At 42.0% G+C, this 72,089-nt stretch overlaps 1 protein-coding gene across 1 annotated transcript; it reads right to left on the reverse strand.

Moving 5' to 3' along the window:
- Positions 1-7,251: 7,251 nt before the first annotated feature.
- On the reverse strand, positions 7,252-59,408 carry ICE1 (interactor of little elongation complex ELL subunit 1). The gene is given in 20 exon segments (XM_037154363.2): positions 7,252-9,587; positions 10,757-10,855; positions 13,855-13,961; positions 15,732-15,922; positions 18,875-19,035; positions 21,585-21,753; positions 22,946-27,184; positions 27,186-27,692; positions 28,869-29,263; positions 32,276-32,362; positions 39,448-39,504; positions 39,589-39,628; positions 39,843-39,925; positions 42,176-42,213; positions 43,161-43,237; positions 44,623-44,734; positions 45,732-45,750; positions 48,046-48,080; positions 48,626-48,684; positions 59,099-59,408. Coding segments are annotated over 20 exon segments (6,741 nt in total). The 5' UTR covers positions 59,183-59,408; the 3' UTR covers positions 7,252-9,405.
- Positions 59,409-72,089: the final 12,681 nt, after the last annotated feature.

Raw genomic sequence — 72,089 nt, forward strand, 5'->3', positions numbered from 1 at the left:
ATATCAAGGATAATCTCTTATTTAAAGATGTTAATCACATTTACAAAGTCCCTTTACAGCAACATGTCCCAGAATATTTGACCAAACAACTCTGCCCCACAGCCTAGCCACGCTGACACATCAAGTTAACAATCCCTGCTGGTTTAGAGTTCCTCTTTCTGGAACTCCACAGGGTGAGAACAGTTCTCCTTCCCCACAGGACAGCTGTGCAGCTGAGTTCATCAGCCTGCTATTCCTGAGCCAGAGGGGGCTGCATCGTAGGAAACTGCACAGGGCAGAGGGCCCAAGGGAAGAGCACACAGAGCTAGCTGTCCAGTGGTTCTCAAGATCAGCCTTTTACCCAAAGAAATTCCCTTGAAACAGCAACTTCAAGTTTCAGGTCTATTCTCTAAACCTAGAGCAGAGGGGATGGCCATGGCAAAATGATTCAAAGTCCCACTACAAAAAAGTTTAAATACAATTTATACACATTGAAATGCTCAGCTCTCAGACTCTTCCATAGGTTCTATGAATATCTATTAAGGCAGAGCATTTTCACGAGTAGAAAGATGCCTTTCACCTCCAGTCAATCCTCTTACTCATATTAAAACCTGATTTTTAAGGTCTAAACATAGAATGGAAATATTCTGCTGTTAACACAGGTTTTGACAACTGGCCCTAATGCAGCTGTAAGCATTACATGACATCACGAGATCCAGCTCCTTGCACTTCAAGCTCCTCTACATGGGAAACAAATTCCCTGGACACAGAATCGGCCTCTGGCCAAGATGGTGGACTATGGAAAATGCTGTGCGCACCTCCTTCCAGGACCACATTGAAACTGCAGCTAAATTACAGAACCACCACCCTTCAGAACCACCTGAACACTAGCTGAACAGAACTCTTGTAACTAAAGATATAAAGAAGCAACACAAGACTGACTTATGAGAGAAGCAAAAAATTGCCAACATCACTAGAAAGGAGATCTCTCTACACATTCTATATCATTAAAAGTATTATTCTAATACACTTGAAAATTTAAAAAATAAAGCAAATCCCATCCTACCCCCCAGAAGGAAGCCCATTAACAACAGGCGAATGAAAGCAATCAAAATAATTCCATTTCAGTGGTCAACTAACAAAGCACCAGAATTCTGCCAGAATAAGTCAATGTGCTGTGTGGTCTCTGCTAATGCAAAGAAACATGTCCTGGGCTAAAATGACTCTTGAGTTCTAAATCTCATGATCTGAATGAGCACGTTTCAGAGGTATTGTCTGTGTTCTCTATAGAGAAATGTTTTTGCCTTCATCAGAACTTCTTGGATGACTCAGGAAAATGGTACTTACAGTGTAAGTGTCCTGCTTCATTAAAGCTACATAAGACAAAAGCCAAGTCCCAGGATGCAAAGAGCTATGTGAAGTTACGGAAGAATACAGATGCTCCCCACTTGACCTGCATCTGAGAGATGTGCATAGTCTTGTTTTTGCCACAATAATCCCAAGTAAGCTGCAATGTCATTATGTTAGAAAGGAAGGAAAAAAATTTCAACTTCTCTGAAAAGTCTCTGCTGGAAGCCCTTTCCCACACTTTGGAAACTCACACCAGCTGACATAGCCTTTACTTCCATGAAAATTTCCTCCTTAAAACATACACCAGGAGCACATTTGGGAAAAAGTGGGCATTGGGTTAATCTGAAATACACCTTGATGTCCTTTGTTTTGTTTTTTAATTCCCAGTGTTTTCAGTGGGATATGCATCTGGAAACACTAGCAGTCCCCTAGCTCCTCCACTCTCCTGAGGCGGGCAGTCGCCCACTAGCCCTCCCAGTAGGAGGAGCCTACACCTTGGTCATGAGCCCCCAACCACCCACCCATCCTTCCATACCCAGGTGCGGAAACACCGTTTTAGGAAAGAAACCAATCAACAACGACACACTTGGAATCAGGCATGAGGGTTTTGTGGAATTTGAGAGAAAAGGATGCCAGGTAAAGGACAAATACAAAGCTCAATCTGTGAATAAAAACAAACCATTTGCAACATTTTTTGAGTCCATTATAACATGGGAATATACTACTAAGGAAAGCCAGAAAGAAAAAAAAAAAGCAAGATGAACTGACAGTTAATGGAGCTATATTTATCTTACTTTAATTTTTCTCATGCCCGTGTTTTAAGCATTTAAAAATTGCATCCAAATCCAGAAAACTTATTTCCTCATGCAAATAGGCTTTATAAACAAAAAGGTTTATTAAAAATATTATTCTGGGTGATGGCCAAGATGATTGGAGTTAAATTCCATTCTCTTAAAAAATACAAAGTGGGAAAGGTCAAGAGTGAGTGTCTTACCAATTCTATTTTCTGCTCCACTGCCAACTGAACAAACAGATTTTCTATATGCAGATAAAAGCTGGCCCTCCGTGGCAGGCATTCACAGTGGCAGAGCCAGAGTGGGGACGTGAGTACCCTGCACGGACTGTGCGTGTCACGCTTTCCTGTGTTCCGCGAACAAGGCTCCCCAGTACCCTTGCTTCTTGAATGTGTCACTGTGAAATTTGCATTCTGAAAGCTAACCTGCAAAAGATGCTCCTGACCTTTTATAATGCACTTCCTTCTGCATTTTAAGGTGGGGACCAGGATTGTGTTTTCTCCAGCAGCTGATCACACAGCTCCAGAATAGACCTTACCCTAGAGTCCTGCCACAAGGGATCCCAACTCTTGCTATTCTAGATATTTCCACATTAACAAGATTCTAGAGGAAGTTAACACCCTACAAATAGCAGGTTCTCCCCCACCTCGAAATCCCTTTCCTCATTTCCTCAATGTCCCCAGGGTGAGATCAAAGCAGAACCTGGAGACAAACAGTGCCAGCCTCTGAACTCTTGATTGGAGCTTCCTGAAATTGCAGTGTGGCTTACACCATGTGCTTGGTAGGCACATGGCCGTCCCAGCCTTCTTCCAACCTTCCCCCTGCCCAGGTCAGCTGTGGGGGCTGGCAGGGTGCTCCACTTAGCAGCATAAACCCTGGTAGGCCAGGTGCCTTTTCTGTGAAAACTTCTTCCTCTTTCTCCAGAAACATTGCCCCCCCCCCCCCACCAGCAAATGAAGCAGCAAAAACAATATCTAGGGAGGGATACAGGTCAGAAGGCCTATTGCCCCACAGAAACACTGAGAATTTATTTACCAACCATCTTTCTATGGGGAGTTTCTGGAGATCAGATTTGCTTTGTCCAAATATTTGTAAACATGACTGTCATTTTCTATTAATATGAAGTGAGATCTTGGTTATCTGCTAGTGGTTGAAGGGCAGGGCAAGGTGGGGCTTTCCCTACTGTACGTGAAAGGTGCCCTGGGAAAGAGAACTCTGGTTTTGGTCTCACCATTTGGCAAATGTTTTGCCAACTTCCACTACATTTAAGGCCACCTTGATTGTGCGGACCCCTGCACCAGTCTGCACAGTTGAGGTGACCTTAAATACAGTCTGGAACAAAAATAGTGATGCAGTTACCTGGTGTTCGCCAAGCGGCCCAGCACAAAATCATAAATTTACTTAAAACCTTTTTTTTTTTTTGCTCGTTTTTGTTTGTGTATTTGATGTGTGGCCCAAGACAACTCTTCTTCCAGGGTGACCCGGAGATGCCAAAAGGTTGGGCATCCCTTTGAGGTCGCCTCATCATAAATCACATATTCACTGCCTTTAAACTCCAACCCCTGAAACAGTACTAGATGCTTTTTTCTTACAGAACTGTTACAAAACTTTAAATGTGATTATTCTTCAAAAATTAGAATGGTTACTTCATTTGAGGTTTCGGTGTTCAGGGAATCATAAAACAGGCCTGGGTTAGGAGCTGAGGTACACAAGCCGCCATGGGGTGAAAGCTGTGTAGAGAAGTGGCCTCAGACCCCATGACACGCCACCTGCTGGCCAACCCTTCAGTCCAGAACTGTGAGCCCTGCCAGCAGGGGACAGACCCGTGCGGGGCATGCGCACAGCACCACTCTGGGTCAGGCATCCTTCTCCCTCCAGCATCTAGGACCCCAAGGCCACAGGGACAGCCTTCCACACTTGACTTCCTGGCACTTTCGGCTTCTGAGGGGAACTCACTTAACAGCTAAATATGATTCAGCTCCTCATATAACCTGAAGCCTTCCCTTCATCAGGGGACACCTCGTTTCCACCCTAGGGGACAACTTCCGATGGGAAACGTGGGCATGTAGGCCCCAAGTCCACACTGCAAGGTGAAGCAGAGAAGGGAGATGAGCACAAGCCACCTCATGTTTTGTTGACCTCAGGGATTAAAAGGGGTGGAGAAGAGTGGGTGTGGGCCTGCTGTCCCCGATACCTCAGGAGCTAGGAGCGAGCATCCCCATCCACCCAAGCTGCTCTGCACGGGGGAGGGGGTGGGGCAGACGGAAGCTGCTGCCAAGAGCCTGGACACAACTGGCCCCAGGGAGCAGGACCTGAGTGACAGGGATGGAGACTGACATTCCAGTGTGCGACCTGTTTTAATTTTTAATTTACTACTCGCATACAACACATGATTAACATGAAAAGATTAGGTAATAAAATACATTGGATTACAATTTAAACTATTAAAATGAATATGTAATAATACAAATTTACATATAAAATCATGACAATCAAGAGGGGCAGTTACTGAGTGCCAAAGGTGTGCTGGGTTCAGGGTGTGCAATTCGTCACCCTGTTCTCTCGAGTTTTGCCAGTTGTACACTCATGATTCAGGGTGATATTTCCTCAGAGCAGCAATTAATGACTATTTGTTAAGAAAAAAAATATTCTTAAAGACAACACACCAAAGAAGTAAAAACAGGGACTAGATTCAGTATGAGACGGTGGGAGGCAGTTACCAAGCCCTCCCTCACTTTCTCCCAAATTGCCACTGAAATTAACAGAGAAGGGGTGGGGAGGGCAATGGGAGACCCTTTGTGAGGAGTGGCTGGGGGGGCAGAGCCTGGAGCAGGGGGCAGGTGCCCAGGCAGAACAGGGTGGCAGCAGCTCTCAGGCTCCCCAACTGCTGGGGGCTCCCTACACGACACCAGACTTCCAGGTTGGAATTCGGTGGGTCTGCGGAGAGTGCACGTGCCCTTTGAGAAATGCTGGTCTGGGGACCACCCAGCCAGGCCTCCCTGCCCTCATCCCCTTGGGCACAGAGCCCCTTGCGGGGGGGTGCTGGGCAGCACCACCTTTCCCAGCAGGGAAATCAGAGGCTCACCTGGCCCCAAGTGTAAACCCTGGCTCAAAGGAGACTGGGAGGCAGGGGAAGCCCAAGCAGGGCCCCCCCAAGGTCCAAACATCGTTCACAAAAACCCAAAGTCCATAAAAGCAAGCAGACATTTTCATCTTCATAAAATTTAGTTGTAGCATCTCTCAATGACAACTTGCCCACAATTCTTTGTTTACATGGAACACTTTAACTGAGCTGCACACACACACACACACACACACACACACACACACACACACACACAGCTTATTAAGACAGTAATGACATGGTATAAAAGTATGTCTTCCTTAAAATGCTCCCCAGGGGCAGGAAACAGAACTTCCTGTTTGTTTCACAATGAAAACTGAGAACAATAAATTTTTCTAAGCAGATATCCAGCAAGCGGACAACTGTTTACGGCTGCCTTACCTTCAAAACGCCCAAACTCCCCTAAATTGCTCACACACTCCTCAGTGAACCCTTTCTTGCATCTGTAGTCTTAGGTTGATTGAACTCACATTTATAAGCTAGATTCACACTACAGATTCTTCATAATATGATTCTACAGGAGAATGTGCTGGAAATGGCACCTGTGAAGAACTGAGTGTGTTCAATGCAGGCAGGATGATTTCACTGCTCTAGCACATGCCAGTCACAGTGCTCACACGGGCTTCCCTCCCAGTATCACTTACCCACGTGCCACTGCTGGTTTTCTGGTGAAAGTATTTTGCTTTAGGTTCACTGAATATCCAGGAAAGAATCTGAACAAATAGGCAGAGTATTTCTTTTTTAGGGGGGTGTGGGGCATATTCTCTCAAACACTATTATTTGATATGCTATCCTTTAGCATTTACTTCTGGAGATACTGGGCCAAGATGGTGGCACTGACTTCACTAAATACCCAAAGTATAAATGGAAACGGCTCCCTGACAGCAAGGCTCTCAGGTTGTAAACTGTGCATCTAGGTGTGTGCACCCTTTTCTGGCCACTCTGGTTCACGGGTGAGTCTGCAGTGCCCTCTAATGGCAACGGAGAAGCTCTTCCCACCCCCAAAAGCAGATTCTGCTCCGTTACATCCTCTCTTAACAAAGTAAGAGATGTCACACAAGCTGCTTCAGGGTGGGAAATTACAGCATGAAGTACCTTCTACAGGCCAACTCTGCTCAGAAGAAAAGTCAGACACCCTGGGAACATGCATGGGGAAAGGGTTCAAATGTCTATGAAGATCACTGACCACATGTCCATTGTTCTCCCTCAGAGCCACTGCCTCACTCTGAACAGTTCTTCAGGCTCCTGGGCTGTTACCACCACGCGTGGTCAGACCACAGCTGGCCTGAGAACCCCCGTGCTTCCTGGTGCACAGACCTCTATGCTAGCCAAAGCAGCGCCCAACTCCAGGTCCGAATGCTTATCCACAATTTTTTTAAATGAGAAAACCCCATCATGTTCTGCTTGAATACTAAGAATTCAATTTATGAACAGCTTAAAACTGCTTCACCCTCTGAGAATGACAGTGCCAAAGGCGAGTTCAGGCCTATTTATCATCAGGTCACAAAACACAGCAGATGACAACAAATTCCACACACCAAAGGGTCCAAAGAACGGCAACCAATAGAAAATTTCAGGTGTTACCTATCTTCCACCAAAACCAAATAAAACTGCTGAGGCTAAAAAAATACTTTGAAGTTTTGACAAATCCATCCACTAGGCAAATTTTCTAAAACCTGTCTGCTGACCTGCTTTGCTCTTCCTGACTTCCCCTTCACTTTGCACCCCCTAGGCCAACTTATGGGAGATGCTCAGTGAGGTCACCACATCCACAGGATGCAAAACACAGCCATCACCTGGCAGGCTTACCTCACCTGACCTCGCAGCTTCAAGCATAACTAAGGCCTACTACCTTTTTGGCTCTGGCAAGGACACAGCCGCCAGGGTACTACCAGACCACTGCCTCCTGCCCTAACGCTGTTTCCTCCGCTGCCCTCTGGGAAGTTACTATACTTTTCTTCCTAGGCAAACACACTCACCCCCCCCTTGTGTGTGTGTGTGCGTGCACACACACACACACACACACACACGGCACTTTAAATAGCCTCCAAACATTATCGGCTTCCTAACTTCTGCCCCATCTTGTCTGTACTCCAAAGTGACCTGTAAAGGCTGCCTGTCACCTCCACCTGGATGTCTTACAATGTCCAAGTCCCAAACCAGCACCTAGCATTTTTGTTTCCTACCACCAACCTGTGCACCTGTACCTACCCCATGGAACCCAACTCAGCAACCTTGGCTCTTGATTCCTACCTGTCCCTCATCCAAGTTCAGGAACTTAGCATTGATCCTACCTCCAAGAGACACATGAAATTCATGTAACACCATTATCTCCCCCCACCTCCTGACAGGTCCCTCTGCTTCGCCCCTTGCCCTTCTCACACCCCTTTGCCACAGAGCAGCCCCAGTGAACTGTAATCTCATATGACATCTCTGCTCAATCTGTGAACAAGCCCACGGCTGCCTCAGTCCCAGGAACTGGCATAATCTGTACCATCAGACAAACGACACTTGAACGGTATGTTCTGGCTGTATCAGTCAGCCATGTTCTCGCACACGAAAGGCTCTTTCCTTCTAAAAGTCTCACTTACCTTTCCGGGAGGGACGCGTGTCCCCTACTCTCAAAGCTGGCTTCCTTTTCTCCGCTCCTGGCTCCGCTCCTGACCTCCTCAGAGGGCCCCTCCTCGATTAACACCTAGAAAGAGCAGCATCTACTACTCTATTGTTCTACTGCAAGTCTCCACATTTTCTCACTGAACTCACCAAAATTTTCAAGTGCTGATTTCCTGGGGTAATTGCTTACGGTTTTTCTCTACTAACAGACCAGAGGTCTTCAGAGCCCTGCTGCTGGTGGCCTGCTCACCAGCTCCTCTGCGTGAGGCACCAGTGCAGAGCACGTGCTCAGTGAACACTGGATGGACACACCAACCAAAAGCTTCCAAGGGGTTACACAGAGTTGTTCGTACATCTCAGCTTTTTGCTACAATTACTTTACAAACACAAAGGAGTAAAATACTTGTCAAATATAATTTGAAAAGGGCAGCAACTGTAACTCAACAAACATCCAATCATAAGAGCTGATCAACACTTAATTATCTGGCATCCGAGATCACCAAGAGCACCTCTGAGAAAACTCAGAAGGTGAAACGCCGGCAAAGCAGCGTGGGTCTACCCTGAGGTGGAGTCTCCTTTGGAATGGCTGCCTTCTCCCATCTGCAGTGAAAATGGAAGCGGCACCAAGCATCACCTTTACTGATCAGAACAATGTACATGGCTTCCTTTTATTTTTTATTATAAAAAAAAACACATACAAGAGATTTAGGAAATGATGAATATAAGACAAATCAGAACCACGGACAGCTGTTGAACCCCTTCCCTCTGTACAAATACTAAAATTCCGAAAGCGGAACATCATCAAATGTGACACACATCATCGCGCAGCGCTGTCCGCAGGCCGGCGGCGGGGGACTCTGAGCGCCCGCCTCCGAGTCCACAGCAGCCCACCCTGCTGTGGGGGCAGGGCCTGCAGAGCCTTTTGCTCCTCACTCTCCTTCCCCTGACAGAGAGTTAACCAGGTTCAAGAACTTCGTTAGGAAACTCCTGCAAAGAAAACGCATCACAGTGAGTTTCTAGAGGCTCCCCCGTGTTCACGTGGATCAGCTGCACACTGCACCTTGAGAAAAACTTCTGTAGCCCACTTCCAGCTGAGATCCTGGAAGAGTCTTCTAGTTCTTTTTCAGCCAGTACAGTTTTTCCTCGTCAGTCATTTGGGCACAAAGGCCAGAATTAACTCAGGAACCAAATCAATGCTTTCATATTAAATTCATTATAAAATGCCACTCAAAAAGCGACTGAAAGGACACTTTCTGCAGCAAAAAGGGCTAAATTCAAGTTTTTGTTGTTTGACCAGGACGCAACACAATCCACATGCCATGTACTCACAACAGCCTTACGTGACTTAAGCATGTGGTTTGGGAAACACGGCTGTGCGGCTGGGCATTTCTCCTGTCTCCTTGCCACACAGTGAGGAGAGCCTCTTGGCGTTTTCTCTTCTGCATCTTTCCTGTGAAACCTTCGTTTACATTCGGAAAGCTCATTAATCTGTTTATACTCAAGATACGTGAAGGCACTTCTCTAGGTGCAGTGGCGGGCGGCGGTTTAGCCGAGCTCCCCTGCACACAACGCACTGACTTCCTCCAGGGAGCTGACCACTGCAGAGGGCACGCTGTGCGAGGTGTCTTTGCGCCAAGCTTCCAGGATCTTGGATATCTCTGCTGGATTGCTGGGGCTCAAGTCACAAAGGGCATACACGGCTGCTAGTTGTATACCCCATGGTATATCTGAAAAGAATTTTCACATCCATCATCATATAAAAACACAGCTGTTATTCCAAAATTTAATGGTGTGCTCTACTGAATATTATTCAAAAACAGAATACTTTCTGCCAGCAATGAAAACTAAATATAAAAGACAAGACCCATAATGAAAAAATTAAGACCTGTCTACAAGCAGGGAAAAAAGAGAACAAAAGCAGCTCTGTGCAGGTTCCCAGGGCTGGCCAGGGTGCCGAGAACGGCCGGTGTGCTGCTGGGGGCCCAGCACTGGCCACACAGCGCCTGCCCTCGCACCACCAACACTGGCTGTGCTTTCCAAAGCAATTCTGGCAGCATGAGACTCCAATGTTTATCTTTTAAGCAAATGTGAATCCCAAAGCATTCATCAAATAAATGACTCCATTTAATATCCACTGGAAGTGTTTATGTAGGGACTTTGGAAATGAAAAACATAGTGAAATGAGAACAAATGAAAAACTACCTCATACCATGCTTTCCTATACCGGCTTATAGTATATGATTATAAATTATACCATATAATTACAAATTACAGCTAGGTTATAGGTTATGGTATATCAGAGTTCTCATTTAACGTAAGTTTATTTAGAAGTTATTTAATTGCAATTTAATTTATATAATTTTAGCTAAAGTCTATTTCACTGAAAGACTTTAGGTGAAAAATTCAGGAGTTACTTCATTAAAATTTATTATTAACTATATATTTCATATTTCTATCATGGATGGGACTGATGCCCAAAAGGGAAAACTGCTACTATCTAAAATACACAAAAAAATCACAAAACCCACACATTCACATGTTAATGCTGAAAATGTAGATAGTACTGCAGCTTTAAAATTACTTCCTAATCTACAAAGCAATTACAGAAATAGAGTGGGGATCATAGAAAGATATTTAAAAAAAAAGTCTAAAGACAGAAGAAACACAGTGATTAAAAAAAAACAATTTCAATAAGCAGGAAGGCGCGGCGCTATGTAAAGGGCTGGGACTCTGAATGAAATGCCAATGCCAAGTGCAGCTACACTGCAGCTGTGCAAACCGCCCTGACCTCCTCAGCTGCCCTGCAGTGAGAGGGGCGGGGCCGGCGCCCAGCCCCAGTGAGCACGCAGTCAGGTTCAGTGAGAGGCATGCAGTGGTTCGTGACCAGAAGTGTTACCTTCGTCCTGGGCATGCTGTATGAACATACCAATAACCGAACTAATATTTTTCACAGCAGATGGAAACCCTTCCTTCAAACCCAGCTGACCTAAACGACCTAGGAGAAAATAAAAATAAAACAAAATCTAAATAATCTTTGGTTAAATGTAGATTAAGCTTTCATAAGAATTTAAAAGTTGTTCTTTCTTAAAAGATTATGTACATTAGGTTTAATGACCTTGAACTGAAGTTTAAATGGGACCCTATTCTTAAGTGAAAACAGGTTAAATAGTAATGGATCAGAACTCGATAAAATGACATTTGTCTTACAGGAGTGATCAGAAGGAACAGTCATCTCTTTTACTCGCACATACAGGTGATAGGTGATACTTTAGTTTCTCAGTGACGTCACAATAAATAAAGGGAATTTAGGAGTGGTTTCAGCTAGAAAGAACTTAGATGGGAGGACGATACAATTTTTTTATTTTATGAATAATCAGTGTGACTTGTTGATATTATTAAATCATGGTCTACTAACTAAATTATTCACTAAATTCTTCTGTTAATGTTGGCTTCAGAAACTCCAAGACCAGAGGTTCTCTAGAACTTTCTCCTTAGAATCAGTTCAAATTCCAAGTTAATTAGGCACGTGCGGAAGGGTACACATACATCCGACCCTCACACCGCGTCTCAAGACTCCCTCCACCAGGTCTAAAGAGTTTGCCTCACCTGTGTTAGCCCTTCCCCTCAGCCGTTTGCCCAACACTATGCTCTCAGCACCTACCAACTGCTTTGTCTGGGGTCAGCCTTCAATGCCAACAGATAACCAGGGTAAGCAAAGCTTAGCCACAACTAGAACAACCCAGCTGTCCCTCTAGCCCTCTCCACACCCGTTTTTCTCAGTCACATTAAGTGTGCTCTGGTCCACCTGCAGGCCTAAGCAGGATTCACTAGTCCTGATTCTACTCTTATTTTATGCACTACACTTCCTTTCTATTTATCCATCCTTTGAACCACATGCTTATATTTATACACTACCAATAATTCTCATATATATGTGTATTAAATATATGCAACTCTTAATTATGTAATTATATATATTACTCTAAATAACACATATTACTAGATTTTACAAATTATTTTCTCAAAAGCCAGCATTTAGTGATTCAAAAGAATAAACTAGTCTGAGTTTGACTAAAACTACAAGTCAGGTTTTTCTCCCCACAATTATATACTCTAACTTTTTGATAAACTACCGACACAGTCTTCTTAATTCTCATGTAGGTTACCTTTTAAGATATATAATTGAAAATATTTACATAATCTTGTGCAGTTATGTGTGCAGCCAGAAAATCTGTATTCTAAAAAAGCTTCTCAGGCAATTTGGACAATCAGCCAAACCTGATAAGTACAGATTCACACAAGCCCCCTGAAGGAGAGAACCACATGTGGGGCTGACCCTCTGCCAGAGCGACCGGAGAGAAGCTGCTTCCATGCAGTAAAACGGCCGACCACCAGAAACACGGGCCTCCGCTCATGTCCTCTCGTTACAATCAACGAGTACACAAACACACAACCACCCCGAGAGTACTGGAAAACCCATGTCGTATTTTGTAAGTGGGACTTCAAGAAGCACCACGTTCCTTTGAAAGTTCTACAGATACTTCACCTTGGTCAACATATGTATTATAGACTTAACATCTCTCCTAATTTCTAAAATTCTCAGAAAGGTTTTGTAATTTAAGATGAATTAAATTAATGTTCTCAAAGTGAGAACATTCTTGAATCCACAAGAGAAGGTGCCGCTGCCACCAGAATTCCCCGACGCCCGGACTGCTGCCAACACCGCCAGGGGCTCCTCTGTGCCCCACGGCTGCCCACCTGGGACTGACACTGTCCTCCAGGGTCTCTCGAACTGAGGAGTCCAGCAAATGTGTTTTGAGACATTAATTCACTGAGCAGTTTATTCATTTCAACTTTTGTGCCTTCACCTTCTAATTCCAAAAAAGTCTTCAGCAAGCCTTTGATTCTCACACTGTCTTATTTAATAACTTACTTACAAGTGAAAACTGGATGTCTACCTTGTAACTAGGTTGTTGTTGTAAATCATTTTTTATTTATTTAGCACCATGTTCCTATGTCTCAATGTAAAATATACACAAAGTAGAAATGCATATTTGCTGAAACAGTAACAAAACCAGTCAGAGATAGTACATTTCCTACTGTGATCTATTTATAAGACTTACATAAATATTCTCGAACTTTACTTCAAATGGTATTATCTTGAAGCTTTAATTACATAAACTCCAAAGAAACCTAAAAATCATGGTAACTATCACCAAGTACCTAGGGGCCTTAAGGCAGAAGTCAGATGAACCCTGTGTTGTGTGCTCAGGAGGCATGAATGTAGGCTGCAGAGAGAAGTCAACTGAAGTACAGAACCTGCTAATAACGAACAGACCTCATCTCTAATGATTCTGCAGAGCCTAGAGAGCAGCTAGAGAAGCAAAAAAAAAAAAGGTAAAACTTTAAAATAAAGATGAGTTTTAGGGAGAAAAAGAACCAAATGCTCACTGAGGTTCCTCCTTATTAGATCTGAGATGAAAGAGTGTGTCCCATTTAAACGATGGCTTAATTTCTGTATATTCAGCCTAGAGAACAACAAAGCTAGTCCCCAGTTATGGAAGTACACAAAGAGATCCTTACCAGGCAAGTATGAAAAAAATACGGTGTGAAAACAATAGGAGAAATAGCCTTATTTTAGAAACCAAATGAATATACAGTACAATTTATAGCAATTTATTTATTCTGGTGTGTATATTCAAGTGTGTACATGTGTTTATATTAATATTAGTATTTTAGAAGCAACAGTTCAATTATAAATAAAATGTTCTAACATTAAAAACCTTTATCTCTGACAAAGATGGATAAAAACAATTGTTTACAATGAAAGACTATGAGTAAGGAGAATGTATTAAGTGCAAAAGTATCTACTCTAATGATTATAGAATCAATCATTATGGTGAAGTTTCAGTTAACATACATTATCATACACTCGTTCCCTCACCAAGAATATTATCAATGACAAGAAAAAAATCTAATCAGGGAGAAACTCACCGATCAGCCTCAGTATTGATGCTATGATAACATCAGGAATATACGCAATGTTCGCATGTCCTTTTCTGTGTTTTATCCACTTGTCCATTACAGGCCACAGCTCCTTACTGTAAAGTAACAACGATACCATTTGTATATGAAAGTATGCATGCTTCATCATCACCAAATATTAAGAACTTATCTAAAAAATGGTAAGAGATAGACAATTAGTGATCAAGAGAAATTTCTGAAGGTGTCACTTTTTAAATTAAAATGAGAACAGACACTGGAAGTTCACAAACTCTGCAACTATTCAGGACATTTGTGCCCACACTGACTTAAAAGAGGCTACAAACACCCATGTTTGCATCTTTGTTCTGTTTTAACCACCCTCCACTTTTTTTTTTTTTTTTTACAAGACTTTGCACATAGAGGCTGAACAATGTCCCCAAGTCACAGAACTGGAAGAGAGGAATCTTGATTTTCACTTTGGCCTTTCAGACATCAAAGCAACTCCTGTGTTCTAAGAGCCAACAGCTTCCATGGGAGGAGCAAGGTGAAACAGGCTGTTTTGTAAAAAGAACTAAACCATCAGAAATAATAATTATAAAAAGAAAACACTTTTGATGAATTAAAGAAACTTTCTAATCTCAAAAATTAGTGCCAATTCCTTTCTATGTTCTCTTTCAAAAATGTGTTTACTTCTTAGACAGTATTTATATTAGAAAAGTTAAATGAAGACAGACAAAAGAAAAATGTAAACCAAAAGCACCCCAACTAACACATCTCGGATAATCCTCACTCTTCTCATTTTGGACTTCGTTTCCATGCACTTGTACATGTGTGTATGCAAAAAACACGGTGGAAGTAACCAGTGTTCAGGAATCAGGGTCTGCAGTCACTCCCACAGATGTCCTGACATTCAACACTCTGTCCTCACCACCTGTGGCAGGACCTTCAACAAAACACCTGACTGGCAGCATCTCTGATGGTCTCCTCCATCCTGTTGGCGGAATAGAGAGGCCCAGGTAGGCACTCACACATCATTCCACAGAAGGAATGGATAGACTTCATTCAGTTTGTTTCTTAGCAACAGACTATGAAATACTTCCATGTCAATACCTAAAAATCCACTTATAGCTCTTTCGATATGGCTGTATTTCATTATATAATTCAACTCCCCATTGCTGACATTTAGACGTCTAATTATTCCCTACTGGTAAGGAGGGAAAAGAGGAACCAATTTCCATAGAATAAATTCCTCCAGTATCTCAAGGATACGAACAATCACTCCTTGGTGAATCCCCTACAATGTCATAATGGCCTTCCAACCAACTTTCCTCAGAGTTCCAAGAAAATTAAGAACTACAGAACAGAAATCTGACTATCTTCTTCATTTTCCTAAAGATGCTACATAGCCAGTGTCAGAATTCTAGACGTACAGGGAGAAGTTAATTCGTGAGAAGAGCTGTTAACCCGGAATTCTGAACACTCCTGTTCATGTGGGGTTTTCCAGAGTGTCTGTATGTTAACACAATGGTCATTATGTTCCATGCTACACATTTGCTGGTGCGGTCCCACACGCTGCGGTGTGCCAGTGAACCAATGGGCCTCCTTCAGGAGTCACTGCTCCTTCGGAGAGACAGGAGGAAGAGACTGTAACGAACAGTAGTAACAGGTACCACAGAAAAATACAGCGAAGAGATGTAATAGCCACACAAGTCCTTTAAGGGTGGTTTTATTATCTCTTATCCAGATCACAATGTCATTTGGAAATGTTTCAGCTGCCTTACACAGGACTTAAAAATTATTCAAACCACAAGTCAGCAACTATTCCATACACTGCCCTACAGTTCAAATAACCCAACTTCACTGGAAGTTAGAAAACAGCTCTGTACCTTATAATGTTATCATGTGTCCAAACCCATTTCTGGTGGCAGCAGAGCAGATCAATGGCAAATATGTACTCCCAAGTGTTGTCACTTAAGTCTTCACCAAATCTTTCACTGGACTGAAATTCTGTTTTTGGACATAACTGTATGGTCAAAAGCAACTTAGAAACCATGAAGCCAACATCTGCAGGAGAATTCTAGCAACAAAAAACAATTTAAAAATAAAATTTATTAAGAGTTTCATTCTAGTGTAACACATTTCATGCAACCTCAGAGCAAAACAGACCTCAGATAATCATTTCATTTTAAAGAATACATTCTGAAAGTTGTATTTTGAAGAAGGAAATGTTCATCTTAGTTATGGCGCGTGTCCTAAAAGAATGCTGGAATGGTGGCTGACAGACCAGACAGAAAGCTCCAAGCATGAGACAGAAACCAGTCATGTAGAAAAGAGACCAGGTGCAATCCAGACTGGAATGCAAAATTTCAGGAACTCTAATCAGAGATTTAAAGTTACAAAGTTATAATAAAATTTTTAAAACTTGAAAGAATACTATAGATTCTGTCATTTTATAGATTCTGTCATTTTGCTGACTCAATAGTCTCCTTTATCCAGAAAGTCATAAATCTGAATGATAGTACTAGACACTTGTTACCTGTATTCTTTCACACCTGTGCATGTTTTTAATATTTATTCAAGTTTTCCATGCACTGGTCTGAATGCTCCTTTTTAGTGCTGAGTAGTAATCCATCTATAGATACACCACAGCTGACTCATTCACCCACTGACAGACATCCAGGCTACATCCAGCATGTAGCCTATCTTTAGGCTACAGGTGATACTACTATGAGCATTCATGCACAAGTCTTTGTGTAAACATAAATTCGACTTCTCTTGGGTAAATACCAGCAATAAAATTATAATTGTTTTCTTGTGTTATTAGGTTTTTTATTTAAAATGAACAGGGACCTTTCAATCTTTTCTTATTCCTAAAGGAATGGGATTACCAGGTTCTTTAAAGATGAGCTAAAGCCCTGGCTGGTGTGGCTTTGTGGACTGATCACCAGCCTTCGAACTGAAGGGTTGCCGGGTCAGTTCCCTGACAGGGCACATGCCTGGATTGCTGGCCAGGCCCCCCTTAAGGACATGCAAGAGACAATAAACTGATGTTTCTTACCCTCTCACCCTCCCTTCCCCTCTCTCTGAAAATAAGTAAAATCTTTAAAAAATATATTAAAGATGAGATAAAATTCAGGTGGAACCTACACATGCTTTCTGTATAGTGCTTTATTCTTTTTTAAATCCTTACTAGAGGATTTATTTTTAATTGATTATACAGAGACAGGAAGGGGGAGAGAGAGAGAGTGGGAAGAAAAAGAAAGAGAGATAGACAGACGGACAGACAGATAGATACACACTGGTGTGGAAAATACCCACTGGCTGCCTACCACACATGCCCTGACCAGGGCGCCGACCCAACAACGTGTGGTGTCCAGGACCCTCCGACCAGCCGAGCCGCCCAGCCAGGACCGCGCAAGCACACTCTTCTTCATCTGTTCTACCTCCTCTATGGTCACCCAAAACAACGGGTTTATTTAAATGTCCTGCCCCTAAAGCCGTTTTGGTCAGTTTTATTTTGCTAAGAAATCATCCTAGGTTTCCGTATCTGTTGCTCTGGAGTTGCAGGTGGTGGTCCTCTCAGTCATTAGCCTTGAAATTTAAATTTCTTCTTCATCAAAAATCTTGAATATTTTTGCTTTTCTCTTTTTCCATTGATCTGAAGTCTGAGCTACCAGTTTTGTATTTTTAAAGGCAACATTTTTTCTTCTATGTGTTTTTTTGTTCTCTACTTAGTTACTTTTATTACCTCTTAAACTATATTCATTTTTTCTAGATTCTGTCTCAGCCTTTTAATTTTTAAGATGATTGCCAGCCAACTTTATTTGTTTAATAACACTAAGTTATTAACTATGTTAATGAATATAAGCTTTCCAAAAACCAAGCATCTTTGTTATTAAAGTTTTTCTTTTTGGTGACTTTAAAAAATTGTAATTTCACTTTTCGATTTTCCAGGACTACGTATTTAAAATTTCCAAGTCATTTTTATAAAATTTTTGAATTATTTTTGTTTAATTTTATTGATTAACAGAGAATTGTGTATATAATCTTTACTTTGTTAAAAATTAAGGTTTTCAGGTGAACAAACTCATGAATGGTTTTTGTAAATGTTTCACAGGCATATGAAAAAGTACATATAATTCATTTAAATTTACCTTTTATGCTATTGAATTCTACTATGTCTTTATTGATTTTTGTCTATTAGATATGTTGAATTCTTTAAGCGAATTTGGAAGTGTTGCACTATAATAGTATTTTCTCCCCAAGTATTCCTTTTTTCAGAGCTTTGACTTTATATTTTACTTAATCCAATACAGGGTAAATACATTTATTAAAATTCTACCTTATTCACAAATGTGTCTTATTATCAAATCATCACACCTGGCTTCATCCTGAACAGGCCAAAGGAGAAGGCTCCTTTGCACAAGTGGAGGACGACACAGGGGCCAAGTGGTCCTGCAGGCAGGCTGGGGAGAGTGGCCTTTTTCTGAATACACGTTAACATCAGAAATGACTGAAACAACAATCTAGATACCATATTAGAGCACATCAATTACTAAAGAAAATAAAGCAGTAAAAGTAAACATGGGAATAAAATACAACAATTACAAATTCTATCAACTACAAAGAAAAATAAAGAATATCAAATTCAGAATAATCTCAACAAAAAAAGTTGAGATACTAATTTTTTCACCTTTCTTAGTACCTACTGTAGAAGCAAATTATTTTCAGCTCTCTTAGGAGCTCTTACATACACATACATACCATCTCATCAGTCATATAAATTAGTGCACAAAATAAACTTAAATTCAAGTAAAACACAGGTCTACAATTCTTCCCAAAGGGTCTCATGCATACTTAATGAACAAAATGCAAAAGCTAAGGCTAAAATGATATTTTAAAAGATCTAATGCAAGGAATGCATTATTTCTAAAAGGCTCTATCAGCTAATACAAAACCGAATACAAAGCCAAGTAACATTTATGTGAGACCTACAAAGTATGGTATTACAAGTAAAAATAAATCTCACCTTTTCCCAATTGAGAAATGCTCTCAAACAATTCAGAACCTCTCCTTTAGCACGTTGCCTGGCAACTAACTGCATTGCCTTATTAATCACTGATTGAGAGATAAATATATCATGCCACATGTTTGCGATGAACAAAGTCAGTTTTTCTGACTCTGGGAAATCTGTAAGAAAGAAAATAAGATAGTACACCTTTATGTCTGATCAAATCAATAAACTAAGAATACATGTTAGTAATTTCACTTGTGCCTTGCAAGGCTTCCAACTGAATGAGGCCCAGTCTTAGTTTAAAATTCTGCTTCTCCTTTCCTTTCTTCCCTTTGGCAAACTTTCTTTAAATTTGAAACATAACACATGTGTGTATAAACCATTGTATGAAAAGAGTAATAAACTCTAAGACTTCCTGAAGACAGAGCAACTATCCTCTCTCCAGCCTGCCCAAATCCCAGAACCCTTCCACTTGGTTAGTATAATTTCGGGCCATATTTTTGTGCATTTATAAGAAAACTCTTTTGTAGAACATATAGAGCTTTTTATCTGAAGAGATATTTTAAATAAATTATGGATGATAATCCTTTCTTGTACATATCTCTCCCCACACTGTGGCTTGGCCTTTGTTCAATTAACTGAGGTATAACGTACATATAATAAAATATACTCTTTAAGTAGACAGATGGGTTCTGACAAATGAATACACCCATATAATCCCCACCATAATCAATACTGAAAACACTGACATCATGCCAAATTCCCAGGGACTGGCCTTTCCAGCGAATCACTTCATCCCAGATACAGATAACCCTGATCTGTTTGCTGTCATCTTAAATTCGTCTGCCTAACTTACATGGGGCACACGTTCCCCTTCCTGCCTGGCTCCTCCTCAGCGTAATGTTCCTGCGGTTCAGCCATGCTGTACGCATCCGCAGTCTGCTCCTTTGTTCAGGCGAGCAGTATTCCATTGCTTTCCGTTAACTGATGGATGGGCATCTGTTTCCGGTTATGGGAATGATGAAGATACTATAAATATCTGTGCACTAGTCCCTTTGAAGACATGTCTCTGCTTCTGTTAGTAAGTGCCTAAGAGTGAAATTTCTAGGTCATATGATGAATATTTTATAAGAAAGTCGACATGTTTTGAAACATGGCTATATCCAGATAACATGAAGATGTTTATCCTGTTTGGCCCGAAGCCACATCTTTTTCTCTGTTCTATTGTAGCTAACATTAAAATGTGTTTAAAGAGTGGGTAACTCAGGGCATAAAATACAATTTTTGATCTGTTAATTTTGAAATCTTGTGCTTGTCTGGTTATACTTCTTCTTGTCCCAGAACTTTTTCTGCATGTTGTTCCCTCTGCCTGGAATTCTCTCCCTCATTTTTCTCTTAGGTATTCTTTTGCATCTTCACATCTCAAGTTTAAAAGTCACTTTGACAAGGACAGCTTCCCTGAGCCCTCAGATGCTCTCAAATCAGTCTTCCACAGAACAACCCATTCACTCAACAGATAGTGATCACACACAATGCATTTTTCTGGCGTAGGAATATGGCAGAAACATGACAAACAAAATTCCTGTCTTACACAGTACTCACGCTAATGGAGGAGTGAGACAGCAAATAATGTAAGCTGGGTAAGTGCCCTGAAGGAAAAGGAGACTAAGGGCTAAGGAAAGACTGAGAACGTATGTGAAATCACACAGTAAGTCATAACAAAGTTGTACGGAAAGCTTCCCAAGAGAGAGAAACCTGTGACACAAGAACCTGAGGTGACAAGGAACTGGTTGTGTTTGAGGAAAAGTCAGAAATCCAGGTGGTGCTAAGCAGAGTCACACCCTCTCCATCCTGCCACCCACCACTGAGAAAACCCGGTGAGGGCTTGTGTACTGTTTCCATGTACTGGCCCCACTGAACGGTCACCTCTGGTTTGGGTTGCCACTGGAGCCCTGACCCACAGTATTTGTCAAATAAATCAGTGACTGAAAGACTAAACAAAGAAATGAAGTGGGCAATAAACACAGCAGCCTCGTTCATGACTCTAGAAGTGATGGCTATATTCAATTATCCTGATTTATATGCCCCGAAAACATTATGGTAATAAAAAATTTTAAATGTTTGCAATCTAAATAAGACTTTGATACAATATTAAATTGCATTTTTATATCATTTTACTATTTAAAAATGTCTCCACTGATGATCTGATATAATGAAGAATGACTCCTAATCTGATTATCAGTAGAGATTGAAGAAATAGCAGTAAAGGGAAAAGGAGAATCATAGGACAGCCCGCCTTCCCACTTCTAATAATCTTCTTTTCATGAGCTAATGAATCCATCTTGTATTTTCTGTCCTTTCCAGGTGATGACGCAGCACCATAGTTTGTCACTTACTTTAAATCTTTCCTTTATCTTGTGTCAGCTACATCTGATTCTAAAGTAACTCCACAAGGAATAGGACAAGTATACAGTAATGAGAAATCCCATATCTTACATAAGTGAAATGCTGACATAAGTTTAAGTCACAGACCTTCTTTCTCCTCCTGGAAATCAGGAATAGACAGGTATACCTACGGCTCTACATGCCCTCTGCTAAATGTACAAATAACTGCACAATTTAAAAAAATACACAGCAACTGCTTAGCTCAAAATACAGATCCAAGTATAATGAGGTGAAAAGGCAACAATGTTTTCAATACAAATAAGCCGCCATGTGAACATACCTTCCTTAAGTAGGCTGTAGCAGAACAAGCGAGCTCTTTCTACGTCTCCGAGTTGCCGGCAAATACCCACATACACTCTGCAGAGTGCATGAATGTAATTGTGCTCCAGAGATGTCTTCTGAAGTTTTAATTCGGAGAGAATAGAGTGAAGCAAGCACTCTGCTAAATGCTGGAGTGAGGGGGAAAAAAATGAAAAGGCAATGTAGCCTGATATTTATCCTTAGTCTACTAAAGAAAAGCCTAGAATTCCATTGTGTATATGTTCAAAGTCAAAGAAAAGCCTAAGTTACAAAATTTAGTATCTACTAGAAAAACACAACATGCACTCTACTGGAGAAGGTAGCAGAAGGCAGTAACTGGTAATGACTTGCTCAGCAGGTAAGCCAAGGGGCTCTGGGGAGTAAGTGCACATCTGTCGGCTGCGTGTGGTCAGTGGAGCTGCACGTGCTGGATGGCAGATCTGAGCGCACCTGGCTGTCTGTTGTCATCACCACCACTCTAGACAAGTACAGTGTACTGGTTTTTGCTGCAATCTGTGTGTGTGCAAGGGTATTAAACCCACTCTACCCTACCCCCTTCTTGTTTTCCCAACTCCAGTGCACTCTACACATTTATCCTGCTTAGATCGTCAAACATTAGGTAACATGTTCCTTGTTCAGGAAGAGAAGCATTAATTTGACATATGCATCTATTTGAAAATAAGTATCTTCAAACTTATACTGCTCTGTATGCTTTCCGAATGTAGGTGATCTAAAAAAAAGTATTTATACCACTTTGGGAAATTGTGCAGGTAAAGTCTTCCACACAAGGTGTCAACATAGTTACTTAGAAACTGTGAGCCTATAAACGTCCTACTAAACTGCAGCAGATAGCGTAACCCTCATCTTGAAACTGAACATGTGCTCCCATTTGATTCGCAACACACACTGAGGAGAAGGGGAAACCGAAAGACTTTGTCTTTCTGAAAGACTCTAGAACTTGCAAGTGTGCTTATAACACTATTTATTGGAATGAAATGCTGTTATGTGATAATCATTTGATACTTTCAAGTAAATAATTTCAAGCCTTTAAACATGTCAGAATAAATGAGAAATATGCTACTGCAATTCTGACAGATACTTTTTCTTTCTTTAAAATGTTATTTGATGAGCAAAAATATTCAAATCTCCAGTGTCAAATCACATCTCAAATGTATAAAATTCTGGCTGGAAATAAAAGTACTGGTCTCAATGTTTGTATGCATAACTGTCAACAGCTGAACTGAAACTTTTGTTGGCGTCCTCTGCCATCCTGCTGACAGCAGACAGCCTGCCCCTGAAGATGAGCAATCCCTAAGCTCCTGGAAATTGGCCACCACCTACCTTCTTTGTTGTGCTGAAGTCATAGACAACTTCTTTCTCTTGATCTCTCATTACAGGCTTTTTGGAGATATTTCCCACATACACATGACTGCGAATGACAGGCAACAAGTCAAAGGAGGACTCTGCAATCTTCTTCAGAGCATCAGCTATGGCTTTATCGTGAGACTCCACAGTTTCTTTGGGGTTCAGAGGCAACTGTGAACCTGAACTGGCAGCTGAAACAGAACTTGGTTCCTCATCTGTTGCTGCAACTTCAGCTTGAGGGAGGTTCCTGCAGGGGGGCTTGTTGACCCCTTCCGAGGTGGTGCTCCCACCTTCTGATTCCGAGGACCCACTGTCCAGGCGCAATCTTTTAGCACTCCTCAGTATACATGCTGACAGTGTTCTTTTTCCACTTGGATCCTGTTGAGTACCCAAATCTCTGGACTTATCCTGATTACAATCACCACCAGAGCTGCCCCCCGTTTTGACAAAGGCAGTTGACATGGAACTGATCGCTTTGAAACCTGTTATGGCGCTGACGGGCCCCGGTAAATTCTGCCGGTCAGCAGGTGGACCTCGCGTGAGCTGAATATTCCCTTTGAGGATGTTGAGAGTACGGGCCCTGGCAGATAACTCTGGGTACATGGTGTCGAGGATTTTAATGGAATTTTCCTGGGGCCCAGCCACAGTGGTGTGGGCAGATGCACAGGGAGGCAGTCTGCCAGGCACAGGAAGGGCATGCTTTGGGGTGGTGGCACAGAACTGCAGAGGAGATGACAGTATCCTCTCCCCAGTGGATACAGCGGATGGGGATGGAGATGTGCATGAAGGGGAGGCACGCCTTGCATCTTCCAGCAAAGGAGACATGATGGGTGGCACTGGAATCTCACATAATGGAGAAAGCTGGCCAACAGGGGAGGTGGGTGAGGAGGGACTGGAACTTGATATTAGAGGAGAAACTGGGTGTGAAGTCCGTGGAGGTGTGGCAATCAAAGGAGCAAGGAGGGGTGGCAAAGGGGGCCCCACCTCCTGCCGTATTTTACTCAGCGTGTCTGTGGAACAATCCATAGGGGTTGAGGTGTCAGCATTGGCCAGAATGGTCTGAGTTTGAGGTCTCTGGGCTTTTGTGTTAACACTGTCCGCTGAAGGTGACTGAGAAACTTCACTTGGGTTAGTTTCAACCCTGCCGGATGATGAAGTCTTTACCAGTTTGTTTGACTGATCTTTGTTTGAAATCTTTGATCGATTCTTGTTTTTGACAAATGGCTCCAGTTTTGAGTTATAATATGTGTGATCAGATGCAACAATCTGAGACTCAAAGATTTGATCATAAATTTCAGAACTAATCCTTACACTAGGTTTAACAGGTCTATTCCGCAAACGACTTTTATCGAAGTTGGAACTCTGGCCACTGTTGGAAATATCCTCTGGGGTACATGGAAGATTACTGCCACCTGGGGACTCCTGAAGTGGAGAGCCAGGGTGGCTGGTCTCTGGGGACTTGTCCACAGAAGTCGGGGAGATGAAACCAGCTCCCTCAGTCTCTCCTCCATCTGGGGAAGCAGGGTTGTCTCCAGGAGTGTCACACAGGATGACCTGGTCCACATTCGGCATGAGGGCTACCCCATTTATGATGGTCCAGTTGTCTCCCTTTTCAATAACTAGATTTTGGTCCTTATTTACCAGCACATTTATAACTTCAGAAGTCACAGTAGATATCTGACACTGAAATGACCCTTCTGACTCACAACCAGCACCGGGCTCGGCTGTCTGCCCAGCTCCCGAGTCAGAGCACTTGGCGGGGAGCTCCGCCAGTTCTGACAGGACCTCACCTCCACTGCCCATCAGCCCAGTCACATTTGAGTTACCCTCAAGCCGGTCCTGAGTGCTTTTAACAGTAGATACCCCACTAGTGGGAGAACTGCCCTTAGCACCCAAGCCAGCTGTTGCCGGGGGTGGATCTGAAGGGTGCAATGAGGAGCTGCTTATTTGCTGAGGTGAGACTCGTTCTTTTAAGTGCTCAGTTGTCAGGCTGTCGTGTATACTGAAGAGGAGTAAATTACCGGCATCTTTTCCATCAGAGTCCTCATAGTTGGACTGAAGTTCCTGTCCAATCTTGGTTAGCACCTCAGACAGTGTTTCCAGCGAACACTGGGTGAGGTGACTCGCATCCCTTAAAGCACAATCATCTTCCTCGGATTCAATCCACTCTTCACAGGTTTTGAGTGTTTCTTCATCATCACCGAGCTGCTTTCTAGACTTTTCTCCTGATGTTTCACTTTGCTTTGATTCTTTGTTCGTGTCTTTGTTTAGGCTTTCTTTGTTCGAATATTCTGAAACAGAGTCCCCTGAACTATAATCTCTTAACTGACAACTTTCAAGAAACATGACGACGTCTGATGTGGACAGTCTGTCTATCTCAGAGAGAGTGCCGATGTTGAAGTCCTGCAGAGCTGAGGTCAGACAGCCCAACTCAGTGGAAGGCCTGGTCTCAGCGGCAGCAGTGCGTGCAGCTCCCACATCTCCTCTGGAGGACTTGGCAGCATCCCACTGCTGGTTTCCTGGCGCGGCCTCGGGCTCATTCTCACCCTCACTGCAGCTCGGGGCCTCACTCTCTTCCACCTCAGTGTCAACACCCCCCACCTCCCGGATGCCTGTGTAACAATAAAGAGAACCTGGAAGGCTACTCTGTGGGAGGGCATGTGTCTCTTCATCCTTTCTGCCAATTTCTGGTGAAAAGGCAGTGCCTGTGGTGCCTGAACCTTCAGGAGAAGTACCACTAGGAGTCTGGGATGGCTGCTCCAGAGACCCCTCTGGGCTTTGCTCTCTACTAGGCGAGTCCTTTGAAATGGCCAGGGCTTTACCACCAGATCTAACTGTCTCCTCCCTGGGTTGTTTTTCAACAGAAAGACTTCTGGACACCGCCATTTCTGCAGCTGGAGGAAGTTTCCCTGCCCCCGTCCCAGATGAGTCCAGACCTGTGACATTCAGAGGCGGACACTGCTCCCGCAGCTCTGCCTGCACTGCAGGTTCTGTCACGTTTTGGTTTGGGACTGGGATATTTTCAGGGAAAAAAGATAATTTACTCTTTGTGGAACAATGAGAATTTTCTACTGGTAAAGAACCACCTGGAGAATCGGAATCTAATTTTCTCCAAGACTTGGAACTTTCTGGTGAAGTCCTTTTTGTAGCAGCCACCCCCTTGATGATCTGGGTCGGGTCCTCCCTTTCTCCACATCTTGCTATGGATGACACGTTATCCACTTTTTCTGTTGCTAAGGCAGGCTCACTCCTATGCAGTCTCAAAGGTTCCGATCTAGCACTCTGCGTTGCTTCAGGCCTGGCCTGCTTGGTGATAACTGACACTTGGTTAGATGAAAATGACGTTGACCCTCTTTTTTCTAAGGACAGCATTGCCTTTTGTAACTGATGGTTGGTTTCCTGTTCACGTTCATGTTCTGACTTAGCTCTCAGCCTTTCTTCACTACCTCTCCTTAACAGATCACTATGGTGCCAAGAAGTGCTTTTAACAAAACCAAAACCACTCTTAATCAAGCCAGACCGAGACTCTACTAAGGGTGCAAAATCTGACTGACTTGGCGTGAGCTCACCTCCTGGACCTTGACTTTCACACTGTCCACCTTTCATGGCTTTCATAAATACTGACTGAGGAAGGGAATATACTTTGGTCATGCCTTTTACAACTTTTGTACATTCTTTGCCACTGCTACTCTGATCATGAAAATCGGATGCTCCCAACTCAGGGTTCAGAGCATGGAAGCTATTCTCCAGGTTGTTTGCTACTGCACAACATTCTAGTGGCTCAGACTGCAGACCTGACAAGTTTGAAGTTGTAGCTTGTAACTTCTGTTCTGAATGACACAGTTCAGTAGGGATATGTTTATCATGACCACACTTCAACCCAGAGGAAGACTGGGGATTACTGTAGACAGACAATGCTCCTGAGGTAGAAGAGGAAGAAAATTTGGCTTCGACATCAAGCTCTGTTGCATCCATTACATCATCTGAATCTTCTTCAGGTTCGGGTGATTCTCCTAAAATAAAACCTTGCCCTTCTCTGTCCTTTTCCAGTTCTCTAGATATTCCCTGATGATGGTCAGAAACTGACATATGATCTGATTCACATGTGAGTTCATTAGTTGGCGTCCACTTAGTGAAGTCTGATTTGGATGATCCTATCATTCTGGAAAATGGAGTTTTTCCTTCAGATCCTGGAAGTTCATTCAATGGCCTCTTGGCCAAGGGGAGAGTAACACATGTCTGACGTCCCAAGGGCTGCTTCCTTCCCTTGTGTTAGGCTGCCAGACAACCTCTCAACACTCACACTTCTGGTGGGTTTACAAAGTGTTTCCTCAGTTTGCACTGATTTATCCATCTCCCTAACCTCTCTTTGTCCTTTTGCCTCACCTGAAATGCCTCTTTTTTTACCACTAATGAGCTGAGATGACAATGCCCAGTGTTCCTCATGAGCTAAGGTGAATGTGGCTGAAGGTTCTCTCAGCGTTGCTGTAAGTGCTCCAAACCCAACAGCTGTCACTTCATTTGCTTCCAATGTGTTCAGAGCTTCGGTGGCTCCCTGCAAATTGGGCTTTTCCTCCCATGTACCACTTCCTTTATTCTTTCTGGGTGAGCCAAAACAGTCCTGTGTGTCAGATGTATCATCTTCTGAATTAGACTCAGCAGAATTTCTGTGTTGGGCTGAGTCATTATCACTGGAATCTGTGTACTCTCCAAAGTAGGTTTCCTTAAAAATAAATGAGTTGTACTAGTTAATTAAATACTAATTCAACCAAGTAAAATATCAATTAAATGCATTTAAAAAAAAGTACATGCTTCCCAAAGACCTTTCAACATATGTGAAGACAGGCAGTTTACTCTCCAGAACCACTGTAACAGGTGGGAAAGTCTCAATCACAAGTGCGACACTCATCTGTCCTTTCCTAAGAGCCCATCTGTCCCTGAGAGTTATCCTCACTCACACCTCTTCTCCCATAAGAGGTTCTTCCAAGTTCTAGTCCACATGTGGCCTCCTGTGCAGTTTGTTCTCCTAACCTCTAAAAATTCTATTTCTCAACTACTTCTTCATCTTCTGGCCAAAAAAGACTTCTGATATTAGAGGGTACGACCCTCTCTTTACCCCCACCTCCTAGTCACTCCTCCACGGTGTCTGACTCGCATCTGACTCGAGTCCAGAGCGCTGCCCTCTATGCACCAACGGGGCCATCACTCTGGGTGTCTACCCACGGACAACTCTCGCCACACATTTCCGCACACGGTCTTGTACGGTCTGACCACCATACAAGATCCAACTAAGTAGCAACCAATTCCTGCATCACCTCTGCATTCCTGGAGCCTAGCACAATGTCTGAAACACAACAGAATTGCGTTATGTTTCCTGAATGAAGGAACTAATTTAAAGCTATTTACTTGCTCCTTAAGTCAAAAAGTATATAAATCCATTTTATTAAAACTTCCTAATAAATTATGATAAACCATTCTGTAAACACACAAAGAGGATGAGTTCATGAAGTCAAAGTGGGGAATTCAGTAACCTACATTAATGTATGCTATACACATGGATTTACCTATCTCTGAAAAAAATCTATGGCTACAGACATGTATTTAATTCATTCACCCCATATTGGCTAAAAGCCCATCATGAGACATAAGAAGAAACAATTAAGACTCAGTCCTTCTACAGGAGACATAATTTGGTTGTGGATAGACAAAATATGCAACCATAACAGAAAGAACTAAAAATACATGTTGATTCTAAGGGCACTGGCAGGCCTTTTTATATTTTCTTAATACTCCCTAATAAAATCTACTCTGAGTATCACAAATGTTCTTTGAATATGGCCAACATAACAGGATGAACACTATGCCCATTTGGTAAGTCAAACTCAAAATGCAAACTCACAGGTGCAAGAGAAGAAGGTAAGGTGCCCAGGTGCGGTAAGGACCCCAGAGGGGGTGATGGCACTGGAGACAAAAGAGGAGGGGGAAGCTTGAAGAAGTCAACTGCAGCTTGAAGATCTTCATCAAAAAAGCGACTGCCATGCAAAAACTCAGTACTGTCCTCGTCATTCCTCGGCATTACAACTTCAGGAGGCTGGTCCTCATTAGGATGAGCTGCTCCACTGGGCCTCTCTTGTCTCACATTTTTACATGGGGAGAAGTCACCCTCTATCTCCATGGACAGCTCCGCCAGACACGTCTGCACTGCAGAGGCTCTGGGAGGGCTGCCCTCAACCCGAGTGGGCACACCATCTTCCCCGGACTCTCTGGATCTAGGTTTTTCTTCAGCAGGTTTTGCTGTGGGGGGAAAAAATAAACAAAGTAAATATCCAACATTTACGATATTGAGAAGACTTTAAAAAAATCCCAACTTACTCTAACAGTTTAAAATGCTTGCAATATTAAGTCCAAGTAAAAACATATTTTAAAAAAGCCCTTCCTGAAGACTGTCCTATAAAACCTGAGCATACCCCACGTAAGTTTGCTTTGCTCACAACCCATACGATAAGGCAGGTACACGTGTAGGTGGTATGCCCACGACCCCTCGACAGCAGAGTGCAGGGTGGAAAAGCACCCTCAGCCATCTAAGGGCCCTGGACCTTGATGACCTACCTGCTCACCCTTCTTGATGACCCTAACAAACAGTGGTTGGGGGGGGGGGAACAGCTTTGTGCATGCAGGCTGACAGGGAACACGATATTCTCTGTCAGACAAGCAAGCTAAAATCCACTGATATCAAACCTACCCCATGACCACAGTTGTACAACGCTCTAATTAAGAAACTGGAGCTTTTTATTATAAGCAATGGAAAAATCACTGTAAGAAGCCTATGCCTTTGAGTCTTGATTTTGGTGAACCTCAGAGGCGCTAATTAGTGTCCTAGGAAATAATTAGAAGCATCTATTTGTCATATTTGAAAGCCATAAAAATATGTTTTACAGAAGGGCTCTGGGGTCCTGGGAGAAGTGGCTGATCACAAGGCTAGGGAAGGGAAATACAAGCTGAGCCTGAAACATCTTGCAGTGCCAGAAAGTAAAGAGGTTCCCAGAACGGGGTGGGGTACACGAAAGGGGCCCAGCCAAGGGGAAGATGATCCCAATAACCATACCCAGGGTAATCTGAACAATACATAATGACAGAACTGAATTATAATGCATAAAATAAATACCCAAAAATTATACTGGTGAGAAGAACAGCTCTTTCTTACAGAAGAATCCCAATAAATGCAAAAGAAATGAAGGAAATACAATAAAACTTATTGGACAAATAGTCAATATGGCAAATAGCATCATGGATGGCTAATAAAATCAGTACACTACAGTTGGAGAGAAAGAGAGTATTTGCAGTGTCAAAGTATCTCTCTAAAGATAACTAATAGTAACTTGACAATGGAGAAACCTGACAGACGCCACTTTAAGTAAGTGATCAAGGTTAATATACCCAGTGACAATGCAACTCTACATCCCTCTCTCTGGGCACAGCACCCAAGGCAGAGGACAGTATGACCACTGTGGGGGTTCTTCCCACAAGTACAAGTCTTAATCTAATGTGAGAAGACATCAGATTTGCCCAAACTGATAGGCTTTCCACAAAATCATCTGTATTCTCGCCCTAGCTGGTATAGCTTAGTGGATTGAGCACGGGCCTGAGAACCACACAATTGCAGTTCGATTCCGAGTCAGGGCACATGCCTGAGTTGCAGGCCAGTTCCCAGCAGGGGACCCATGAGAGGCAACCATACATTGATATTTCTCTCCCTCTCTCCTTCCCTTCCCCTCTAAAGATAAAAAAATCATCTGTATTCTCCAAAAGTAAAAAGACAGGAGACACAAGGTAAAATAGATGCGTTGTCCTTCTGGGGGAGATGGAAGAAAGAATGACGGCTAAATGCAATGCGGTATCTTGGAAAGGAAAAATGACCCCGATGAAAAAACAGATGAAAGTCACATATGGTTTATTTTTGTTAACAGTATTGTCCTAAGTGTTCTGGTTTTGATTATTGGTGATGGAAAATGTTAAACTCTGGAGTAACAAGTGAAATTTTCTGCACTATTTTTACAACCTTTCTCATATGAAAAGAAAAGTTTACATATATATATAATGGTATAAAATTCCAAAGATACCATGTTTTTCCCTTCTATTTGAGAAAGCTAACATTAAGGAACAGACTTACCCCTCTAACTAATGTTTTTAAATAAACATAAAATTATTAAATAAAAGATGTCCCTTTTAACGACGTTTTAAAGAAAACATCTTTAACAAACAACATAAAATCCCGTGTTTATAATAAAGTAGGACTACTGACTAATACAGAAGACTAAAATGAATCTCAGGCTGCTTTTGTCTGAACAGATGAATACATTCTAAACTGGAGAGACTAATTTAGCAGCTGCAGGCTCTACACGGTCATATTATCAGTTTTATCCAGGAGGTGATCCCAACAAATATGCATCTATAGGCCTCACAAGTTATGAACCCACACGTAAATAAAAATCAGGAACTTGCCTATGCACGTTTTTCTTAGGGAACATCACCTTGAGAGCCTGGGAAGAAAAACTAGGTGCTTGTTTCTACAGACTTTAGATCTTGAATATGTATAAATTCAAGCTAGTTGAAAAAACTAGTACAACAAAACAGTTAAAAAACATTTTAATCTTATGTAAGACAGCAATCTTCTCCCCATCCACTCCAGGTGACTAATATCTATTTCTAAATCTTTGAATACAGTGTAACAGAATGTGGTAGAAAGCCTCCACGGCTTTTTACTGCAAATCAAGATACACCACAGATTAAGTCAAATCTCTGAAAATGCATTAGCTGCTTGCGCTGTACAGTAACAATCGGATGTGACAGTTTTTATCCATCCCTTTTTGTATATCTGTACCCTAAAAGAGAATACAAATGCAGAATAGATTATCACTAAAATTTCAACCAAAGTAATTGGTAAATTACACGAAAAACAAATTAAGTTAAATTGCTGGTAGATAAATGGAACCCATATGATTGGAAAAGCTGTTTGTCCTGAGTTTTTGCATACACCTGTTAAATATGCCTCCACTATGGGTCCTGCCAATTTCTTTGTATGTTCTCTAATGAAAGCTGCTATTAAAAATTAAAACCCAAATGCATTTACTGAGATTGGCAGAAATAACACTGCAAGGAAAGAAGTTTTATATAAGAGTACCCGTTCTAGCTTAGTTCATTCTTTAATGGAATTTAAGACATTAAACACCAAAGGCACATAATACCCAAGGTAAACATTTCTACTTTCATGTACAATACATACTTCTGGAAGCTTCTATATCTCACCTGGGAGACATCTGCTGCTTTCACCAGGTACTCTGTGTGTTGTGTTTATACAGAGCCAGAGTTCTTTCAGAAGTAGTTTTATTTTTCCTAGGAAAGAGAATAAAGTATTAAAGATACATTATTTGGCTCAATCTATGCAAGGCCAAAAGATAGTCTTGTGAAATCAGGACTCATTAGAAATTTTGAAAACTAAGTAACTTAAACATCTTCCCCAAATTCAACTATTGTGCATAACTGAGTCAGCCGCCGATGGAAAGGTCTGCAATGCTCTAGCCCAATACCGATGACTGAATACAGACTTCGATTTCATTTGCTTTCGTTTGCAAGAGGAGGGAGAATGGGAGTCAAAAGACCAAATATACCTGTTGTTAATGGCTTCTATCACCTTTATGTTGGTGTGACACAAATAAATCTTTGGCCTGTAAGTTTTCAAGAGAGAGTGATACATGATTGGGAAAGGAAGCAGGTATAATGACTGATATATGAGGTTTGGACTCTACATATTCTGCAAAGAACAGGGGAGCCATATCTCCTCAGTTACATGAAGTTATTAACAGAAATGCCTCAAAGCTGACCATGCTGTAATTAACCTGGGGGCCTCAGGGATCACGGGAAAGCCATCAGCGGTCTTACAGAAGTGTGAGGTGAGAGACAAGAACGTGTGCATGTAAGCACATGGGCAGGACAAGATAATCACACAGAGAAGCATATGCTCTCATGAGCAAAGTAAAAGCTTTGGAATTTTTATAAATTTTCAAAGGGGTTTGTCTGATCTCTAAAATGGTTAAGAACCACTGGTTCAAGTTGAAAGGCCAACAGTAGTTGTAACTAATACATGGCCAATAAAATTCATATAAACCAGGAATATCAACTATGGTTTTAAAGTGAGTTTAACATTAATAAATATACAAATTTAAAAAAACTTCCAAAGCAAAAAGTATTCATAAAACTATCAATAGTTTGTGGTCAAATCTGCATAAAATGACATCCCACACAAATTAAAACTCACCTAAAAAATAAGCTATAAACATTAGGCAATTTCAGGTCACTTCCAAGTTCTGTTATTGTTTCCTTGAACATGTTTTTAAATTAACCTGAAGCACTTATTAAAAATACCGAAATCTTTAACCCAGTCTCAAGAGGCTAAAAGACCAACTTTTTAAACCAAAATGTCTCCAAGGAATCACAAATTCTGAATAGGTCAGATCTATGGAAGCTGGCAAACCGCATCACACCAAATAATGAGGTTCAGACAGAGGGACCAGGACAGGAGAGGAGGACAGAGGCGCAGGGTGGGTTTGAAAAGCTGGACACTTCCAACTTCCCCTGAGCCAATCAACCTCTGATGGTCACCCTGTGTGAGACACATCCATTTTTGAGTTCCAAATTCTGTGATCAAGCAGCTTATCTACATTGTGATTTAACCTACCCCAAAGCCTGCTTCCAAACACTGTACTCCCCTTTGCTTAAATGACCTGACCAGGATCCCTGCTTATTACGTATACCCAAAGCAGCAAACAGGGAACCTTAAAAAAAAAGAAAAAAAGTTACTTCTCTATTCTTATGGAGGCTATTAATCAGAGCTATGCCTATTCTAATTGAGCACTCTTTCATTACGTCTATCCACAAATAAAAGAGCTATCCATTCCCACCAAAGCAAAAAAAAAAAAAAAAAAAAAAAAAAAAAAAAGGCCTTATTGTGGCTTCATTACTTAGGTGGGGAGAGAAAACTTCATTAAATTGAACTGCACGCCTTAACCCAGTATTTTAAAGCACTTCCTTCATCAAAATATAAAGCATCTGTCAGTATTTCTGGACTTTTCTATTTCACTGGACTTGTCAGTTTCCACATGAATACCACACTTCTTTAATCACAAGTTTTATTATTGTTGTAATATCTGCTCAGAATTTTTTCTCAAAAACATTATTCTAAACATCTACTGATTCCAGATAAAACTTCAGCACCTGCCTGTCCTTCCGCATATAAAACCTCAATGATTTTTTGAGTGAGGCTGTATATTTACAAATACATTTTGGGAAAACTCACATCCTTATTCTTCCTTGAGATGGAAGCTTTCAATCTCAAACATGATGTTTATACACTTTAACAGAATTCAGCAGTGTCTTATAATTTTTTTCTTGGAGGCATGGCACGCTGCTTTTAGGTCTTTTCCTAGACCTCTGACGGTTCCACTGCCATTTGAGATTGGGTTGTTCCTATTCCATCCCTGTTCTAAAGGATTCATTAATGACACGTTATGTATCACCACTGTGTATCACCACTTTCCCAAGCTCCTACACTTGTATTTTCCAGCTGAGACTTTTCAATTGTCTAGTCATAGCTTTTGAAATTATGACAATGTTGACTCTTCTTTATTAGTATTCACAGCTCTTAGAGGCCTCCCATAAAGAATGGAGGTAACAGGAAGCATGTTTGCCTTGACCTTGCTCTGTACATGTCACCTTTCTCAAGTGCAAATGTTTTTATTCTATTGTTACCTCACCATTATTTTTTACGAAGAATGTGTGCTTGAGATATCATTTTTCTCTTACCCAGTTGTCACAATATTCCTCAGAGAAATCCTTAAGTCATAATTTATCTATATTCGCAATTATTAGATTTGAGTCCTTAAAATGTGACTTATATTCCTAAGTGGCAAAGCTCTGAGTCTTTAGGATGTGTGTGCATGTTATTCTTAACTGACTTTGGTATACAGGGTTATGCTAGTCTAAGAGAATGAGACAGAAAGCACTGAATATTTTTCTAAGTTTTAAAATAAATAATAAAGACTTTAGTTTTCACTGAAGGCTTTACAGAGCTCAATGGTAAGCTACCTGGATCTTCTATGGCATTACAGCTTTAACTAATTTTTAAATTTCTTTTGGGTTTCTTTTTCTGATCAGGTTTGCAATAACTACTCTGAGTCAACTATTTGGTATGTTTTCCTAGAAAACAGTCCTATCATCAACATGATCAAAGATGAATACAAATTTGTGAATTAAGATTCTCCAGCTACAGTTTTATAGGTTTCTCAGTCCTAGTACTATCAGATTTTTGTTCCTTCCTATCTTAATCACACTTGCAAAGACCTGTCAATTTCACCAGCACTACACAGATCCAGCAACTGGTTTTTAATGGTCTCAAAGCAACTGTTTGTTTCCTATTTCATTAACTTGTTTTCAATTTCATCAACTGCTTTCTTGTATCTTCCTGCCTTCTTAGCCATTTATTTTCTGTAATTCTTGCTTTCTAAAATAATCACTGAAGGCCACAAATCATTCCTTTGAATACCATACTGGCAATATCTCAAAAATTTAATAAAGGCTGCCCTACTGTTGTTTATTTCCAAAACAGTTTTGTATTTCCAGTTTTATCTTCTGTTATCCAAGAAGGATTTGTTCATGTTTATGTGTTTGCAGTTACCAGGTAGGTTTTGAAAGACTTTTGGGGGGCATGGGAGAGCATTTTAGTAGTTATCTTATTAAACCTCAATATCTTAATACACCAGATTAGATATGAGTTATTAGTAAACAGCCTTTACATGTTTTAAAAGTATTTTAAATTCTAAACCTGTGGTTTGAAAAAATCATATGTAAATCAGCCATTTTGCAATTATGATTCTAATTCTACCTCCTACTTTTTATGATTTTCTATTTCTGAGAAACAGATAAAGGTCTCCCATGGAAACAGACCTGGCTATTGCCCCTAGAATTTCCAAGCATTTAACTCGACCGTTTCATGTTTTTTTATCCACGACAGTAGTCTCTTCTTGGTGAACTGTACATTTCATCAATCTAGATACTCCCTTTAACCCATGTGAAGTCATTTCTAGGATTGAATTATTTTGTCTTAGAGTACAGCTTACAAGTTAGGACTTGTTTGGAATTTCTTTATCCATCCCTGTATATTATTTTTTCTGTTATTTCATTCGATATTAAATATACTCCCTATAAATACATCGGAGATAAAGATCATTCACAAAGGTCATGCTCAACACTTGGTATGCCTTTCCAATATAAATATCGCATCTGTGCTAAGCTCTAGGAAGTTTCCTTCTGTTATTTCTTGACCACCTTTTGTCCTTAGGCTGTTCTCCCGAGAAGTTCTAACAAATGGCTATTACAATATTCAGCGCTATCGTTCAAATTCTTACATTTCCCCTAATACCTTTTATTCCTTTGTTCTTTTGTACCATGTTCTCAGAGACACCTATATTTGCGTATTTAACAATTCAGCTTTTCTAGTGAATATATTTATACAATCGTATTTTTAGTTTTCCAGAACCCCAATTCTAATTTCATAGCAGCAGCCTTTTCTCTAAGGATACAACTCAGTTTTTAACATTTAACACGGTTCATGGTTTCATACTGTCTCCTCAGGTACGAGGTCTTCTTGAGCTTCGGTGCCTTTCTTTTTTTGCCACTGCCTTTTCTCTGTTTTGGATGGAAGTTTAGGCAGGACATCTTTGATAGCCAGAGTATGTTTCTTCAGCCTACAGTATTTAGTCCTATGCTCACCATAAATATAGGTTCTTATTTCATAAGCCCATAGCAACAGTCCCCAACCTTTTTGGCACCAGGGACCAGTTTCATGGAAGACAATTTTTCCATGGACTGGTGGTTGGGGCAGGGGACGGTGGTGGAAGAGGATGGGTTTCTAATCTGCCACCAGATGCAACTTAATTGTCACTTGCCACTCACTGAGAGGGTTTTTTTTTTGGGGGGGGGGGGTTGTTTTGTTTGGACCTATAACACTGATAGGGTTTGGATATGTATCTGCAAGCAATTGATTTATTATGGTCTCTGTGCAGGATAGGGTTTGGATATGTATCTGCAAGCAATTGATTTATTATGGTCTCTGTGCAGGCAAACCTCTCTGCTAATGATAATCGGTATTTGCAGCAGCATCCCAGCACTAGCATCACCATCTCAGCTCCGCCTGAGATCACCAGGCATTAGATTCTCCTAAGGAGCACACAACTAGATCCCTCACAGGCGCAGTTCACAGCAGGGGCTGCACTGCTATAAGAATCTAATGCTGCCACTGATCCTGACAAGAGACGGAGCTCAGGCGGTGATGCGAGTGGTGGGGACTGGCTGTAAATACCGATGAAGCTCTTGCTCTCTCACCAGCTGCCCACCTCCTGCTGTGCAACCTGTTCCTAATGGGGCCACAGACAGTACCAGTCCATTCACTGCCCGGGTGTTGGGGACCCTGGCATACAGGACCCTGCCTTTAAAGGGAGGGAAGACAGATGAATGCAGTTGTTGAGGACTTACATGGAATATGTAAACATCTCATTTTCTGGGACCAGAAGCAGCTATCCTTCAAAGCAGCCACAATTCCCAATTTTTGCACACACCCTGGGTGCCTCCCATGGCATAACTAACACTTTAGATAGCTGAACTTCGTGCCACAGCCTGTGGACAAATGTCAGAAACTGTTTCCGAACCCAGAAGTTCGCACACTCTTCACACATTAGTCAATGGCCTGGCAAAATGCCGCTGTCTTGCTCCTTCTTCCTCTCCCTGCCAGCTCTGCTTCCAGGAAGCACAGGGCTTCTGCCACAGAAACCTGCTTTCTGAGGGCTGCTATTTTCTCTGTACTTTGGGGCTTCATCACCAACTGATACCAACTACTTTACATAAAGAGCTATATTTTATTTTCTGCCACTTTTACTGGAATTCGAAAGGAAGAAAAGGCAAATGTAGCACTCAAGCAGCCTTTTTAAAAATGAAATCAACACTCTTTCTGCCTAACTTGTAAATCTCTGTCAGAAGTATTAAAGTATTAAATTTACGTTTGAGTATTAGGAATTAAACCCATCCAAGTCTACAACTTAATAATCAGCAGACTCCTAAAGACTTCATTTATTAGTAAAATGTACAACCAACACCCCAGCCCCCACAGGAAGGGAAGATCAAAACAAACCAAAATTTTACTTGGAGACAGTATCAAGTTCTTTGAGGAAAGTGAAACAGTGTACGGACACAGGTCAACTATAGTTAGGGGGTATGAGGGTTCGGTTTGAAACAGTAAGGCCTGAGAATAGCCGGATCCTAGAGCAAATCTGTCAGTCCGCAAGAGAACATTTCATTCCACATCTGACTGTTACTTGGGAAAGCCAAGTGTTGTCCAGATTTCTACTTCTCTCAGCAACATCTATCACTAAGACTTTCACTTTCCACACATAAGAGCAGGAAGAGTCAAAAGCACATGAATTACGCATCACTGACAGTGATAAATCAGTGCCCAGATAAATGAAATGTGTTAACTGTTAAGCCTTAAACCACACAGAAAAAACGATCTTGTGCTCTAAATTGAAAAAAAAAATAAAGGAAGAAAAAAGATGAAGACTTCTAAAGAGACACTCTTTATTGTACACAAAACAATGTAAGTGGTTTAAATAATATCCATCTTGGAAAAAAAAGCAGAACAGTGACATGAAAACACCAATATGTACATTTTCAATGTATCCCTACAAAAAAAGTGAGAGACAGCAGAGCGGCAATTCATAATCTCCCTTAAAAAAGAAAAACAACGACACGAAGGAAGGTAGGTTAATGGTCACCCAGTGAATGAAGAGAAATATTAAAGGGAAGCCCCTAGTTTCTAACTTCAGGGCCACGCCTCCTCACCTACAAGACCACCCCGGGGTAAAGGCACGCCTGTACACCTGTCACTTCCCTTGCGCATTGTTTGAAGACCACTTCCCTTGTCCTTGTAACTTGTGTACTTCCTTAAGGTTTTGTCTTCCAAAAATACACTTATATGGCTTTCACTCCAGTTTTCCTGCCTGACAGTAAAAATTTTTTATGTATTTGGCACCTAAGAAATTAACTTGTTAAACTGTAATGAATTCCAGGACAAGCCAACCCAAACCCTTTAGTTTTTATTTTCTAGAAAGTGTGGAAATTGTATCTCTAACTACTTTTCATTTCCCAAACAATACTGCTTCTTCATGTTTACTTTCACTGTGTTATTTTATCAAACAGCAGGGTGATAATATACAGGGATCCAATGGAGACATGAGATAGGATATGACTTCTTCTTCCACAAAACATCTACGAAGCCCTGGAACTTTCACAGTCACAGGTAACAGCAACAAAGAAGCTCCCAAACCACTAAAAGTAGTAAACAGAAATAAAAACAGAACTTGGAATATACTCACTTTTATCTATGCTTCCATAACAATCACTTGAAATTTGTGTTCCAATGTGTTTCAACTCTAAAAACGTGGGGGAACAATGGTTAAAAAGGATACTGGATATCAAAGCAGAATTTTTATGTAGGCCATTAACTGAACACTCACCTTTTTCATTTTTCTGCTTAGAAAACTCATCCAGCCTTTCCTGTGAAAACAAAACACCGAGAGAGCTGGCACTGTACAGTGTGCAGCCACTCTGGCCCTAATGCAGGGGAGGCAACTTGACCAGCACAGCCAGCTACCTTCCTCAGGGGCCTCATTCCTGACTCCTGCGTGATTGGGATACTGCATTTTTACAAAGGATGCTAAGGAGCCAAGAGGCCAGAAATTTAACATGTGTGTGCACTGTTATCTCTTACCTGTGTCTTCTTAAATTCCTTTTCAAGTATTTTCTTTTCATTCCTTAGTTGCTTGAAGTCCTGAGTTTGCTTGAGAGCAGCCTCTTTATTTAAAGAATGCATGGAAGTAAGAAAGAAACAGAATTTATGAACTTTACAACTACCATTAATAAAACATTCAAAATCTTAAATATGGAGTTTTTCTCATTTCTTAAAACTTTGAAAAAATTCTTGTAAAAGATCACTTTCTTCAGTATTTTATCAATCAGGGATAAATGCAGAAATACTTTAAGCTTTAAATATTATCTTTATTAGCTATAAAACCGTAACAGGCCCTAAAAATCCTTTGCAATTCCAGCACAACCCAACCCAAACCCTTTTAGCCAGGCAAGAACCCAATGGGCATGACCTTTACAGAGGGAGATGCCACGCCCCCCCCACTCCTTATTCTTCAACAATCAGTGATATTCAAGGTTTACAGATTTTAAAATACTGTTAATACAATTCTCTTTATTTGGGGGAATGGACAAACTTCTCTATGCTTACTATATTGTTATTCCTTTCTGGGCTAACAGTTGTGACTGCTAATACCTTTATTAGAGATCTATAGTTGACCTTTGAACAACACTGGGGTCAGAGGCACCGATCACCTAGTAGGGGAAATTCTTGTAAAACTTCTGAATACCCCAAAACGTAACTACTAATAGCCTACTACTGATTAGAGGGCTTACCAACAATATACATTGTCATTTAACACATACTTTATATGTTATATATGTATATTACAGGAAAATGTTATTAAAAATCATAAAAAAGAGAAAATATTTTTAGAGTATATAATAAAAAAAAATCTGAGTGCAAGTGGCCCCACTCAGTTAAAACTTGAGCTGTCCAAGGTTCAACTGTACTTTTAAGGCATTTTGGTAGCAGTCCTCTGAATCTTAAGCCCATCATTCATTCCTATTTCAGGTTCCAAGGTGCTGCAAAGTCCAAGAACACTGCAAGGGTCTGAGCAGTGCTGGCTTTACCTGAGATTGTTCATACACAATCATTATGAAAAGTAATATCCCATAAAACACCCGACTAACAAACCTTACCTGATTCATTTCGATAAGGCTGAGTATCAGTTTACCCAAGCATTATGCCCTGTCATTTACTAGAAAAAACTTTTTGTCACATAGAAAAGGTTACACTTCTGCCTCAAAGGAATTTCTGTTCTAAAAGCTGTAAGTAGTCTCACAGGCATTTCAGACCTCTTTAAAAGTATCTCCTTGAATAGACACTTATCTCCACATACTAGGAAGAGAAGGCAACATTTAGAAAGAAGACAGTGCTGTTGTATTTGCTGCCACACTACTGTTTGTGCAACAAGCAAATCAAAGAAAAAAATTGTTACCAAAATATTTATAGAGTTATGGCCTAAAAAAAATCAGGTTCAATCCAGGTAAACTGATGACTATTTTCTTTATCTTCATGCCAAGATCCAACTACACTTAAACCCTCACTTCATACTCTAAATGAGAACCCCTCCATTCTCTGAGGCAGAGCCCTGTTAAGCATGAGGAAAGAGCAAACAGGGGGACAGTAAGCCACAGAAGGTTAAGAGGACTGCTAGCGCCCATGTGGGGATGAAAGACATGCGCACCGGGGATGGGCCTGACCGAGCGCTCCTCGTCTCTCCTGGATGAGACTTTATTTCCAGTCCCAACCACCCCAGTGAGAAAAGAAAACAGAAGAAAAGATTCCGCGTTCAATTCCTTTCAGGAATTATTAGCTACCCCAGGAGAACTGACCAGATCCTCACATGGCGCCTCTGCACTCTGCCTGCCAAGGACAAAGTGACAATCATCAAAGCAGGGAACTTCATGGACATCTCTCCATGGATGTTGCCATAACTACCTACATACCTCAAGTTTCTTGGGACTAAAAGTAGTGACCTTCTCTATTAACCACTGATTTCATTAGGAAAAAATGAGAAAGCCCCATGAGACTCAAATTTCAAAATTAAAATTCTTGTATTAATCACTGCCCTTTACAGTAAAAGTAAACCAGCACAAGCCAACCCAAACCCTCTAGTCAGGCGAGAACCCAACATGCATGACCTAATAGCAACCCAATAGGCTGCTATTATATTGAGTACAACAACATGTCAAGGACTTGCCACATTCCACATTCATGCTACTATCCAGTAACTGAAAGGAATATGGTATTCAAACTTCTTCCCTGAGGGTGCCCTTAATGATGTCACCCGGGGGATGCACCATCGGAGAAACCATGACGACTCAACTGCTTAACCAAGTACTACAACCTCTTCTAGTTACTGTGAGCAGCTAGACAACAAGAGTGCCAATTACCTTCCAGCTTTTTCACCTTGGCTTCTAGTTTCTTCTTCCTGAAATAAAATTTTGTATTTTAAAATGGTAAAAAAAAAATATGTAGCAGAAAAAGATATATACACTACAATTTGTGCTACATTTAATTTTTAATCACTGAGATTTATATAACAAATTAAATGTCAGTCACAAAATGTATCACCCATCAATCACCAAAATTACCAATGACTGTTCTGAAGGCAGATCAAACCGAAGAAAAACCAGTACGCCGTTCAGTGTGTAACAGTTCCAAAGTGGATTAAAGAAATCTGTATTCTTCTCTCTGAACCACAGTGGTCTCATCTATCCACTGAACTGACGTGTCGGACAGTCCCTAGAATTGGTGCAGCCTCTAACCAAGGACATGACTTCTGGGCACGGACAGCAGGAGTGCTCACTGTGGGAGAGGCGTGGCTGGGGACATGGGCTCATTTTAGGATGAATTTGAATCGGAGAAGGGAGGTAAGTCTCTGAGAAAGAATCTCTGAGTTACTGCTACGTCAACATTAAACTACTTTACGTTTAGCTCACAAGTTTGTTGGATAATTTGAATACGGTATTAAACTTAAAATCATCAAATGGATGCTTCTGAACAGCCATTTCTATGAATGGTAACAAAGACGCCCATTCCACGTGACACCTATTCAAGTGCTAGCACGAGGAAAGGAGTGGATAATGTTTATACTCACGGACACAGAAGCAAACATACCACACGCAGACATAAACACGTTTCCAGAGTTCTTTCTCTGTGTAGCCCTTTGCCATGGGATGGCTTATTTAACCCTCCTTATAACCCTTTACAATAATTATAATGTCCATTTGGCAGATGTGGACACAGATGCTGAGACCACGCTTAAGGTAACACAAAGTTAATGACAGCCAACAAACCCAAAGGCAGAAGAGAAACACTCATTTAAAAATTTCCAAAGATCAAATCCCGATTTCCAGTCATTTGTAAACTACTTACTGAGCATCAGTTTTCAAGCATTCTTCTTTCACACGAGCATATTCCTGATGAGTATCCTGATACAACTTTAGGGAACTCTAAAAAAAAGAAATCGATATACACTGTCAATTTGAAAGTCATGACCACCAAAATAACTTACTTTGAGCTTGAAAAGCTAAATTATCATTTCAAGGTATGAAATTAACCAAATGAATATGTTAGGAAACCAAAGTACAATTCATTGGACATTTTAAAGGATAGAAGCAGATCCTTATTAGTGTACTTAATAATCTAATCAAAACTATAAAACTGAAAATATATTAATCTTAAGGCAATCCGAAATCTTCATAATATTGAATAGCTAATGTTTACCTCAACCAAAATGCAACAAAACCTAAAGAAGTTTTAGAGCTTAATATAAACAACTGTTTACTACTATAAAAAACTGTTACTACTATACAAAACTATAAAATATGTTGTTATACTCAACAGTAACTGGGAAAAATGTGTTAACATCAGTCAATATATACACCCTGATGGCTACACTGTAAGGAGAAAGAAATGGTTATTGACTAGCTTTATATCATAATATAATGTATATATGATACTCATTTCTTTCATCACCATAGCTGAGACGGGCTCTATGACCTCTTTCACAGATGAGAATTCTGAGGGTGCATAAGATGACTGACTTCCAAAGTCACAGTGAGTGAGTGGGTGAGTGGGTGAGGAGGGCTTATCATATCATTCAGTTCTGACTCCAGTTCCTGCTTCCTCTCAGACAGGGCTGATGAGAGTGTTATATAAGAGGAGGGAGACAAACTTCAACATCGCAGTTGTCTTTTTTTAAAAACTTTCACTGCATAATCAAATATATAATAAAGAAGAAAATCAATCACTGTTAAAGTACGTAAGACCTCAGATGGGTATGTGGCATTGCTAAAATGCCACAATTTGAAGGCTCAGAGGCACAATACTACCTGTGACGAGCTGAGAAAACAGGTAGAGAAGCCCAGACTCATCCCAGCTTGGCTATAGCTCGTCTCAGGCAAACCCCCTCACTTTATTGCTTTCTATTTTTCTTAAATGTAAGAGCCATGAATTCTCCTATAAGACTCCTATAAAGAGGAAACTACAATGTATGGAGAAAAACAAGCTTATACCATTTTAAATAAACTTAGTGCAATCTATTTCTTGAAATGGAAAACATGATTTTGCTATCTTCAATTTTTTGCATGTTATTTTACATAAAGAAAAAAATGAAAAGGCAATGCAAGACACATGGAGCCACAAGTTCACAGCTAGAACCCCTTTCAAAAACATAACAATAAACACAGAATTACACATTTAATGATGACTACGAGGACCAAGCCATAAATCAGCTAGTTCAATGTTTACTAAGTACAATAACAAACTTAAAGAATGAATTAGAAGCTCTTAATTAATTGAAGACAAAGCTTTGGAGAAAAATTACTTCAGGTACCTTTTTCTCTTCTAGTTCAGCTTTTAAAGACCCCAATTCTTCCTGACATTTCTGCAGAGGAGAAATTTTCTGAAGCATTTGTTCCACCTGGTGATGCAGAGTACTGTTCTCTCTAAAAACGGACAATGCATGGATTATTAAATATATCCATTGGTGATTTTTAATTATTTTCTAAATTGAAACAAAAAAAGAATAAAAGACTCTCTCTTTTTAAATGTACTCTTTCTATTAATATCAAAATGACCCTCATGTTGCTTTTTATTTCTCTGGCACTGTAGTCTAGTTCTAATAAAAGTACATCAAAAAGCCACTTGAGAAGCAGAAAACAGTGGATTCTCAACCTGCTGGAGAATGTATTAAAGGGCAATCCGCCAAGCAAGTTGGCTGTTCCAATACTGAACTCATCCCCATTTATTCAAGTTAAATGACAGGCGATTTTGTGGTTCAGTTGATAGCCATGGTTTTTTGTCTTCTAAGTGATCAAATCAACAGAGTATGAAATACTGCTAAATTTTTACAACATTCTATTTTAAATTGTTTCAAATACACAAGATAACCCCATTAAACAGTCCAATTCATGTAGATGACAATAATTATATAGTAATAAGCTTCATCTCAATGGCAACTCAATCAGTAAGAGTTACTGAAAGGTCAAACCAGGCGATAATTTAAGACCTTCATCTGGACAATAGTGAAGAAAACATGAATCTTCTTTTATCATAATCATCAAAGCAACATTTCAAATAACGCATCAATCATATAGCACTTTGTTCGAATCTGCTTAAAAATCTAGGCTGATGAATGTCTCGCCCAAATCAACAATGAAAATAGCCTGGCTGGTGTAGCTCAGTGGATTGAGCGTGGGCTGAGAACCAAAGGGTCACCAGTTCTATTCCTAGTCAGGGCACATGCCTGGGTTGCGGGCCAGGTCCCCAGTGGGAGCCACGTGAGAGGCAACCACACATTGATGTTTCTCTCTATCTTTCTCCTTCCCTCCCCCCTCTCTAAAAATAAATAAGTAAAATCTTAAAAAAAAAAAAAAAAAAAGAAGGCTGGGGAGCCTTTCCTTCTTTTAAAAAAAACCCCAAAAAACAATGAAAACAGCTTACCTTCTGGCAAACTGCAGCTGTAAAACTTGTTAAAGAAAACTCTGATAATTTTATCTAGTGATACTTGGCTGATGACAAAACTCACTTAAAAATAATGAGTATTTGATGTACATATAGGCAAATCATAATTCCTAAAATACAATATTCAAAGTTTCATCTACAACATACATGTAACTGTGATAAAGAGTTTTACTGTTACTCCTATTCATAACATGTACCAAGAGTCAAAATATTTTCTTTAAATTAAAAAGGTATCTGATTAAATATATGGTTAATATTAAATTCAAAGCCCTGACCGGTGTGGCTCAGTTGGTTGGGTGTCACCCTGCAAAGCCAAAGGTCACCCTGGTTCGGTTCCTGGTCAGGGCCCACAGCTAGGGTTCAGGTTTGGTCCCTGGTCAGGGGACCTAAGGGAAGCAACCGACTAATGTTTCTTTTTCACATCAGTATTTCCCTCCCTCTTTCTTCCTCCCTCCCCCTCCCTCTACAAATAAATTGATTATTTTTAAAAATTATACAAAAATTAAATTGTAAGAATAAAGACAGTATGAAACTAATAAAAAATACCTCGAACCCCAAACAACCTGTCCTCACTTCCCAAAGAGTCCAGACCTTAATTCCATCAAAGAGTTAAGTTCTTACTAAAATGCTATGAAACTACATTCAATGAGTAATAAAGAGAGGGAGGACAGCAAAATCTACAAAACCCCTCACTTTTACAATTTACACAACGTGAAAACTTCATTTCCCACCTCGAGCTGCCAGTATTTCTTGCTCATAGAAAAAAATAATTCCTTCAAGTTTTCATCTCCTATAAACTCCTGCTCGTATTCCAATATAGCAAATATGTGTTTGTAATAAGTCTGCATCCTCTTCTCCAGTAGAATGCAAGCTTCTCAAGATTAAGGAGTATATTGTATTCATCCTAAACTACTGCAGCCTTTGCAAGAAAGAAAAGCTCAAAAAACATCTTATGATATGAAATATACTCTGCCCTCTAGAAAGAGGAATAAACAAAGAAATGGTCAGAATTATACAAAAGAGTAAGAAATCAAGGTAGAAAGCTAAACTAACTCTGCAACACTAGTATTTCAAGGTGTGCAACAAATTACTACATACTTGAGGTTCAACAAATACATATTTTGGGTGAATGCCAAATATATATATATTTTTAAATCCATACCTTCCCACAGTTGAGACAGAAGCAGAGTACCACATCACAGAAAGGAAATTCAAGAATTTAGAGTTTTACCAAATTTAATAACTTATTCTAACAATTCTGATTTTAAAATTCTGCAAATTTTAGAAAAGTGATTTTTCTGCTTACTTGTGTAATTTACCTCAAAAAGATTATGCCACTTCTTCCAAAAATGACATAATAAACACATACAGCAATGAGCATCTCAGTGGCAATGTGGTCAGTACACAGAAGTAATTGCCTGTTTTCCTATGTAGCTAATTAGAAGTATTTTTAATAACTTTCTGTGCAGTTTTTATAAGCAAAGATATTACTCTTGCAGTAATACACATTTGTAGGTAAACACGTTGAGAGTTTCAACAAATAAGGCACAAGAAATTTCAATGACATATTTCTTAATGTAAAAAAAAATTCAAACATGAAAAGCAGATCTCAATATCATGCCTTGATTTTACTCCCTCATCACATAAAGCAGGATGACGGCAACAACACAGACACATGCTTTCAGGGTACCAGAAGCAATACTGAAACTGGCCTCGAGGGACTGTCAAAGGTGAACAGCAGAACCTGCCCAACACTGGAGCTGAAGCTATACTTCAGTGACCTTCTGACAATACGTGTGTGTTTTTATGAAAGAAATTTTATTTTTATGGGAGAGAAATAATTCAGGGTAAGTGTCCTCACGCAAGATGAGGAAGGATCGATTCTACACACTATTTTCACACTGCCAAGGAATTATTTAACCAGAGGCCAACTACGCCACAGGTGCTCTACAGGTGCCCGAGCAGAGGGTGACTGTGAGCCTAAGAGCACTTGGCATGCACTTGGTACAAGTGGTAAAGACCTACTCAGTAAAAAGCTTATGACACCGTAAGAAAACCGAAATCAGTAACAAAAATAAAATAAATGCTAAAATAAGGAGACCAGCAGTCTTTATCAAAAAACATGTAATAACAGTAAAACACCAGCTGTTTACTATGCTTGTTAGAAATACTTCCTACTTTAAGCCTGTAAACAGTGCCCTCCAAAAGACAGTATCTATACCTCACATTTCTTTAAAAAAATCATAAATTAAGTAAATTTAAAAATTCAAAGAAAAAAACAATAAAAGGATATCATCACATTTCTTCTGATATTCTGTTAACAAATTACTGCAACAACAAAAGAAAGAATTGTTATATTATGTTAAAACTGTTTTAAAATATGCATGGTACCTTTCTTCCTATGTAATGAATTTATGTTTAATTATATATACACGCATTACCCTAAATTCCTTAAGAACAGTGCACTGATATATGAGCTTTTCACTTAAAATCCCTCTGATCTAACATCTGAGCCTATAAATTATGTGACTTTTACAGAATTAAAATAAAATTAAACCTCACACTACAGCTGTGAAATACTAGGAGGAAATCTGAGGCCCTGTCCTAAAGCTAAGAAGGCTTTGAAAGACAGAAAACAGCTTTTATAAAATGTCCAGTTTAGCAAAAAATCATTTCCTAAGCCATGAGTCTTGTAGAAGCCACTAACAGAAGGTCAACAACGAGGAAAGCAGTGGCATTACAATCCCACCACCACCACGCAGGCTGGGAAGAGAAAGCCCAGCTCGCCGTCCAGACCCAGAGTCTGACAGTGCCTCCACTCAGCCTGTCTGCCAGGCCCACACAGCTCAGCCAAACACATGAAACATACTCACTCTGTGTTAATAATTTTTTGCTTCAAGGTAATTAATGCTTCAACATATTCATTTAAATTCTGAAAGAAAAAAAAACACAACAGTCAGGTACTTGTTTTCATGCAAATTACTTTATGATTTTACTGTAACATGTCATTTATTATAAACATTTGCTTACTGTACTTAAACACAGAAATCTGTCAATATTACTGCCATTGTGTGTAACACAGAGCCATATGCTGAGCCCACATTGTCTCTATGAATCTCTATGAATCTCTTTTGTCTGAATGATGAACTCAACAGCAGAGCAGCTGTACAGATGTGCAGTATGCACCCGATTTCAGTGCAGCGCACCCAGTTTACACTGCATAACATCAGCAAACTTGGAAATCAGGGACACCGGGTCCCTCCCAGCCACGCCTCACAGACACTGGCCCTCCCCCATCTAGCAGGAGCTTTGCTTTTTGAAGAATTCTCTTCCTGGAACACCGTGAACACCTGGAGCAGGTGGACCTGAGCAGTAACAGAGGCACTGGGAACACCTATGCACACTGGCTGCCGGCTTCTTCTCCCCATTAAGAACCCAGACGGTGGCACCCAATCTTTACGTCCTCCAGGCAGAGACTAGAAACACTTTCTCTGAGGATCTGAGGAACTCTAACCAGTCTGAAGATAGGATCTAATGGTACTGACGTCAGATATTACTTAATCCATAAATGGCCCACCCCGGCCTATGCAATAAAGCTCAGAGAAAAATTTATAACACGAGAGGCCAAAAAAACTTGGAGTAAGCAAAAGCTAAGAAGAAAGCTTTGAAAAAATTAATACGATTTGAGATAAATTAAATTTGTGAAACAAGAAGCTGTTTTTAAAAGAAATAATCAGAGCTCTTAGAAATTGAAAGAGAAAGCTCTTTAAATTAAGACTGTAAACATCCACTAGCATGGCTAAAATCAAAATGACAGGCAATAACAAGTGCTGGAGAGGATGCAGAGAAATTGGAACCCTCATACATTACTGGGGGAGTATAAAATGGTGCAGCTGCTATGGAAAATAGTTTGGCAGTTCCTCAAAATGTTAAACAGAGTTAACCATATGATCTAGCAATTTCACTCCTAGGTATATACCCAAGAGAATTGAAAACACATGTCCAGGCCAAACTCGTACACTCTTATTTATAGCAGTATTATTCACACTAGCCAGAAAGTAAAAATAAACCCAACGTCCGTCAACTGAAGAATGAATAAACAAGATGGCATACAGACATACAGTGTGATTACTGGGCAATGAAAAAGAATGAATGACACCTGCTACCACACGGATGAACCTTGAAAACATTATGCTAAGTGAAAGAAACCAGACACAAAAGGTTATACACTGTATGATTCCATTCACATAAATTGTTGGTAACAGGCAAATCCAAAGACAGATTAGTGGTCGTGGGGGGATGTGGGGGTGGCGGGTAATGGAGGACAGAGAATGACTGCTAACGCAGGGTGGGGCAGAAGTAGGTTTAGTTGTTTGTGTGAAAAATACAATGATTAATAAATAATAATACAAGAATAAACTTTGTGTTCACGTACCCACGACTGTAAACCTACTTTTGCACCACCCAACATTTAAGAAGTTTCTCGGCAAGGACATAGGGGTGTGTTGATGCACCTATTTCACAATTACATAGTGGTGACAAGATAACTGTGAACATGCTAAAACCACCGAATTATACACATTAAAAGGATGGCTGTTATGGTATATAAATTACATCTATGTAAAATTATTATCATTAATTAAAAACAGGAAACAAAAGATCTGATGATAAAGTTGAAAAAAACTGTCCCCCAAAAGAAAACATATCACACACCTGGCTGGTGCAGCTCAGTGGATTGAGCATGGGCTTGGGTTGCTCGCTGGTTTAATTCCCAGTCAGAGCACATGCCTGGGTTGCCAGCCAAGTCCTCAACAGGGGATGCATGAGAGGCAACCACACATCGATATTTCTCTCCCCCTCTTTCTCCTTCCCTTCCCCTCGCTCTAAAAATAAATATATAAAAATCTTTAAAAAAATAAAACAAACCACAGACATGGAAAAGGATAAAGAAAAATAAAAACAAAGTGCTAGGGTAAGAGGTCCCACATGCCCAATGATAAGAATTCCAAAGAGAGAGAATAATAGAAAAGATGTAGAGATAATCAAAATACTGACATTCAAGAAAAAAAAAATCCCAGAAACGAAGCCAGAAGTTTCCAAATTAAAGGGCCTGACACTCAGATACAAATAGGATCCAAACCATGACACATTATTGTAAAAATTTCAGAATATCAGAGACAAAGTAAAGAGCCTCTAAGTATCCTGAAAGAAATAGACAAGGATACAAGTCATATACAAAGAATGTGGAATCAGAATTGCTTTGGACTTAAACAGCAATTTAGAAAACGAGAAATGTAGAGACTGAAAGCACGCATTCAAAATTCTGAAGACAAATGAATTCCAAGTAAAACTCTACACAACCTGGCTGGTGTAGCTCTGTGGATTGAGCGCAGGCCGGTGAACCAGACAATCGAGGTTCGATTCCCAGTCAGGGCACATGCCTGGGTTGCAGGCCGATTCCCTGCAGGCCAGTCAGTTCCCAGCAGGGGATGCACAAAAGGCAACCATCCATTGATGTTTCTCTCCCTCTCTCCTTCCCTTCCCCTCTAAAGATAAATAAATAAAATCTTAAAAAAAAAAAACAAACCTCTACACGAACTATCAGCCAATAGTGATAGTAAAATACGTATTTCCAAATCTGCAAAATCTCTATAAACTTACTTCCCAGACATCCTTGCTCCGGGGGTGGGGTAGGGTGGGTGGGTATTGGAGGATATGAACATGTTCCACCGAAATCATGGATAAATCAGCAGAGGACAATGTGGGGCGAAGAGCAAAGGTAAAGAGAATCTAAGAAGGCAGGTGAGTGCCAGATTAGAGTAGAGCTGAAGACTCAGGAGGGAATTTTTCCCCTAAGAAGAAAACATCAGAATTATCTGCTAAGCATTAAAAGTATATTTATACTTAACCCTCACAGAAGTGCAAGCAAGTATATGTAGCTGCTTTCTATCATGCATTTAAATCATGATTTTTTTGTAAAAGTGATTCTTCCTTTTTCCATTCTGTTTCAAGTTCTAGTGGATCTCATCTTTCCCACCTTGCTTCCAGATGCCATCTGTAACTTAAAGTCCTATGCCGGAAACATTTCAGGGACCTCAGACTGCAGAGTCACACACAGCTGGATTCAAATTCCTGTTCCTCCACTTTTTGGCAGAGTGACCTCAGGCAAATTTACTTGCTTCAGAGCTATTTCTAACTGCACAGATAAGGAAACAAACACTGGGAGGACACAAAACTGGTTTGCTGTCAGGATTAAATAGGAAGAGACACAATGTTTAATCCAGCCCTCAGCATAGAGTAAGCAGTTCTTAACATTTTTAAGATGAGTAATCTGGATTAAGGATATAATCAATACCAGGGGAAACAAAAAAACAAAGGAAAGGAAAAGTGATCATAATTTACTTGAGAGCTTAGCTGTGAATCACAGATAGTTAGGTCAGCTGCCTTAGTGCCCTACCTGAAATCTTAACCACACCGAACACCCGGGGGGCAGAGAAAAGCTGCCTGCCAGATGGAGTGGGACAAAGGGCAGAAAGGGAGCTCGATTCTCACCTTCCTAAGTCAGAAATCAAATGACAAGCCCAAAAATGAAAATCAAAAGTAGCCACACGAGTCTATTCTTTAACAACATGTAAGTTCATTATGAAACACACACTGGGCAAACAATTAAAAGCACTGTCTGTTGGGAAGGGGGAATGAGTGGGGCTGGGTCTATCGTAACAAATCTTGTATATCGAGCTATCTCTCTAAACTACATTCATGTATAACTAATAAAATTAAAAACCTACCCTGGCTGCTGTAGCTCAGTAGATTGAGCATGGGCCTACAAACCGAAGGGTCACTGGTTCCACTCCCAGTCTGGGCACATGCCTGGGTTGCGACCCAGGTCCCCAGGAGGGGGCATGTGAAAGGCAACCATACACTGACATTTTTCCCTCTCTCTCCTTCCCTTCCCCCTCTCTAAAAATAAATAAATAAAATCTTTAAAAAATAACCCTAAATTCACAAAACATAGCATTATACAAGGAAATAAAACCCCAATAAATGAAGATGACTTGTCAGTTTCCTACAGCATTCTAATCTAGTCCCTGACTAACTTTTCCCCTAAGGCCTGGTTGGGTGGCAGTACAAATTTGGTCAGATACTGGAGTGTCCTAAAAAAACATTCTGTTTCCTCCAATCTGATTCAAATGTCACTTACGTTAATTGCAACAAAGATCTCTATATAATGAATCTCACAGTTGTTAATGCTGAGCAGTCTGCGTCTACTCAAAGGACCCCTGGAGCCCCTTCCAACCCACATTCATTGTGAGGCAGGAGCACAGCGCCCTAGTGCTGCCTGGTCTCCAGGAAAGGAAGTGAGGTTCGGCATACTCTTTCCAGGAAAAGGTTAAGGTGGTGTGGTTTCTTTGGCTACTGCTTTTCTCCCAGCTGCCCTGCTTTCTTCTTTGAATTTCTGTTACAAGAGCTATTGGAAGGCTCAGATTTACTCCCGATTCTCTCTTCTCTCCTCCCATGACTACTATCTTTTCCCTCTGGTTGAGTCCCTCGAGCTGTGCTGTACACCTACTCACTGGGCCACTACCACAATGCTCAAAGGAGCCCATTACCCAGACTTTCTGTTCTCCTTTCACTTCTTTTGTATAGTGCACTGTTTACATCCGATCCACACAATGCTTCCTAAGTGTCACTGTGAATATGCAGGACTGGAGAAAAAGAAATCCACTCTGCACTTCCCATCTTCCCTTCCCTTCTTGGGGAAGTAGAATCAACACAGCGGCTGAGCCCACAGGCTGAGGGGAGGGGGCAACAGGACAGCCACTGGCAAAGAGCAAGCCAGCGAACTGGCTAGAGTAGTTTATGAAATGGTAATACTAAGTATATAAATACGATCTGTAGATACACAACAAATACGTAAAAAGATAATTTGGGTAAAAGTAAATTGCCTGAGTTACTACTCCTCTAACGCTATCATTCTGGGCTTGAAGATTCTTATTTGTGGGAGCTGTCCAGTGCACTGTGGGATGTTTGGCAACATCCCTTCCTAGTCTCTACTCACTAGCTGGCCAGAGCACCCCCAAGTTGTGCAAAAGAGTCGCCACGGGAGGATGGAGACTGCTATCCTTAGAAAGGTTTGATTGCAAGGCAGGCCCACGGGTGGAGTCGTCCCATCCCAGTCTCTCCAGCCTGGACTTCTGTTGCCTTTACCTTTGACTTCCTGCCTAATCCATCACAAACGACTTTCTCTCCTCCATGACTCTGAACATGACATGTCCCCATCTACACAATCTCCTTACATCTCTTCCCTTTTAATTAACTATGAATTGTCCTTCAGAACTCAATTTAGGTCACTTCCTCTTATGAACCCTTCAGATGTCTTGCCTAGATGCTCAGGGTACCATGTACATCATCCAAAAAAGTACTTACTGCATTATGTTTATAGTCCGGATGCTTTCTCACTCATCTGTAACCACACGCAGAACATGAGCCCTGAGCCTCCTCTGTTCTTGACTGTGTTCAAAACACACCATGGCATCATAAATGCAGTGATCCTCAAACAATGTTTGCTAAATGAGTAAAACACAATTCTGCAAGCATCCCTGTAACATAACCATTTGTCTCTTGATTTGCAAATCAATATGTCTATAGGGACATATGTGTTAAGTTCCAAATGATGAAGTTCAAACTATTGGCAATTATCAATGTGAGTCCAGGTCAAGTTTATATAAATTCCAGGCTCAAATCTGCTCCAAAAACAGCCAAATGCCATCTATTCTAAAGCTGTTCCAGTTACATTAGCTAAAAAAGTATAACCATGTGCTTCAAATCCTCATCTGGATCCCCAAGAGAAAAAATGGTTAGCTCTACAATAACAAATGAAAGTGGTAAGGAAAAAAGGAGGGGTGTGGGTGGTGCCTCTCCTTCCTAGAACAATGTAACTTATGGCAGCTTGACTTGAACCCACTCAATTTAAGCCTTGTTTATTGTACAGATCACAAAACACTGGTTTATAAACACTAAATTTTGGCAACCCATATAGACCTTAACTTGTAGGTCTCTCATGAACCACTGCAATCAGTTAGGGTGAGAAAACAGAGATGAGATGATGTATTGGACTACAAGTTTAAAAGGTGCATCACTGTGGTCATCTATACACTTCTGAATCAAGGCATAAAGAGACACACTGTATCTCTTCAACCAGCAAGGAAAAGAGGGCAGGGAGGGGTAAGACATGAAATAAGATTTCCAGTGCGAGTAACAACTATTCAATCAGGACAGTGACAATCAGAATCCCAGCACAGCTCAGAATGAAGTCACAGCACTAATGTGCATGCCTCCTGCAGGGAAGGTGCCTGTAATATGCTTGCACATTTTCTGCAAAATCCAGAAGTTTCAGCGTGTTAAAACTACACAGCAGGATACTACTGCCTCTCTCTCTGTATAGAACTTCCTCAGTTTCTCTCTTGCACTGTTAACTGGAGCACAAAACTTGATGTTCTACTGCGGAACACTGCAGAGATGCCTTTCCTAAGGTGGTTAAGTGACCTTTCACTGACAAATCCAAATGCCTGTTCTCAACTCTCATGCTTTCCTAAGCTGATTTCCTACACACTACTGCCTGTACATCTGTTTCTCCTTCTCACCATTCCATGCTCACCTTCCTCATTACCCAACTGGTCTTCCTTCACTGACTCCTCGGGATGGCATGTAGTCCCATGAATTGACACAAAGGTTTCCAAAGTTTAAGTGACGAGAACATACTCCTCCATTCTCCTATTCCCACCACTCACCAAATAAAATCTTATCATGAACTCAGCACTCATCCGATGTGGCCTCTTTTCTAATTGCTTAGAAGTATGCTACTGTACCCTGAAGCACTGTGCTTCACAAGCAACAAATGTGAAAACAGGTGAAAATCCTCAGTCCGCAAGTCATCCCAGAACTTCAGCCCCACACTTCCAATGCCTCCACTGACTTGGTTTTGCTTTCTCTTGCCTCTGCCACAGTTCTCACAGCCACTCGGATTTTAAACCTCCACCCCTTCTATCTCCCTGACTTGAGATCTGTCCACTCTGCAGTTTCTCACAATTGGAACCTTTCACTCCTCCATTCCCAGGCCCAGGGAATTCCAATTAATCTAGGCTTTTATTATCACTAGTATGCACTAATCAGGTAATTTACCAGAGCTAGTTGCACCTCCTCCAATCCCTTCTACTGACTACTATATGTTACTCTTACTATAAGAACTGCTCTTATGGGATAACTATGCAGAACCCTTCACTGCTCCATAATGCTGACAGAAATAAGAACAAAATGGTGAGGTGTTGACCATTCAAGGTCCCCTATAATCTGCCATGAATCTATTTTTACAGCCTTACTCTACAATACAAAGATATGTTCCAGAGACTCTCTTCACCCTTTTCCCCTAAAAAAAAAACCCCAAAAAACAAACAAATTTCACATAACAGAAAATCAAATGCAATGGTATGTCCAGAGATAAAGAAGAGGCCTGCAAACTAAGGCCTTTAGCCTGTTTTTTGTAAACAATATTTTGATGTAACACATCCTGCTCATTCCTTTAATATGGCATGTGACTATTTTTACGCAATGGCAGAGTTGAGCGGTAATGAACAAGACCACCACAGCACCACATATTTATGGACTTGCTCCTTACAGAAAAAGTCTGTAGACACCTGCATTTAGAAGTTTAACAGGATTACTCCTACTGCGGTTTTGAGAACCAACTGTGGGAATGTGGCAAGAGTGGAAGAAGGCAGACTCCTTAGGAGGCTACTGGAATAATCTCCAGGCAATAGATTATAGGCATTTACACAAGAGTGGAAGTGGTGGGGATGGTGAGAAGTGAATGGGTAACAAAGACAAAGTGGATAGAATTTATTGATGGACAGGAAGCAGGTTTGAGAGAGAGGAATTAAGGATGACATAGTTTCTGGCCTAAGCAACAAGAAGGCTACAGTTGCTACTTTTAAGCAAAATGGGGCCTACTATGGGGAGAACAGGATTTGAAGGAAAGTCGGATCCACTACTGAACAGAATAATTCACATGGGTTTCTTTCCTAAACGAAAGTGTCCAATGGCTCACTATTCTTTCAGAGTAAAAGTCAAAATCCTCGCAATGATTACAAGAGCCTGAGTGATCAGTTCCTCCATTACGGCAGAGTGGGCCTCCTCCATTCAGATCCTCCAACTGCTATAGACTGCCCCCCACCGCCTTCCAAAAATTAGTATGTTGAAATCTAATCCTCAACATGATGGAATTTGGACTTGAGGCCTTTGGGAGGTGATTAGTTAGGTAGGTCATAAGAGCAAAGCCCTCAGGAATAGAGTAACATCCTCATAAAAGAGACGCTAAAGGGCTGTCTTCCCCCTCTTGCCCTGAGGACACAGCCAGAAGGCAGTCCTAAACCAGAAATCAGGCCCTTACCACCACCAAATCTGCTGGTGCCTTAATCTTGGGATTTCCCAGCCACCGGAACTAAGGCGGGTAAATTTCTATTACTACAGGCACCGAAGCAGATGAAGACACAAACATTCACTCTACCCCATAGCCTCCTTTCTCTTCCCAATCACACTAAGCAGGCTCCTGTGTCAGACCTCCACACCTGTTTTTTCACTGTCTGGGATGCTTTTCTCCCAAGAAATCTACAGAGCTTATTCTCTACCCCTGCCCCCACTCCTCAATCCCATTTAAACATAACCTTCTCTGTGTGGTTTCTTTCCAGCCATTGGTCCATTCTTCCCCCACTTTTTCGCCCCTATTCTCTGCTCTATTTACCCTTAATGTGTTTATTACCTTCTCACATAACTTGTCTCTTTCCCCCACCTCCTAAGAACGGAAGTGCTCTCCAAGAGAGCAAGGATATTTGTCTTTTCCCCTCACTGCTGTAATCACACAGTCTGAAACACAGCACATGCTCAATAAATACTTATTGAATAAACTGGCCCAAATAGTAAATATAATTTATCAAAGACTCATGATAATTTCACTCATGTTCCCAGGTTTTTGAGAGGTAAAAAAGAAAACCACATTGTAAACACTTTATATGCAGCTTAACTCAATGATTTTACTACTAGTTCTCCTTCTAGTCCAGAGTACCAGTATAGGACTCCCTTTTCTCCTTCTCCTGCTCTCAACAATTAAATGTTTGAGATCAGCTCACAGATAACACATGCGTGACCGCACACACACATACAAGCTTTTCTTGGTGGCCCATCAGTCCTACGTTCCTTTCTGGTCCCATTTCATCAGCAGTCTTCCCCTCTGCAACATGTGCTCACACCAGCCAGACCCTGTTCTCCTCAAAGACACTGTGTTCCTTCTCACTTCAGTAACCTTTCCACCTGTCAATCCCTCTATCTGGAAAGCACCCCCACACCTATTCCAGTCTGCTCCTTCTCTCCAAGATCTCCAATGTCACTCCCTCAAAAACACCCTGCCTGTCACCCCAACCTAAAAACAACACCACTATTTCAACTCCTCCTCTATTTTCTTCCTAAGACTTAAGACCATCTAAAGTCTTACTTGCATACATATATCTTACTGATGACAACAGATCTTATCTATTTTGTTCCCCAATCTCTGTTCCTCGTGCCTAGAACACTATATAAAATAGACGATCGTTTAATTACTTCTAGTAGGTATCAGGGTGGACAGCCCCAATTTGCCATTAAAGACACTAATATTAAAAAGTTACAAGATTCCTGACATTAGACAGCTAGAAGGTTCTAGCTGGAAACGAATACTTGGGACTGGTTTTACAACCTCACAAGACCTGGAGGCAGACACTAGTAACTCCTCTTCAGTCAGTACACAGAACAGTCCACGTAACCGCCGGAAACTTTCTGCATCTGCATGCCTATAGTTGATAAAAGACCCTCCCAGCCAACCCAACTGTCGCAGGAGAACCTGCCTCCAGGCAACAAATATTTAAAAACAAGCTAGGACAAGTAAAAGCCTCGGAAGAAAATATTCTTCAGCATTTCACCTATCACTCACCAACCTAAATGTAAACCCTGGGGAGCCTTGAGGTTGGGTAAGGCCTCGAGGAGGCCCTCCAAGAACTCCCTTACTCCACCCCACCACCGCAACCCAGTAAATGAATCCTGGGTTCCAATCCTAAGTAAGCCAAAGGAAGTTTTTCTAAAGCAACCACCATAAAAAGATGAGGGACAACCTGCAGGCAGGGGGGAAGGGGAGGAAAGCTTCCGCCAAGAAGCTGGAGCAGCCCGCAGAGACGCAGCCCCCGCGGCCAGACCCCCCAGCCCTGCGCCCAGAGGGGCCCACCGAGTCCCTCCGCGCCCTCGGCCCCGGGAAGGCGCCGCACCTGCTGCAGGGAGGCACAGCCCTGACATCGTGAGAGATCCGCCGCTGCTCCGGGAGCCGCCGAGTGGGTCTCGCCCGGCATCATGGTGTCGCCGCCGGGCCCGATGGACCCGCACGCCTCAGGGACCCGCGGCCTCAGCCCTGTACTCCCTATGCTGACGCCGCCGGGGCCGCCGCCTGCCAGGCCGCTTCCCGCCGTATCCGGGCGGGTCCATCCGTGCACAGAAGTCCCCGTGGAGCAGACTAAAGGCTCCCTGAGCCAGAGCTGCTTCGGGCACTAGACAGAAACGCTACCCGGCGCGGCCCCCGAACGCGACGCGGCCCAGCCAGGGCCCCGCCCCGCCCCAGCTGGCCACGCCCCTCCCCTCTCCTTGGGGTGGCCTAAGGTTGCGCCGGAGCAAAATAGGGAGCACAGCCGTGCCGATGCGGCGGGGGCTACGTCCACAAAAGAAAATTCAGGGAGAGCAGAGGCATCTGAGGTGCACTCCCTCCACTGTTTACGAGTTAATGTTTTATTTCCGGCTTGTTGTATGACAGACTTTCCATAGGCACCTAAATCTTCAACTCAGGGGAGGCGACCCGTGATGATGTCATATAAGGCGTCTCCTGCGCTGTGAGGACCTTATCCTCAATTGGTAAGTGCGCGATTTATAACCAGAGGCAGCCTCGCAGTCCGAGTCCTGCCGGTCTGGGCGGAGCCCGGAGGACTACAGTTCCCAACGCTCCGCGCGACTGGCGGACCTGAACAGTTTTTTGGCCGCGCCCCGTGTGCTTTAATCGCCTAATCTCGGCCTTTGCTGTCGTTGGCCCTTTCCTCCTCCAGGAATGGTTTTCCTCCTGGCACATACCCGCGCCTGCTGGAGTCCTTTTGCGGTCCAACCCTACCCCACGCCCGCAATCACCGTACCCGGATCTGGTTCACAGGCCCATCCTCGCAGCACCCCCCGTGAAGCTCTTGCTGTGGGCACGCCTGGCCTAGTCCTTGGCGACCCCGTCACCGCTCATGGTGAATAGCCAGCCTATGTCAAGTGTAATCTTAATACCTCTTGGAAGGGGGTAACAAAAGAAATTTTTCCCTTGGCCACAATTATTGGGTAACTTTAGGACCCCGATCCTTTTACTTGAACAACAGTTTTTCGTTTCTCCAATTCTTTATCCACCGCCAGCAGAATCTCAATAATCACGGGGAGTTACCATCCTTAATATCAGAAACAAACCTGGCTTCCTTGATGTCTAGTTATAGTCTAAACTCTTAGCAGTCATTACAAGCATTTTATGTGTTAAGTAGATTTGCTGACCTTACCAGCTTCTTCCTAAATCTCTAATATGGAAATTGCAACTGGAAACTCCCCTTCCGTGAAAGCAGCCAGGATTTCTTCCCTTGCCTACACTCTGGTTGACAGCTAGAGTTCTTATTGACACCTAAGGTAGCCCAGTACCTGACTGAACAAGTATACCGGCTGATCCAGATGAGCAGAAAACAAGATTAGGATTAAAAGGAAATGAGAAATGAACCGATGTGGAGCAAGGGGATGCCGATACACACTGGAAGACAGACACCAACAGGAATCTTCAATTTGGGGTATGGTGAAGAATGATATTCACTGCAAAACAGCTAAATTGTGATACAGCATGGCTGTGAAAACAGCAAGCTGTGAGGCAGCTCTGGGGCCAGGACTTTCTCCAGCTGGACAGTTCTGCTCCATGCTGCATTGGTCTGCTACACTGGTTTGCTAGTTTGCTCCTCTCTACTCCCCATTGCATCTTAGAAAGACATAGGCATTTAACCTCAGCCAGGGAAACCCACTCTTAGGGAAGGGAAGGTGAGCTCTGAGGCTTATATGGCCAGAAGTCCCCACCCTTAGCCCCTGATTGACCTGTCATGTAAATGAGGACTCCAAATTCTCCCATTGTGATTGGTCTAAAGGCAGTGATATGCAGCTTGGGTTGGATGGGGAAAGCCTTAGTCCTATTGGTGAAAATAGGATTCCAGGAACTTCTTTATAAAGGCTGGCTCCTTGACAGAAACAGTGTAGGCAGGAATTCAGTGCAGTCTTTTCTCTGAAGTGCCGATTGTTTGAAAGGCCTCTGTGTAGAAATGGCTGCTAGACTTTTTTGCTTTTTTTTTGGCCTGGTTACCCACCAAGAGCCCTTTTTAGTAGGTGTTTTCTTTCTCAGGGTTCACATGACTCATTAGAGACAGGGGACAGGAGACCTGTGTGGGTCCCAGGGAGTTTCATAGTAACTTCCTCTTTATTTAAGGTTTCCTACATTAGTAATTTTTCTGGAGTACCTCAGTGGGGGAGGCACCAGCTTACTGTACAGCTTTATATCCCTCTCCCGGGTCCACCTACACCCACTACACACCTACCACTGCTGCCTTCCTGCTTTTGCACAACCTGTTCTTCTCTTCCCTTTGCCTGGAACACCTTCCTCCCAGCTCTATATGTGGTGGTCCACATATTTTTCTAGAGCCCACATTTTCCCTCCACATCTCCAAGTAAGGCCTGCCTCCTTTTTACCCCTTAGCCCTGAGTAATATTTTAAAACACTACATTTTGACTTGGAGTAGAGCAACTTTTTATGTTGCAGGGCAGAATTTCCCTTTTAAATCCTGTGAAGTGCTGTACATAGTAGGTGCTAAATGAATATTAGAGTGAATCAGATTTGTTGCAATTAAATGACAGGTAAATAACAAACACTTCTGTTCAAAAATGAAAGTGCATTTGTTTCTATTTCTACCTTTCTCAAAATCAGTTCTAAGACATCTAAAGAAAGAAATGAAAGTGTTTATGTAATGGAGGGCGGGCAAACTCTATGTAAAGGACCACATAGTAAATAGTATATTTTAGGCTTTGGGAGTCATACGGGCTCTGTTGCATATTTGACTTTGTCATTTTTTTAAAAGAACCTTTTAAAATGTACACATCATTCCAACCCTCTAGTCTGTACAAAAACAGGTGTAATTGCAGGAAATAAAAGGGAAACTGAGTAGGTCACTCGTTGAGGATTGCTGAAAGCTGCGTCGTTCCTCTTTCCCACGTGGTGGGCCACACCTGTTTTGACATCTTGATGGAAACAAACACATGTCTATACTGAAGAAAGTGACGAACAATGACTCTGGAACAACATTCCTGGCTTTAAATTCTTCAGCTAGTGACCTACATGAGCTGGTAGTTTCTTACAGAGGATTAGCTATAATTTAGCTGAAAAGTGACGAGGACAGGGCTGAATCCTGAGCATCTACCATAGAGAGAGTAGTTGTTAACAATTTATTCATGGCATTTTTTTATTATTTTGGAAAATAGGACTTTGTGCTTTTCTGTCAAAGTGCTCTAAGACCTAAAGGGATGTCTAGATTTTGGACTCTGACTTGGGGGCTTCCTCGTGCCTCTCGTGTCTGTAAAAAGTCCAGTTCTTGCCCCATATCCACATCCTCACCTTCCAGGTCCTTGGAAACTTCATAAAACAAGTTATTTAGATTATAACACACTTGTGAAGTGACTGAATATTTAAATTATTAATATATGCTTTCAGTGAAATGGCTCATAGATTTGGTATAGAAGCCAAGGAGGTGTTTTGGTTGTATCATAATTCAAAATAAATAGCTGTTTCTTCTTAGCTTTATGAAGAGCTGCTCTTTAATTTAATGTGTCTGCTTTTTCCCTGTACATCCTCAATAGATGTTTTGTAAAGTAGTTTGCAACACTAGCAGTCTACAAATCCAGGGATATTATCTGATTATCTTAGATTAATTTTCAGATCTGTGAGGTAATGCTACCATGTGCCCACAAGATGTCCATCTTTCCCTGTCTGTAGTTTAGACACAAATTTAATTTCCTGCCCTATTGATGACATATCAGCCCCCTTCATGTGGCAGTGGAGGGGCCACCTCTGGGACATCCCAGGGCGGGAGACATTTTGTGGGAACCACCTGCCATTCACATCTCACCCAAGCTCAGGGCTGAGCTACACTGCCCCAGTGTTTCTCACTCCCCTGGGTGATGGTGCCAGTTGGCTTTGTCCCTGGAGATCAAGAACAGGTCCCTCGCCTTTGCATACAGCCCCTGCTCTCACCTCCAAGGGATGCAAAGTCTAAGGCGAGGGCAAACATTGTTTCTTCCTGGAAGATTAAGTTTATTCTGAAGTCAGCAGAATCCTGACTTTTTAATTTTAAAACAAGCATAGTTGAAATAGAATGCAAAACTAACAAGACTATTAAAGATGAAGCACAATTTTAAAGGCCTTTCACAGTTGCAATACCTTCTCTCAGGGAGTGCAGGCTCAGTCTGCCTTGTACAGTATTTTGTGAACATCAGGCAGCTGGGACAGCTTGTCACGTGAGAGCTTCTGGTGGCCTTCAGGATTTAAGAAGAAAAGTAGGGCTTAGAGAGGGTGACAGGTGAAAGGATTCTGTCAAGGGGAGTGGCTATGCCAGGGCATGTTCCCCTTACCCAGAGAAGGGTGTTGGAGAGGGAAGAGAAGTGTGTCCTTTCATCTTCGGCCAGTGAGGGGTGATGGAACGAATCTCACGGAGTTCCATATGTACCTGGAGTGATTGGAGGCAAATGTGGGAAGGCCAAAGGTGGTGGCAGATTCCTGGGGCTGTGGGAAAAGGGTAACGGTAAGCAAGCCACACTTTCACCAGCATTGGACAAAGGTGGGGGTTTTCTGTGCAGTAAATATATAAGCCTCTCAATGAGAGCTGTCCAGGGAGGACAACCAAAAGGGAGGACAGACACCTAGCAGGCGTTCCTGATGCCCAGCGCCCAGGCAGAGTGAAAGCAGGCAGCCTGGAGTAAAACGTTGCTGCTATATCCACCATCAAAAGACCTGCAGCTGGATGTCCACAGCCTGCTTTGGCCACCTCCTGTATCCCAAACACATGGCAGACCATGTCAGCTGCTCACCAGCATCTGTTTTGTTTTTTTTCCCGGGCAATCAAGAATTCCCCAACCTCCCTTGCAACTGACATGAGAGGAAGTTCCACTGGCTGAATGTCAGCATCAAGCCCTGTTGGTGATGCCTCTCCTCGCATCCGTCCACTGCTCCCTCCACAGCAGTCGCTGCTATCCCAGGACTGCCAGCTCCTCCCAAGTAGCTCTAAGGAGTCTCCCACTGCACTAAACTTCTGCTCCTGCTCAGCCTCTGCCCTTGGCCACCCAGTTTTGAGTGGCATTGTGGCTATGCCACAAGGATGACACAATGGAGAGGAGCGAGGCAGACAGGCTCTGAATTCAACTGTATTGCCTCCCCGTGCAGCAGAAACCAAATTCAGACTCCCACAGATGATAAGCTTCTGCTGGATGTGGTCCATGCCTTGTACCCCACGCCGCCTGCTCATCCTTCAAATCTTCTAGACAGGTGCTTTCTCATCACTCAGGTCTCAGCCTGAATATTACCTCGTCAGCCCTTCCAGGCACGGGCTGCCCAGACACTACTCTTTCACTGTCTTCAGAAGAGCATCCCATTAGTCTAGGAAGAAAATAAAACCAATGTAAATGATCTCAGTTGGTCTTATTTTATCCACTCCTTGACTTTCCACCTATCCCCTCTAGAAGGTGAGTGTAGAGAGCAGGCACTTGGCCCGCCTTTCCTTCTGGAAACTTGGAGCCTAAGGCAGCACTTGGCACGTTGCAGGCAGCAGTGAGTATTTGTTCCGGAAATGGGTGAATGTGCTTCTTTCCACAACTCTAGGAGTGCATGTTAATTTACAAATGAGTAGCAGACCCAGTGTGATTAAGTGGCTTGTCTCACATGTCACAGGGAGGAAGTGACAGTGCTGGGACTTACATGGAAGCCCCAGTGACATGCTGTGGCCAAGGCACACTCGGTGTCCAGTCTTGGTCTCCACCTTATATTATAGTAATTGTCTGAAACCAGCAGATTGCTTTGCACACTGGGGGCTTGCAAAAGGTATTAATGACATGGAAAGAAATGCCCCTTTCTAATGAGTCTCTAAGGTTAGAGCCCTGTTGAAATGTGTGACCTGCCAGCCACCTTCTTTCTAACTAGATCTGCTCCTAGCTCCCCTCACACTGAGTGGTCCCAAGCCAGAGTCACAGGGCTGATTCCTCATCATTTTCAGACTCAGCGTGCTGGAAGGACTGCCTCTTCCCTATTCTCATTTTTTCTCTCCTACTTCTGAGAAGCCGCCACCATTTGGCATCCCACAGCTTTGATTGGTTGATTTCTCCCTTTCACCAGGTTCTACTATTCCAGGTCTGTATCTCTCCTTTCTGCCTACTTGTGTTTCCAGGTCCTTCGCCGTTGCAGGTGCACCCCGACCTCACCCACACCTGTTGTACGTCACTCTTCTCTTTGAGGCCCTGATTCTTAAGACCCCAGGGATCCCTCAGATAACTTCAGGATGAGTCCACAAATATTCTGCAGGGCCGCTAAAGGTAAAGTAGTATTCTAACTGTTAAAGGAGAAAAGAAAGCATGGCATATGATGGAGAATGGTAAGGGAGACAATTCAGGATCGTCATGCTGGGTGCAGGGTGCGCTGCAGTGGGGTTTGCAACGGTAGACAGAGAGATTGGCTCAATGCCACATATAACAAGGGGAAGTGGAAGTTGTGTAGCCAAGGAGCGGGCAGGGTCAGTGGATGGAACGTTTCTGAGATGAAACATCAGGGGTAAGAGGATTCTGGCTAAACTGACTTAACAGGATTCTTGCTGAAGTCATGCAAGAGGCTCAGTGACCATCTGGAAATGGAGGGGGAGGAACCCGATCAGGTTTCAAGAGTAATCACATATTGTGGGTGGGGGACTCTGGTTACACTAACTCACCAGGATTCTAGTCCATATCCGTCAATGCAGCGATGATCATGGAGGCCCAGGAGTCAGAGTCTCATTGAGAAGAGAGTTCTGAGGAGTTTGGTAAAGGAGAGAGACTGTCAGAAAAGAGGCAGCCACTCTCAGGGTCCCTTGTCCTCCCTTCACTGCTGCTGGGGATCCTCCAAGGCTTCATCTAACACAAGGATTTTACCTTTAAAAGAAGTGTGGGGTCATCTTTCTCAGAGCCATGGCTCAAGCATAGTTTGAGGGAAGGCCTGCCCAGGCGGGGCTCAGCCCTAAGTAATCCACAAGGGCATTTCGGAACAAAAGCTTTTGTATAAACGTCCACTCTTAGCATTCCAGGCAGAGACAGAGGGTTTCAGCACAGGGTCACGGGAGCCAGGCAGGCCTCCCCGAGGGATTCATGGTGAGAGACCCAGCATAGGTGCCTCAAAGGCCAGTCCACTGGCACCCGCCTGGAGGTTTAACTCTTCTGATGCCATTCCTTTTTGGCAACTCTGCAGGAAGAGGTCTTTAATGGACACTGTTCAAGGAAGGTGGTCCTCCTTTCGAGATGGGTGCCCTTGTTCCACTCCATGGTAATGAAGGCTACTGTGAGAAGCAGCACCACCAGCACCCAGGGTGGCTGTACTGCCTGCTGGGACACATCCTTCAGCTCCCAGGCAGCCCTTGCAGAGATGAACTGGGGGCTGAGTCCCCACCCCCAGGGTGCCCATCACCATGTCAGTCAGTCCAGCAGACACTCAAAACCCTCTGCTGACTTCGGTGATTTTCACACAGTTTTATTCTCTGTGCTACTGTTTTCTGCAGACAATGACTATTTCACATCCTTCTCTTGGTCATTGCCTGCCTGGCCATCCTTCCCCAACCAGTTCAGCCTCCTGAGGCAAAAGGCTTGGGCTCTGCAGCCTCTGCTCGTGTGTCCCACGTCCTGTCCTCACGTTCTCTGGACCCACTCTGGAAATAACCCGACCCTATGATGCCTCTAATTCCCAAGATCCTACCTCTGTCTTAGAACCCTCTGCTCATCATCCTCTAAAAGGCCGTCCTTGCTTACTTAACCAAAACATCTACACTGACTGTGGAAAACAGCATTTCACCACCATTTTTTATGGTTATTAAATAGGAGGTAATCTCATTCAAAGCTTGGTACAAACGACCCACTGGTGTCATGAATCACACCCGAGGACATATTTATATGCACTTGAGAGCTTGGGTGTGCCTGGAACTCTGTCCTGCGCCTTCTCTTCTCTCCCGCAGTCACCCCCTGTGTGATTTCCTCCAGCCATGGGGCTTTAAACACCAGCCAGCATATTCCAGCCTGGGTTTCTGGCATCTACAGTATAGGTGTACGCTCACCGGTCCGTGTGCTGTCTCCCTGCACGTATGAGAGCCATCCTAAGCATCCCCACTCCAGTTAACAACCCACATCCTCCCAAGGCCAAGGAGGATCCTTCACACTCTACTCTCTGTCTCCCGACATCCGGTTTGTGAGCAGTCAGAGCACCCTCAGCTCCACATCATGCACACCGGCCTCCCTCCCATCCTTGTGTGCCCGTACCTGTCCCATGTGCTCATCTAAATGATGCATTCGAAATAAGCCAGGTCAGATTTCTCTTTGGACCAGAAAGAGTAAAATCCCAGCTGTGGAAATCATGTGTTACCTCCCTGTTTTCCCACCTCTCTCCCCTCCTCACCTCAGTCTGGCGCTGGGGTTCCGAGCTGCAGTGTGGGGTTGGCACCACCTCCTCCAGGTCTTTGTGGTGCTTTTCCTTTCTGAAGACACTCTTCTCCTCAGCGTCTGCTGGCCTTTCTCCTTCACTTCATTCATGTCTCTGCTCCAATGTCACCCAGCCATAGGGGCCTGCCTGACAAATCTACTGCTGCAGAGCAGCAATTTTGGTCAATCTCTGTCCCTTTTCCTGCGTCCTTGTCCTCCCAGTTCTCACCTAAAACTACCCACTTGCTTACTGACAGCCTTTGTCTACAGAATAAATGCTTCATGGAGGAGAGACCCACGTTTTATTTCTTCTGTGTCCCCACTACCTAAGTCGTGCCTCACACACGGCAATTATTTAACAAATGGTTGTTGAAATTTATCTGTATAAATATTTACCTAGATAAAAGCATAACCCAGTGGGGTTAAAAACCAAGAGCTCCAGCAATCTGACTCCTTGGTATTTACCCAAATAAGTTGAAAACTATGTCCACACAAAAGCCTGCACACAAATGTGTAACACCTTTAGTCAAAATTGCCAAAACATGAAAGCAACCAGGAGGTCCTTCAGTAGGTGAATAAATAAACTGTGGTACACCCAGATAATATAATGTGACTCGGCCCTAAAAGGGAATGAGCTTTCAAGCCCTGAGAAGACATGGAGGAAACGTAAATGCATGTTACTAAGTGAAAGACACCAATCTGAAAAGCCTACATACTACATGATTCTGACTCTATGACATTCTGGAAAATGAAAAACTATGGAGATGGTAAAAAGTTAGTGGCTGCCAGGGGGTAGGATAGAAGGTTGTATAAATTAAGGAAGCACAGAGGGTTTTTTAGGACAGCGAAACAACTCTGATACTGTAATGGTGTGTTCGTGTCATTATACATCTGTCCAAACCTATGGAATGCACAGCACCAAGAGTTAACCACAGAGTAGACTATGGATGGGGGTGTGAGTGTGATGTATCAATGCAGGCTCATCGGTTGTAACAAATATACAATCTGGGAAGGAATGCTGATAGTAGGAGAAGCTATGCCCTCATGGAAGCAGGAGGTGAATGGGAAATCTCTGTTTTCTAAAAAATAATATCCATTAACAACAGCAGCAACAAAAATCCCACTGAGAACAAAAAGTTGCCAGCAGTGGGAATAGCAGCAGCAAGTCTTCACATCAGGAGTAAGTGATGTGGCTTGGTGAGGTGAAGCATCAGACACCAGCTCAGAGTCTGCAGAGAACAACTAATCGGGGTGAGGGGTGAGCACAGACCACATCATACAGGAGCTTGGAAGCCAGGGAAGAAGGGTTGTAAGGTTGTTACGTGCAAGGGGTGGCTACTAAATAGTTTTTAGAATGGAGTGGCATTATCTGATTTCATTACTGCTGTGGTCCAGAAATAGGCTGGGAGACTGGGTGTCGTTTCCCAAGCTGGGAAAGAAGAAATCAGCTTGAGGCAGGAAATCAAAGATGTGTTGCTTCAAAGAAGTGTATAACTTAAAGAGGTTGTTTTCTTCCTTTCTGCATTTAACAAGGAAAAATGACACAATACAGTTACCTGGAAAAGTAATGCTTTGAGTTTCTTACTGACCTTGGAAAGACATAATTCTCAAAGCTTCCCTATTTCTGAAATTGAGGGTTCAGATTATTAGTTGGGATGGTTTTATTCTAGGATCATGAGAATATGGCACATTTAGTAATTTATCTAGGCAGGAAATGGTTGCCAAGAAGGAAAAAAACTGTTTTTCATTTAAAATAAATGTCTAGCAATTGTTTGAATTTTAGATAAAATGATACCAAACATCTTTGGCCAGAAATTTTCCTTTGGCCTCATCCTCAAGTTCTGACATAAAGAAAAATGGTGCTCAACCCTAACAGTGCATTCCAGATACATGGTGGAAACTCCAAGATTTGTAGACAATCATTCAACATATACTAGAGCTTAAAAAATTGCTTAACTTAATGTTTTCCATTAAAAAATAAGATATGGAAGTATGACCCCAAACATCTCTTGGATGCATTGTGTTGAATGGTTGTTATATTCTGAATTTCTACTCAAAGAAGATCTGTTTTATCCAGTGAGAAACTTTATAGATGTTGAGAAAACAAATTCAAATATCTGTTAAGCATGGATTGAAATCTCTTTGAAAATTCAGCACTAAGATCTGAGAAGGACTTTTGTGAAATGGATCACATCCCCATCTAACTCTGAAGGTATGAATTGCAGCTTGTCAAATCTATCCTTGTTTTCAAGAACTAAAAAATTCAAAAGGTATGTGTAAAGGAAGAGGGGTGAGGAAATGATGATAATGCTTTCTTTTTCTTTGCAAAAAGTTAAGCAACTGTGGGCACTCTTGAGTAGACAAAATAACTCAGGTTTCTGCTGATGCCAGGTAGCTATATCACTTAGAAATGACTCAGTTGTAATTAACAGAGAATCCAACCTCACTTGATTTTAAAGGAGAATGTTGGCTCATGTGACTTGTGGGATTCAGGGCTCAGTGGATTTGACCTTTTAACTCTGTCTCAGTGATCGGAGAGGCCCTCTCTGCACCACTATATAATGGATGATGGCAACTCCTTGTTCTGCGTTTGTCCACAGGAGAAAGTCCTTGTCCCGAGGACTTTATGGGTGAGGGACAGATACCTACATGGAATCAGGTGCTTCTACTCAAGGTGGAAGACTGGATGCTGGGTGTCCCTGGCACCCAAGCAGTGGTCCAGTGGACTCTGTGACTGTCCTGCCCACTTGTGGTTCCCACTTTATGCAGAGTTCAGAGGATTGACATGGTGGCTAATGGCTTACTTTATGGCTGAGGTGACCGATTGTGTTAGAGACTTTAACAGTACAATAAAACCAGATTTGGGAGGGTGGTTTTAAAGCCAGATTTCTTTAATTTGTTCATTCATGGGACATATTTTATGGGCCACTTTTTTCCATGCCAGTTCCTGTGCAAGGACATGCAGGTACGAGCTGGCCATGTCACCAGGAGCTCACTTCTGAGTCATGTAACTTAGAGTTAGAAGCAAAGAGAAGCTGTTGTTAAAGTCATAAAAGGGAAATGGGAAAGTCCTAGAACCACCTAGTGGTCAGATATCACTGGGAAATTGAGTTATACCTGGATACTTATTTCAAGAACTTTATGTGGGTAACATATAAAAACAAAGGGTTTAGCCCTATCCAAGTAATTATTTTAAAAGGATGAGCAAGACACTCATCTACTTAACTGCCCAACTGATGATTAGTTGTTCAGATTAAGTAACTATAACCAGGACATTAAAACTAAAGTCATTGCAATTAAACCAAAGTGTAGACAAAATAATATAGATGAAAACAACAGACTTCTCCAGTGGTACTGAATTTGCAAGCCTTTATCTGTACTTGGGGAAAAAAGGACACGTGGTAAATAAATGCAAATCACATGCAATAGACCAAATTGTGTAAAATTAAAGCAAATAATCTCTCATTGTTTAAACAGGGCTTAGTGTGGTGGGTGGAGATGACTGGCAACAGCAGCCTCCTTTCATCTTCTCCTGTATCTTTTACACACTAGACAGTATGGAAAACTGTCACCACCGGGCTCATGGTAGCTAGAATGATGGGCATGAATTAGCCCCTGCCGATTAGATGCACTCACAAAAGTAGTGGAAGAAGGAGGCCATGTTTCTGCTGATGGGACTTCTCCCCAGGGGTGTCCCCCTATGCTGTCACTAGATTTGTTCAGGTGTTGAGAATCCTTGGCAGCCGTGATGACTAGAGCTTCTCTGCACAGCCAGGAATGAAGGGCACTGAAAGTCACAGGTTGACACTGTCCTTCCGACATGGTGCCTTCCCAACTTGGCACAGGTCGCCACTCCTGACCTGCTTTGTCCTGCAGCGTCCTGGAGCCTGGAACCACTTTGCCAACCAAGGTCCAACAGTTCTGAGGGCTTTCTATTTTAAATGTCTTTCTACTTAAAATGGTTGAAAGTGCTTTTATTTCTTAAAATGTAGCACATATTTTGGTTTTTTAAATGTACTCGTATTAGTTCAGCAGCAGGTGTGTTTGTGGTCAGCAGACCTTTAAGGATGAGCCCATGAAACTGTGTCTTGGTTGAACTGGAGGGCAACAAGGATCAAATTACCATTTGAAAATGAGAAATGGCATAGGTGACACACTACTGAAGAATGGCTACTTAAATTGTCACTTGAAGTCACTGGGAATAAAGAGCACTGGGACAAGAGTGAAGAGTAAATGGGGGTGTGCTGGCTGCTGGTGACTGAACTGAGGTTGCAAAGAAAGGAAATGTTAAGCTTGCAGCGTTGCATTATCAGCTCCAGGTACAATCAGAAGAGGACCTCCCTGGTCCTAAAATTGTTGCCTAGCTCTACTGGCTGTAGGCCAGACATAGACAAAAATATTGTAGGAATGTAGTCATGCATGTTGCTGGATAGCTTGATTACAAAGTATCACTAGCTCAGCTTTATAAAA

Source organism: Artibeus jamaicensis, unplaced genomic scaffold (genome assembly GCF_021234435.1).
Source record: "Artibeus jamaicensis isolate MK-2021 breed Jamaican fruit bat unplaced genomic scaffold, CSHL_Jam_final scaffold_369, whole genome shotgun sequence".
Lineage (NCBI taxonomy): Eukaryota > Metazoa > Chordata > Mammalia > Chiroptera > Phyllostomidae > Artibeus > Artibeus jamaicensis.